The sequence below is a fragment of the Vitis vinifera genome, chromosome 18, assembly GCF_030704535.1.
Source record: "Vitis vinifera cultivar Pinot Noir 40024 chromosome 18, ASM3070453v1".
In the NCBI taxonomy this organism is placed as follows: Eukaryota; Viridiplantae; Streptophyta; class Magnoliopsida; order Vitales; family Vitaceae; genus Vitis; species Vitis vinifera.
In genome coordinates, this window is record NC_081822.1 from 1,797,122 (window position 1) to 1,868,141 (window position 71,020).

The window sequence follows — 71,020 nt, forward strand, 5'->3', positions numbered from 1 at the left end:
ATTTTAAGTATTAAGATGGTTTGGTAAAATTAATTTAAAATTTATTTTAAGTTATTAAATTATTGTATTTGCCTTCATTAATTATAATTAATGTTTATTATCATTAATTTTAATTAATATTGATTTTCATTAATTTTAAATACTATTTTTTAATTAAATATTCATATTTAAAGTATTGTAAATATATAAGATAACTTTAAAATATTTATTATAAAGAATAAGTTATGGATGTTAAATATATTCTCATGTAGATAAATAAAACAATAAATATTTAAAATTTAGAATAAATTAATCATTTTAATTTAATATTTAAAATTATTTTTAATTTTAAATTATGATATTAAATTATTTTATCAAATATGTTTAATTTATTTAATAACTTAAGTTATTAAATTACTTTGAGTCATTAAAAATGATTTATCAAACACTCGTGTAGAGAATAAAACTTTCCGACTTCAAGTGGTGGTTGAAAGTTAAATAACTTAAATCTAACTTTTAAACGGCAACTTTTTAAAAGTTGTATTTGCTTATTTTTAAAATATAGTGCCCAAAGCACAATTGAAGTAGAGCCTAAGCTAAAAGCAAAATTGAAAGCTATCCATACGGACTACAGAGCTCTAGTAATCCTACTTTGTTTTTGAATTTTAAGGTGTTAATCGGCTGCGATGGAGTTAATTCACTTGTAGCGAATTGGCTGGGTCTTGACAAACCGGTTGATTCCGGGCGTTCAGCCGTTAGAGGCCTTGTGGAGTTCCCAGATGGTCATGGATTGGAGCCCAAATTCCGTCAACACTTTGGAAATGGCGTTCGCCATGGGGTTATACCGTGTGGCCCCACTACCTTGTATTGGTTTCTCACTTTTGCTCCATCTGTCCACGGTAAGCCAGTCCATCCATGGAACTACTTTTTTTAAGTCTTAGCCGCCACCCTAAACTCATAAATATTCAGTTCTGATTTCGTCCTCTTTTTACTCCGTGTGTGGTTGTATACGAGCATGCAGGCGTAGACACTGAGGAAATGGATCAGAACCCAGCTAAGATGAAGGATTTTGTATTAAGTAAGCTTGGGAAAGTGCCCCAACATATAGAAAATGTGTTTGAGAAAACTGCATTGGACTGTATGTCCTGCTCTCCATTAAAGTTTAGGCTACCATGGAAAGTAGCAACAGGCCATATCTACAAGGGCAATGTTTGTGTAGCAGGCGACGCGCTTCATCCGATGACACCTGATATCGGACAAGGGGGATGCTCTGCGATGGAAGATGGCGTTGTTCTGGCGAGGTGCCTTGGAGAAGTCTTACTGAGAAAACCCACCAGGGAAGATGGAGAAGGAAAAGATGAGGAATGTTACAAGAGGATCAGCGAGGGATTGGAGAAGTATGCAAAAGAGAGGAGATGGAGAAGTTTCAAGCTGATCACTACTGCATATGTGGTGGGTCTCATACAGGAGAGTGACTGGAAAGTGGTGAGATTCTTGAGAGAAAAGTTTCTGTCGGGATTCTTGGCTAACCTCTTCTTGAGGATGGGTGATTTTGATTGCGGGCAACTCAGCATTTCTTAATGTTTGCTTTGGTGTACTGTATAAAAACTAGTCAGCTATTCATCCATGTTGGTCCAATCAGCAATAAAAGATTACAGAAACCATATAGGCATATGTACGTGGAAATGGGAAATGGGAATGAATGTTTTGTTTCCATTCCCATTCCTCCTTAAATAAGAATGGATTGGAAGGAATAAGAATGGATTTTGAGGATTCCAAATCTTCATTGAATAAGAATGAATTTAATTTTCCAATTCTTGCATTTGGATGTATTTAGGAATTTAAGGTTGGAGTAATTATTGTTTTTTTTTTATTTTAATGTTAAAATATTTATTTCCATTTTTAAAAAACCTTTCACATTTTGTATAGTTTTTAAAATAATTTCAATTCTTGTATTTGAACGTATTTAGGAGTGTTAGAAAAATTAGGTTAATCCAATCTATGGTAATCACCCTAGAAGGGAGGGGGGTGGAGGTGAAAAAGGTAATGGTTTTTTTTTTTTTTTTTTTTGCAAATTTAAATTAAGTGAATGTAAGAGACAAATATATACAGGTATATAATAAAACAATATAAAAACAATTTGCATATAAAATAAAAGAGTAGGGAAGAGAGAATACAAACACAAGATTTTATAGTGGTTCGACGTAACCTGACCTACATCCACTCTCCTCTAACTTCAATCCCAAGCTTGAGATTCCATTAATTCAAGGCTTCCAAACCAAGCCTTCAAGTAATACAATTAGATTATGGTTCCAGTCCATCCTCTTGGACTTTTGGCTCCAAGCACCTTTTACAAACCTTAAAAGATATCTCACTTTTGAACCCCTCAAGTGATACCCCACACTTGAGAATCTTCCTCTTAAAGATATAAAAATAACTGATCTCACAAAATCCTAGTACAAAAACTTTAAGCTCAAATGATACTAGAAAACTATGATTGAATGGTATACTAAAATTATGAAAGTTTTAGAACAATGGTGCACTCAAAACACTCTTCCAAGGCTCAAATGCATTCAAGAAAGGTTTGGGAAGGTTAAACTCATGAAACAATGAAGATTAAAGTATTTTTATAGAAGAAAAAAACCAAACTAGCCGTTGGGGGTTCGACTGGTCGAGCTGGGGGTTGACCAGTCGATTAACCGTTAGCATTTAATACTTGACAAGTGACCGTTGGACCTCGACTAGACCTCAACTAGACCTCGACCGTATCTCAATCAGTTAAGGTTCAATCTTGACCGGTTGAACAACCGTTTTACAAGAAAGAGAAAGTTTTTTGCACCTTTAACCAGTTGAGCTGGGGGTCGACCTGGACCTCGACCGATTGAGCTGGGGATTGACCCAAACCTAGACCGGTTGAGTTGGCGGTCAACCGATTCCTCATCCGGTTCAACTGGTTGAGTTGTTTTTGGTTCAACAACCAATTTTTTCCAACTTAAAACAAGTTTGAAAACATTTGACACGAGGTTTTAGTTGAAAACATGAAATCATTCAATTTTTAAAATATTTAAAACAAAATAACTCTTTGATGATTTTGGTGCATAAGTAAAGAATGTAATACATGAAAATCCTAATTCACCAACAACCTTACAAATAGATCTTATGAAGTTTGAGTCTTGAAAAACACTTTTCTTTGAGGTCTTTTTCTTCTTCATGATTTCTTTTTGATTTGATTTGTTTTTGTGATTGCCACTTTGGAAATCGTCTTGCCTAATCACACTTGAAATATAATCATTAGTTCTAAACCTTGTTTTGTTATTATCAAAACCGAGATTAATCAAACTTTGGTTTCACAAGGAGTTTAAGGTTGGAATAATAATAATTATTTTTAATTTCAATATTAAAATATTTATTTTCAATTCTAAAAAACCTCTCACACATGGCATAGTTTTTTTTTTTTTTTTTGAAAAAGACTATTTTGATGTGTGATTTAAAAACAATTTTGTTTTAAAATTTTATACTATTGTTTGATATTCTTGAGAAACATTTTTTAAAAACAAAGTAAGAAGTTTAATAATTTTTAAAGATAATTTGAAACTTAAAAGTATATATATAATGACTATAAAAATTAATAAACATAATTAATGTTTTAATTTTTTTTAATAAATCTTCTAATTTATAAGAATAATTTGAAATTCAAAATTTGATTAATTAATTATAGATTAAATAAAAAAAATTTAGAATAAAATTTTTTGCAATACAATGTCCTTACTTGAGTACTAAAGTTATGACATATAATGAAAATTTTGACTCATTTATTCCTTAACAATTATTTTTTTAATTCATTTAAAATAAAATAGTATTAACAATTATTGATTTCAAATTATTATTATTTATTTTTAATAAAATAAATCAATTATGCTTTGATAAGATATTAATATCCACATTTTTATAATGTGAAACCAATGTTTGGTTAATCTCGGTTTTGATAATAACAAAATAAAGTTTAGAACTAATGATTATATTTCAAGTATGATTAGACAAGATGATTTCCAAAGTGGTAATCACAAAGACAAATCAAGTCAAAAAGAAATCATGAAGAAAAAGACCACCTCAAAGAAAAGTGTTTTTCAAGACCCAAGCTTTATAAGATCTCTTTGTGAGGTTGTTGGTGCACTAGGATTTTCATGCATTACATTCTTTACTTATGTACCGAAATCATCAAAGAGTTATTTTGTTTTAAATATTTTTAAAATTTGATGATTTCATGTTTTCAACTAAAACCTTATGTCAAATGTTTTTCAAAATTGTTTAAAAGGTTTTAAGTTAAAAAAGTTGGTTTTTTGAGCCAAAAACGGCTTAACCGGTTGAACCGGATGAGGAACCGGTCGACCGCTAGCTCAACCAGTCAAGGTATGAATAGTAATCGGTCGACCTCCAACTCAACCGGTCAATGGTGTAAACAGTAACTAGTCGACCCTCAGCTCAATTGGTCAAGGGTGTAGAAAAAATTCTCTTTATTTCAGAACGGTTGTTCAACTGGTCAAGGTTGAACCTCAACCGGTTGAGGTCCGGTCGAAATCCAACAGTCACTTGCCAAGCATTAAATGTTAACATCTAGTTAACTGGTCGAACCCCCAACGACTAGTTTGGTTTTTTTTTTTTCTATAAAAATGCTCTAATCTTTATTGTTTTAAGAGCTTAACATTCCTAAACCTTTCTTGAATATATTTGAGTCTTGGAAGAGTGTTTTTTAGTGCACCATTATTCTAAAACTTGCATATCTTTAGTGTACTATTCAATCCTAGTTTCCTAGTATCATTTGAGTTTAAAGTTTTTGTACTAGGATTTTGTTAGATCATTTATTTATAAATCTTTGAGAGAAAGTTTTTCTAGTGCATGGTATCACTTGAGGGATTATTCAAGAGTGTGATATCTCTTGAGAAGTGTAAAGGGTGTTCGGAGCCAAAAGTCCAAGAGGGTGAATTGGAACCATAATCTAATTGTATTGCTTGAAAGCTTGGTTTGGAAGTCTTGAATTAATGGAATTTCAAGTTAGGGATTGAAGCTAGAGGAGAGTGAATGTAGGCCGGGTTGCGCCAAACCACTATAAAATCTTGTGTTTGCATTCTCTCTTCCCCACTCTTTTAATTTATATGCAATTGTCTTTATATTATTTATTATATACTTGCATATAATTGTCTCTTACATTCATCCCCCTTTTAGGATGATTACCATAGGTTGGATTAACCTAATTTTTCTAACATATAATATTTGTGAAAATATAATTTATGATTTTATTATAATACTAATATTCATATTTTATTTAAAACTATTTATATTTTAATTTATTTATAATTACAAAACTTTCTTTTTAATAAGACTTGAATTAAAGTTAGTTTATATTATATAAATAGAATTTACTTCTTTTTTATTTTTTATTTATTTTTACACAATCTAAATAAAAAAATTTTAAAAAATAATTTATCAAAAAAAGTTTTTGATTTTAAAAATTTGTAAAATGATTTTAAAAATAAGTTATACTAGGAAATCAAAATACCTTATACATGAATTGAAATACCATTTATAAGTGAAGTTTCTTTTTCTTTGAAATCATTCTTGATTTTATTCCCAGTCTCACTTAAATTATTTAAATGGGGAATGGATAAGAAAAGGAATGAAAACACATTCTTAATTCTCATTCCTACTTATCAAATATCTTAGGGGGTGTTTGGTACGTCGGAATAGGGAATGGAAATAATATTTTGTTTCCTTTCCTATTTCTTAGTGGAATGGAATGAATTTGATGATTCCATTTCTAGCATTTGGATGAACTTAGGAATGCAAGATTAGAATGATTATTTGTTTCCATTCCAATGTTTGATAATAATAGGAATGGAAATGAAAAAGAAATAAATTTACAATAATATCCTTACATATAATTTAAAATATTTTTTTATTTTTACTTTTATTTTAAAAAAATAAATTTTGAGAGGTTTTTTGTTATTAAATAATAAGACTAAAAAATATATATATATACTCAATAAATAAAAAATTAACCATAAAAAATCGTATAACCCTAATGCACAAATATTCAATTATTATTTTTATTAAAAATTTGAATAATTTGTCATGCTTAAGTAGTTATAAAATTATATTTTAAAAAAAAATATTTTGAGAGGTTTTTTGTTATTAAATAATAAGACTAAAAAATATATATATACTCAATAAATAAAAAATTAACCATAAAAAATCGTATAACCCTAATGCACAAATATTCAATTATTATTTTTATTAAAAATTTGAATAATTTGTCATGCTTAAGTAGTTATAAAATTATATTTAAAAAAAAAATATTTATTATAATATTTAAATTCTCAAAGCTAACAAATGTTTTTCCTATTTTCAAAAAAGGAAATAAAAGTACTCAAATTTATTCTAATTTTCAACCAGTATCATATCCGATAAAATCAATAACCTTAAAAAATTTTAATATTTGTTTTTTTTTATCAAAATTTTAAATAATTTGTCATGCAAAAAAAGCTATAGAATCCATAAATGAAGAGATCTTGACTGTGGCCCATGCTAAAGTTCCAAAATGAGTCGGAAACGCAGCAGATTTTATGCGAGACAACAGAATCCATAGCTTTAACTAGGAAAGGAAGACTCCGATAATAATAAACAAAGGGGAAAAAAAACCAAAAGTTTTGTTTTTGTTTGTTTTTATTTTTTTATTTTTTTCCTAACCATTAAAAATTTTCAATATTGTAAACACGTGAAATCGAAAAATCTTTTTCCAACCATTTCAATTTTTCTCTCCAGTTTCCATTAATACAAGATAAAGAAACATCAAAGATTACAAACATAAATTAATAAAAAAAAAATTAATCGATTTATAGAGAAGAAGAAACACATATAAAGAAGTAGAAGAAAAAAGAAAAAATAAGGTAAACCTGATCGAAGATGTAGAAGAGAGTTTTCAGAACCTAGCTGCAGCAAACAATGACAAATCCTAAATCCAACAATCAAAATGAACATCCAAAACCCTATAAATTAGAAATTGATTTTTTTTAAAAAAATATAGTGGAAGGTTTAATTGATTCAATTTGGAAGAATCACTTATTGTAGAGAATTGGATGATGAGTGGGTCTCTAGCTTTGCAAAGAAGATAAGAAGTGGATGATGAATGGATCTCTACCTTTACAAAGAAGATAAACATCGGGTTTGAAGAACAAGATAAAAGGGTAAAATAGTAATTTAGGTTATTTTATATTATCAAATAGGTTTAATGAATCAGAATACCACCTACTTTTAATGAATGCAAATCCGACTCATAAGTTGGATTTGATTTCTGCCGGAATAATTTTTTATTTCATTTCTGCCTTCTTAACATTTATCCAAACATAGGAATAAGGGAGAAAAGGAATGAGATGTCTATTCCCACTCCTTATTCCCGTGTACCAAACACCCCCTTAAAGAATTCATCATTCGGGATTCTGATTGACATTGTTTATTTATTTATTTATTTATTATTATTGTTATTATTATTATTAATTTAAAGAATAAAATTCAATTTGAAAATTTAAATATGTATAATAAATTTTTTGATCTACCAAGATATTTTTGTTTATTTTTCTAGGTTCCTAAGAAGTAGAAGACTCTAAAAGCATTTAAAACTAAAAATTTATTTTGAAAACATATTTTAGAAAAACTATTTTTACTCCAAATTTGGTTAATGTATTTTGAATTTGTAAAACTATTTTTATGTTTTTAGAAAAAAGACATTTTCCAAAAGAAGCTCTTTTAAGTTGACTTTAAGTTTAAATTATATTTAATATATTCACTTAAAACTTATTATTTAATTCTTACTTTAGATATTAAAGTTATTTGATAAAATTAATTTAAAATCTATTTTAAATCATCAAATTAACATATTTATCTTTATAAATTATTATTAGGGTAAAAGAGATTGAGTAACAATAGAGGTTGTGAATTATTAAAATCTATCATTGAAGTAATTAAAACAAATGAGAAGAAAAATGTTAAATGAAAATGTGGATTTAAAAACAAATTAATTGTTTTTACTTATTACTGAAAATTATTTTTTACTTTAAGTCATATCATCAAGTTATTTTACCAAACATACTGAATTTACTTAATAACTTAATTTATTAAGTTATTAAGTTGGTTTACCCAAGGTATAAGTTTTAAAAAATTAAGCAAAAATTCAGTTTAATATAAAGGAAAATAATATTCATCATGTGAAAAATGACATTTTTACAATGAAAAAAAAGAAGAAGAGAAAAAGAGAATGAATTTTCAACCAAGCATAGCAGGATCAGGGGAATTGCCTTCGAATGAATTAGGCTGGGCTCGACCAACCGAACCAATAATTATCCATTGGTTTTGGCCTGATTTTGTGGATGCTAGCCCACAGCCCAACAGTCCCAACAGGCCCAACAGGCCCAAGGCAAACTCATTGTTTTTTCATTTTCGGTTCCATGATCTTCTCACTAAATAGTTTTTCCTCTCTTTGTTCCTTTTTACTTGCAGAGAAAGAAAACAGAGCAGCAAAGCACAGTCGCTCCAAACCCTAGGTTTTCTGCATCGGACTTACCCCAGATTTGTAAGTGGTCTCTTCAGATTCGTTGTTCAGCAATTTCTCAGCCTTTGCTTCCACGGTAGTGCGCAAGAACTAAAAAAAAAATTCTTTTTATTTTTTATTTTTTTGTCTCTTGATTTTTCATTTAATGTTCCTTTTGGTTGCTAAGAAATCGTAGGAAAAGAAAAGGAAATTTGGAATTCTTATTTAACTGTATTGCAATCTCCCGTTTTCTCAGCAGTCAAATGGTCGGTTTTAAGTCGTTTTATTTTTTCGATCTCGGCAGGGTTTAGAGAAGATGACCCAAGATGTGGAAATGAAAGACCGTACAGCTCCTTCGAACTCTGTTTCTTCCACTGGTCCATCCACTTTGCACCGTAAGTACAGACTTAAGATTATCTGTATTCATTTTAAATTATATGCTACGTTTAATCACCTCGATTTGGTAGGAATAAACAGAAACAAATTCAAAATTTGAATATTTGGTATTTGATTATTTGGGACCTACATCTAAAAATGATTTCTACTGTGCCTGATGTGATTTTTTTTTTTTTCAACTAAGTTGAAAGTTCTTTTCTTTTCCTTAACTTCAAACAGAGGATTAGGATTTTTTGTTCATTTGTTTCCTCGTTATTTGGGATGTAGAGTTGAAGGAGATAGCATCACTCATCGAGACGGGTTCATACACCAAAGAGGTGCGGAGAATTGTGCGAGCTATTCGCCTCACGATGGCATTGAGGAGGAAGCTGAAGGTGCCAGTGCTCTCTGCCTTTCTTGATTTCGCTCTTGTGCCAGTTTCTGAAGCCCACTCCAGGTTGTCTGCGTATCTTCCCAAAGTAAGTGAGCCTTTGAGTGTCTTGGTTCTCTGGTATTTTTCATATAATTTTGTATTGTTTCTGTAAGTTTTTCCATATATCAATGTTATTGCCATCACTGTAGATGTGTAGATTGATGTTGTTAGTCATAATGAGTGTTTGGGGTAACCCAAAAATTAGGCTAGATTAAGATGATATAGTATTGTATTCAGTGAAACAAAGGCAATCATGTGCACGAGCCTTTTGTGATATGAAATACTTATATTTTGAGACTGGAGGAATATTTTTCATGCTTACTTTAGAAGCGCAAAATCTATCTTATTCTAGAGGACTTGGAGGATCAGATGGAAAATTCTCAGTCTGTAAGGAGATGGATTAGTTGAAGGTAGGTAAATTATGTTATGTGCTCTTCAGCTGATTGCCTTAGCTACATTATGGAATGAAAATTATAAGGTTGGATGCCTTAGCCCTTCTGCTGGGGGGAAAATCCCACAGCATCATTGGGTATACAAGTGATGTGTGGATCTAAGGTTTGACTGCAGTTCAATACAGTAACTATGCTAGTAGTTTTGGATGGTCATCCAAAACACCCTAAGCAAGGATTTCAAATACTAATTAGCAAGATGATGGCTCAATTGTTGGTTTCCTGGAGGATTTGAAGTGCTTGAACCATTCATACATCTGCAACATGTGGTGGGAAGAAGTGGCATATGTTCCAGTGATTAATGAGTCCTTGAGGCCCAGCTCAAGTGGTAAGGAGTTGTGGGAGGATTCAGATTTAAGTCACAGTGTGGGGAATAAAAAAAGAGTTTACCTATCATTAAAAGAAAAGGTTTTAGTGATTACCAAGTTAATTTGTTTGGTACTGCACAGTTGCCCTTAGTCCTGCCCAAAAGGCTTGAAGTAATTTCTGACTTTTTTCTGAGAATGGCAGGTTTGCCTCAGGTGTTACCTGTATAGTTGATGATAGAATAAGTTTCTATAAATGTGATCCGTCCATGTATAGAGAAGACCAATTATGGCAGCTATGAAATGTGAATTTGTATTCATTTGGAGTGGGAAGGGGGGAATGGTCTCTAGATAGGTTGAGTTGGCACAACGAGCTTCTAAATAAGGCTGGCCATGGGAATTGTAGTGGAATTCACAGTATGTATCTCTACATCCTTGCATCTATCTAATGAATGGTGAACTTTGATTTTTTACATTATGACATAGTAATTAAGATCCTTATATAAGCTTTTAAAGCATATTTAATTTCTTTGTGGAAATCCTTAGTGCTAAGGTTCATTGTAATATTTGTTGTAGGAAGATGAGCATGACATGGAAGTTGACACAGCAACATCTGCCGATCAAGCTCCAGTGAAGCACTTAGTGCCCGAGCTTGAGATTTACTGTTACTTGCTTGTATTAGTTTTTCTGATTGATCAGAAAAAGTACAATGAGGTTGGATTGATTTTATTGACTTGACTTCTTAATTTTCAACTTAGCATGAACCGATTAAGTTTGTCATATTGTAATATGGCTTAGTTGTGTTCCCATTCAGGCTAAAGCATGTTCTTCAGCAAGCATTGTTCGGCTTAAGAATCTGAATAGAAGAACTGTTGATGTTTTAGCATCCAAATTATACTTGTATTACTCATATAGCTATGAGCTTACAGGTCATCTAGCTGAAATTCGAGGGTGAGCTATCAATTTATCTTATTTTGTGTGCATTCCTGTAAAGATAGATATAGCACAATTCCATACATGTTAACATGTAGCAGGAATTAGAGAATTTGTAGCCAAACATGAATTATATCTGTTCTTTTTGCTGACTTGAAAACCGTCCTATTTCCAGCAACCTCCTTGGCTTGCACCGGATTACAACATTGCGCCATGATGAGCTGGGCCAGGTTTGTGTCAAATTAACTTGGAAAAGTGTGCAGTGCATGTGTTTAAGGAGCTTATGTTTGATATAATCCATTACGATGCAGGAAACACTCCTCAACCTCCTATTACGAAACTACCTCCACTACAACTTGTATGATCAGGCAGAAAAGCTGAGATCAAAGGCACCACGGTTCGAAGCACACTCAAATCAGCAGGTGCCTTGATGTATTGTTGTACTTTATTTTTGTGTGTGTATGTGTTTTTCCTATTATTTTGTTTTGTTTTCTTTCTTTAAATTTTGGGAATCAGGCATTATGGGTAATGATCCTGGCTCTCCCACATAACTCAGTGGCATGATCCATTGTACTTTCTGCTGATTAGGTTCCTGCTAGATGTCTACAAGCTGATTGATAATTAGCGCTTAACTTTCCAATTGGGTTCTGGTCAATGGACCTCCAAATTTATATGTTATTCGTTTCAATCCATTGTTACCCATCAATAACTGTTTGGTAAGAAATTGAAACCAAGAGCCAACCAAAGCCAAAAATCCATTGAACATGGAGGCTTAAGCCGCTTGTAAAATATATACCAAAAGCCGACAAAGCCCTAAGACCCATTGAAATCTATTGAATATTTGAGGCTTAAGCCTTAAAAGCCTTGAGGCAACAGTCTTAGCCTGTACTCCTCAACAGGGTAAGATTTGAGTCTCATCTCAATTAGCCTCGAGTAAGGCTATAGCCTCAAATATAATTCACAGTGTCTCGCCTTGAGGTGAGCCTCAGGGCATTAGCCTCATTAGCCTTTGAAAGACTAGTTCCCCCCTGGAGTTCTCTAATAACTTAGCTCAGTGGCATGGGCCATTGTGCCCTCTGCTGTTCCTTCTAGAGGTCTACAAGCTGATAGTTACAGTTTGCAACTTTCCAATTGGGTTCTGGCCCAGTAGACTTTTGTTTTATATGCTATTTGTTTTCATTCATTTGTCATCCATTAATAACTTTTCAGTAAGAAATTAAAACAACTCATTTTATTATCATCACCGTGTATTTATTTTCAATATTTGTATCTTTGTTCACTCTCAATTAATTGTTACCAATCCCTGTTCATAATGGTTCCAGCACTTTGTGATTGCAAATCTGGCTTGGTTGCCCTCCCTAGGGATCAAAATCTTATTAGAACATTTTTTTTCCTGCAGTTCTGTAGATATCTTTTCTACCTTGGGAAGATCCGTACAATTCAATTGGAGTATACCGATGCAAAAGAGAGTCTTCTACAGGCTGCTCGTAAGGCCCCTGCTGCAGCTCGAGGATTCCGAATTCAATGTAACAAGTGGGCCATTATAGTCCGTTTACTGCTGGGAGAGATACCTGAAAGAACAGTATTCATGCAGAAAGGAATGGAGAAGGCTTTGAGGCCGTACTTTGAACTTACAAATGTGAGTGTTGACTTGTTAAACTTGAAGCTTCTTTCTTAATTATTACAAGCACACACGTTAGTTCTCTTGTTTTAAACAAGGTCAGAGAATCATGATGGAAGATTGGTTAACTGCTCCCTTAATTCCATGAATCATTACTGGGGGTTTATGTAAAGCTAATTGTTTGGAGTTCTCTGGCCTTAAACTATGCAAATTGGGCTAAATCAATATGTAGTCCTGATATATAACCATTTTATTTTGAACGAAAATTTTTAATTATATGATGTAACTTTCAGGCTGTTCGGATTGGTGATTTGGAGCTGTTTAGGTCTGTTGCAGAAAAATTTGCTGGCACTTTCAGTACTGATCGAATCCACAATCTGATTGTTCGGCTGCGGCATAATGTCATTAGGACTGGGCTGCGGAACATTAGCATCTCTTATTCCCGCATCTCGCTTGCAGATATCGCTAGCAAACTGAGATTGGATTCTGCAAACCCTGTTGCGGATGCTGAGAGCATTGTGGCCAAGGCTATTCATGATGGTGCAATTGATGCCACGTTGGATCATTCAAACGGCTGGATGGTATCAAAAGAGACCGGAGACATCTACTCCACAATTGAGCCGCAAATTGCTTTCAACTCCCGGATTACTTTTTGCCTGAACATGCACAATGAAGCAGTTCGGGCCCTCCGGTACCCACCAAACACACAAAAAGAGAAGGAAAGTGCTGAGAAGAGGAGGGAGAGGCAACAGCAGGAGCAAGAACTTGCAAAGCATATTGCAGAGGAGGAGGATGATGATTTCTGAGGGAACAGGGGGGTCTTCATGTAATTTTTCTACAGAGAACAGGGTGCCTTACTGGCTGCTTGTATTTTTCTTCTGTCTCCTCCATTCCAAGAGCCAGCGAGTTCATAGTCTCTTACCATAACCATACCTTTTAGAGCAAACTATAGTAGATGGTCACATTCTACTGTTTTTGTCTGTTGATTTTTATCATGGCAATTTGAATAGCTCACTTCATGTTTTGACTGTGTCAAGTCTGGTTCTACAGGTACCCCATCGTATCTATTGACAAATTGCATTAGTGGTTGAATTTATTTAGCTGCCACTTTTGTTTGTTTTCTGGGAAACCTTGACCGCATTGCCTGCATTTGATCCTCTAGCTCAACCAACATGAAGGGTCTTTTTAATGTAAGTGCCACGAAAGTCTCATGGTCGGCTGGTTTATTGGTCTTCCTCACGCATCACAGCTGCAAGCCATTAAGGTAAACCTTTATGATGGAGCTTCATGTCACGCGTGATTATCCCACTCATCTATGAATTCACCTCTTATTTATGGATGCACCATGTGCTATAATGTGGCTTGGACATCATCGAGAAAAGGCCCCCCATATGATGCTGTTAGACCATAGATCTCTTCAAATTGCTGTCATCCAGCACCAGGGGCAAACTCAATTAATGAAAACTTCTCCAGAATCTAATCAATCTCACCATCATTATTAAAATAAAATTTCACGCCTTTTCATTCTTCTGTATCATGTGCGATGATTGATAATAGCTCCAATCATTTACATCCTCCATAAAAGGGTCTCCCTTTCTTCATCATCCCTTTTACTCAACATATCATTACTTGTTTATAATATACGTTTATGTATAGGACGAAAAGTCATATTATTGCCCATTCTTCTCTTTCCCATTTGGTGTTGTGGCTGCTCATGGCCACTTGCACATCCACCGCCAGTTCAGATTCATGAATTCTCACAGTAGACTTTTCTCTTGGTTTTGCCTCCCAGTTTTACCTTGGCATGACAAAGTTCAAATCTGAATGCTGATCACTATTTGTAGCCATAGCAGAAAACATTTGCTTTCTTTGCAGAGTTAAATAAAGAAGGGCTATTTGTTTTTGCTGTTTTAGAGACCAAATCATAGGACAAGATCTGAGAAATCGTGTTGCCTAATAGTCGGTGAAATCCCAGAATTAGCCTATCAGAGACAGCCATTTCAGTAGTAAAATTTAAAAACAACTCAGCACCGCCTGTCAGGAGGAAGAAAATAAAAAATAAAAGGAAAGAAAAGCTCATCTCTATCTGATGTGAAATGGGGTCATGTGCATAACGCTGAAGAATGATGGGGGACTGTATCATATGGGTCAAAGCAACACCATGTGAGGTTTGTATTATATGATTCTGTTTAAGGAAAATATTCTATCGCATAAGGCTCTGTATTCCTTGAAATAGCAACAAGCAACCACATTAAAAGAATGCAAGAAAAAAGGACAATTGGGTTTGTGGTTTCTGATCCATTCACGGCTCTTCTATTGGGAAATGCATGTGGTTAGAGAACGTGGGAATAATTGAATGAGTTTCTGGACTCTTCAGACTTGTTGATATAATTCAATATTTAAAATTAAAGAAGAAAAAAAAAACTTGTAACTTCTCTCTACTTGCAGAGATCACATGTGAGGCTGTTGCATTGGAGAGCCTAGCTCCTATTTAAATAGGCAGTCCTGGAGATCAGAGAAGCCAGTAAATGTGAAAATTGTCCCATTCCTCATCATCCTCCATCTTCCTCATTCTCCTTGATCCTTGGTCTCCCCTGATACAGAAATGGCGAAAAATCTGCTTCATGCTTTAGCAATGGTGCGCGTAATTTGCTATTTTTTCTCGAATGTTAATGCCTTTACTGCTTCTGGGTGGACTAAAGCTCACGCTACGTTTTATGGAGGCAGTGATGCCTCTGGGACAATGGGTAAGTGGCTGTTTCATGCCTTATATCTCTACTACTTTTATGCTTCTGGGACAATAGCTTAATGTTTTTGCTTGCCCAACAGGAGGGGCTTGTGGATATGGAAACTTGTACTCTACTGGATATGGAACAAGAACGGCAGCTTTGAGCACAGCATTGTTCAATGATGGGGCTTCATGTGGGCAATGCTACAAGATCATATGTGATTACCAATCCGATTCACAGTGGTGCAAGAAAGGAGCTTCTGTGACCATCACTGCAACAAACTTTTGCCCTCCAAACTATGCTCTTCCAAGCAACAATGGAGGGTGGTGCAACCCACCCCTGCAGCATTTCGATATGGCTCAGCCAGCATGGGAAAAGATCGGTATTTACAGAGGCGGGATCGTCCCAGTGCTGTTCCAAAGGTCCCAATACCTACTTTTTCTTCTATTATTATTATTATTATTTTTCCTACCTTATATTGATGTTGAACAATGTTTCAGGGTTCCATGTAAGAAGCATGGTGGTGTTAGATTCAGTGTTAATGGAAGAGACTACTTCGAATTAGTATTGATAAGCAATGTAGCTGGGGCTGGATCTATTCAATCAGTATCAATCAAAGGCTCCCGGACCAGTTGGATGGCCATGTCCAGGAACTGGGGAGCTAACTGGCAGTCTAATGCCTATCTCAATGGCCAGTCTCTGTCCTTCAAGGTCACCACCACTGATGGAGTGACCCAAGAATTCGACAATGTTGTGCCTTCAGATTGGGGGTTTGGTCAGACCTTCTCTAGCTCAGTACAGTTTTAAGCCAAGAAAGCTGCTTTGGGGTTCAGGGTTTCGGGTTTTCATTGGCAGAGGCGTGCTTACTATTTTAATGAAGCAGCCCGCCCTAAATTATGAGAAGGAATTCTCAAATGGTTGGCAATGGAGATGGGGGCTAACCCATGAACTCAAGGCTACTATCAACTCCTTGTGCCCATTTCTTCCACAGGGCCTGAAAACCAAATTATGGTGTCATTGTGTGTTGAAAATTTTCGGGATCTTACTGAAAATCATGCACATCAGAAATAAGAAGCACATGCAGTTAAATTGCAGCTTCAAATATATGAATAGTTCTTTTTTTCTTCATTTTACATATGCTTGTAATATCAATCTTTATCAGCAAGGTTTGACCATTCCCAACTAATAAAGATCCCAGTAAATCATTTTTTTTTGCTTTTGCCTTTCCATCCATGATCTACTTTTTGATATTAAAATGCTCTTACTGTTTATTTTGATAAATTAAGAAGATAGCTATATAGTCAGTGAAATTTAGCTTCTTGGTTCTTACCGCTTCACTGTTTCATGCTTAGTCCATGAAGCTTGGGTTTTTATCGATCCTCAGACCTGTTAGTTTTAATAACAATCAAGTTTTCTGAATATGGGGATTGGAAATTTAATCAGACAGAGGCTTCAAAACTGAATAAATGATCAGCATTTCATATCAACAACAGTACTCTGCATGAACTTTCTGTTAAAGTTTCGGTTAAAATCAATTATTGAAGAAAAACAGTTTCCAATCTATCAAAGCTTTCACCATCTCATAAAAGTCCAGTGTTTAAAAATGAGTATCGAATCCTAACATCTTCTGATGGAGATTTCTTTGCCTACCTGGTGGAAATTACTTCATATTCAAGTCAGAAGCCAGCTGGAGACATTTTAGTACAACATTGGAGGGGGAAAATTTATGTACTACTAATATGAATTTGGTTGATAAAGAAAAATGAAAGATTGCTAAGACCTAAGTACAATTTGAGGCCAAACTTTCAAGTGTACTACTAGCCTAGATGTGGAATACTAACAACATAGAGGAAACTGTTCCTGATGATCATCTCCAATCTCCTATTGTTTACTAGCTGCTCGGCACTTTTAGATAAGCATTGAAGTAAGGAACATTTGGAACAAATATGATTACGCAACGATCCCTTTATTAGTTCAACCCCTTCCACCAAATTTATTCTCTTTTCACGTTGGTAGGGTCACTATGCCAGTCTAACTAAAGGCCATTTGATTGCTTATTTTCAAAGAAGGCCTAAAGAAAGAAAAAGATGATGCAGCTATTTCTGCTACCAGTTTGTGTTTAATTTAGTATTCAACTTTTGGGTATGGGTTAATCACCTACCCTTTGGTCATCTATGACTATAATGGAATTGTTTAGTATCATTAAACTCGTGCAAATGCATTGCTTTTCAAACCTTCAACCGGTCATTTTCTGTAACGAGTTCTTAACTTGGGCCTTGACAGAGTTGAAATTAAGAACAGAGAAATGGAATCATTGCAAACAACTTAATTTGACTTGCCCACCAAAAGAAGAATAATGAAGGGGCCATGCCTTGTCTTCTTATGAGAATGCTTCAAAAATACTACTCCACTGTCAGGGTTTTTTGCTCACCAAATTAACTAACCATGTCCTCAATAACAACTCCAACTTTCTTTTTCCATTCTCCCCCCACTACAAATACTAGTCTGGTCTTTTTAGCTTTCACAGATAACCAGCAGAAAAGAGTCGAATTCTGTAGTTTCTAGTATGGGGGCAGCTAATATACTCGGAGTGCTGGTTCTCACACTACTTGTCATGTTTCCAGTTTCTTCTCCAGTCTATGCACTGAGCTTAAACTACTATGATCAGACATGCCCCAAGGCTGAGTCAACAATTTCGGATGCTGTCAAAAAGGCAATGACAAATGACAAAACAGTTCCAGCTGCCCTACTTCGAATGCACTTCCATGATTGCTTCATTAGAGTAAACATTTTCTGCTCTTATCTTTCTGCCCTTATCCTTCTTCTATGTTGTTTGTAAACTTAGAACAACAATAAGCCTTTTTGCAGGGGTGTGATGCTTCTGTGCTGCTGAAGTCAGTGGGCAAGAACACAGCAGAAAAAGATGGGCCTCCAAACATTTCATTGCATGCATTTTATGTTATTGACAATGCCAAAAAAGCAGTGGAAGCTCTCTGCCCTGGTGTCGTCTCTTGCGCTGATATCTTGGCTCTGGCTGTAAGGGATGCAGTTGCCCTGGTTAGTTAACAATCATAATTGTCATATAATAATGACAGTTATCGACTTTGGTTTAGATGATATTGGTCAAGTAGTTGAAGTACTGTTTGACTTGGTTATAACATTTTTGTTACATGTTTTTCTCTGGTGGAATATGTTAGTCTGGAGGCCCTACTTGGAATGTGTCAAAAGGGAGAAAAGATGGAAGGATCTCAAAGGCAACTGAGACCAGACAGTTACCAGCTCCAACCTTCAACATATCTCAGTTGCAGCAAAGCTTCTCCCAGAGGGGACTTTCCATGGAAGATCTAGTGGCACTCTCAGGTAAAAACCAACACTAAATTTTGATTGTGTTTTGAGTTTTTCAGTAGAATATATGGAGAGTCTGATTCTGATTCAAATCTGGGCATACAGGCGGTCACACTCTCGGATTCTCTCATTGTTCATCCTTCCAAAACAGAATCCACAACTTCAACTCCACCCACGACGTTGACCCATCCGTACACCCATCATTTGCAGCCAGCCTACGAAGCGTGTGCCCCCTTCACAACAAGGTGAAAAATGCAGGAGCCACCATGGATTCTTCCTCAACTACATTTGATAACACATACTACAAACTTCTCCTCCAGGGGAGGAGTCTGTTCTCTTCAGATCAGGCTCTACTCACTACTACAAAGACCAAAGCGTTGGTCTCTCAATTTGCTAGCTCCAAAGATGAGTTTGAGAAGGCCTTTGTGAAGTCCATGATCAAGATGAGTAGCATCACTGGTGGACAAGAGGTAAGGCTAGACTGCAGGGTGGTCAGGTGAATTTGTAGCCATTTGGAAACTTTCTGGTGAGGCGTGTGTTTCCTTTTATTTGTATGATCTAATGTTTGGAGGGTATTGAAACCATAAAAGTTACCAACTTGTGTGTTATTGTTTGCTTCTTTGCCCGTGTACCGTTGAAGTGAACGGTGGCGAGATGGAAACAAGGTTCAAATATGTATATGCATAAATGGAAATGTTAATGAATTTCAATTTTCAAATATGTGATCCAGTGGAAGAGACTTTGATTTGCAAAGTCTGCCTTTCCCTCATTGAAATAACATATTTTATTTCCTCTCATTTTAGTACCACTTAAGCCTATGGTTAAGCAGATGGGTATCGATTTAATACTGTGAAGGACCTGTTTTCAAATCTAATCAAGACTTATTGGCCAAGAAAAGGAAAAACAACTGGACATTGTTGGATAGGCATTGAAGTTAGAACAGGCCTGGTTTGGCTACAATTAATCCCCTTATTAGCTCAATCCTATCCATCAAATTTGTTGTCTTTCATATTGTGGGGTCAGTGGAATAGTCTAACTAAAGGCCATTTGATTGCTTATTTTAAATAAGGTGCAGTTCGGATTGGGTGCATCTTCTACTCTGCAATAATGCATCTTGGGATTATTTAGTACCATTAGTTTTATGCACATAAAGTGGGATGATCGTATACTTCATGCCTTGACACGGTGGGAAGAAGAAAACAAAGGGAATAATTTCCAACAAATTAATTAAAAAAAAAAAATGATCTCAAGGCATTCATGACTACAGAAGAAAACCTCCTTCATGCAATCACCATTAGGATGTAAGATTGATTTAGTTATTAGGCCCAAGCCCAGTTGAGGCCCGATTTGAAATTTTTAGCCGAAGCCTAGCCCATCCATCATGTAAGTCTGTTCTGAGCCCAACCTAATCCATTCAAGGTCAGGTTCTAGCTAACCTCCTTCAAAGTATGAGGGTTGTGGGATATCAATTAAACCAAGCCTTGTGTTATTATAATTAACAAAATAATTTGATCAATTTTTAGGGTTTAGGCCACTTTTTAAGCTAGGAGTTCCAAACCTGAGGTCCACCTAGGTTTGCCCCGAACCAAAACTACATCAAGACCGCTTGAGCTCGATGTGGGCCGCGACAGATGCATTCATGTGTCCAATCACCGTCTCTCCCCCGATGAGATGACTAAAAAGGTTGAAAAGTAAAATTCTGAACATATTTGACGAAAAACAGTTTTTATAAAGTAGGTTTTTTAAAGAATATTCTTTAAAATATTTTTTAAATTCTTTTTAAAAATTAAACTCTATTCAAGAATTCAAATGTTGAAAGTAGCTTTTCCATTTAGTAGTGTTTTTTTAAGAACACTTTTGATCCAAAAAAGTGTTTTGAAAATAAATCAAAACTTTTGATAAAATTTGAAAAATATTTTTAAAATTTTGAAAAATTACTTATAATATTTAAAAATTATTTATAATATTTTATAAAAAAATATTTGATACATAATATTCTTAAAAATATTTTTATTAAAAACACTTAAAATACATTTGACAATAATTTTAAAAAATATTTTTAGTCTTTTTAATATTTGAAAATTTTTATTTTTTAAGTACTACAAAAATTTTAAATATTTAAAAAAATAATTATACTTTTAATATTTTTAAATACATTTTTTAAAATGATTTTAGAAAATATTTTTTAATATTTAAAATTTTTTATTTTTGCATTAAAAATTATAAAAACACTTCTTAGATCATTGCAAAACGTATTTTTATTCTCATTATAAATTAAAAAAAACACTTCTGTTAAAAACACAACTAATAGAAATACGTCAAACATACTTTTATTCTCGTCGTAGTTTATATAAATATATACCCGGTAGAACTAGCAGTTTTCTTTGGTAACATAAGGTGATAATTAATTGCAAAGCACAGGTTCTTGTAGACCGTTTATTCACGAAGATGAATACTAGCCAAGACGCTAACATGAAGCCAAGGAGTCCTACATCTTTGCAGACTTGCCGGCAATGTCAATTACAAAACGATACCGAACATCATTCCTAGAAAGCCTATCCAGTGCCTGGTTGATCTGGTCTGTCTTCACCACCTCGATATCCGACTTTATGTTGCGCTGCCCACACACATCCATCATCTCCTGTGTCTCTTTCATCCCACCTAAGATGCTCCCTTTTATTATTCTTTTGCCTGTAACATTATATATATACATAGACACATACTCAATTATGGGGCTTCTTAATGTGTATTATATTTAATGTTTTTCACTTTCTATTAAACATGGAGGGAGCTGGGGTCATACCAAAAATCAAAGGGAAAGAAGGCAGCTCCATGGGCTTATCCGGTGCCCCCACAACCACCAAAGTCCCGTTCACTTTCAGCAATTCTAGGTAGTTTCCGAGGGAGTGGTTGGCGGACGCTGTGTCCAATATGAAATCCAGGGTCCTTTTCTTCGCCTGTCTCCCAGAAATTGCATAGAACCATGTATACAAGATGAGATGAATAAAAAAGGTGGAAAAGGAAAATATTGAACATATTTGACAATACAATTAAAAACAATTTTTAGAAAGTAGATTTTTAAGAATATTCTTTAAAAATAATTTTTAATTTTTTTCAAAAATAAAAGTTTATTTGAGAATATTAAGTTGGTTTACCAAATATCTATATAATGTATTTAATTTCTAAAATAAATAAAAATAAAATAAAATATATATTATTTTTCAATGTTTAAAATAAAAAATATATTGAATTCCAATCTTGTTTATTTAAAAAAAATGAAATTTCTCTTAGCATTTAATAATTTTCATGATTAAAATATTTACATTTAATAAATATTCTTTTTATATTAAGTTATATAAAAATAATTTATATATATTAAATAATACATATGTTAATATTATTTTATAAATATTTAGTTAGCTTTTTTTTTAAATCACAGATTTAATTTTATAATTAATTTTTTTATTTTTAAAAAATAAATAATATAAAAAATAAAAAATTAATTATAAAATAAATTTATAATACATAAGATATCCTACTTTATCTTAAAATTAATTTGTCCTATGTAAAGATGATAAAAAAATAAAGATAAATAAATATATTACACCACTTGTTTTATTTAATATAAAATGAAACAAATAATGAGATAATTTAATCGATCAAATATGAGATAAAATATGTTATCATTTTTTTTTTCCTATCCACGTAATTATAAAGTTTTATTTCAAACTTAGAAATTAATTTGGGGTTGAAATATTTAAGAAAAATATGGGAATGAAAATCCCCAAAGTTTTCCTTAATGGAATAAATTCCACTCCATATCCCCACCGGGCCCTCCCCAATCATATTTTCATACCACCCATACACTGAAAATAACCCCACCGTCCCACCCACCAACCAACCTTCCAATAAACTGATCAATCACGTCAATACCGAATCATTAACGAATGGCTTGTCTACATGTGTTGGTCCACGTTCCCATTTCCACACTTGAATTATTTATTAAATACCGATAAATAAATGACCTTTTTTAAATACTTAATATTTTTTATTTGCTACCATCCCAGAAAATTCCATTGTAGGTGAACAGAGTCTGATCACAGTAGTTCTCCTGAGAGCTCTTGCAAAACTCACACTCGAGAGAAACTTGGGAACTAATCTCGGATGAGGGATGAGGGATGTTATCATGTTAGTTACCACCTTACCTTAATATGCCTGACGATGAATGAGTAGGGCCACCTTGAAGGTTCCACGTGACTTTCTTGGCAAACTATATACATGTCTTTAAGCCTTTGAGTACTCAAACGGTTCCTCAAAGTTGGAAATCTCGGCAGTGACCAGCCTTCTTTTAAAATGTACTTGTGACTTGTAGAAAAACAATATGATTGTTCTTTAATATATAATTTGCTGACCAGAACTGACCCAACATAAGCCCGTTTAGTCTGAGGGTCAGTTGGGTGGAGCCCATGAATAATATGGGCTGCCCAACTCAAGCTTCTCTTGAATGAACGCAATAAGATGGTTTGTAATTTTTAAATTGAGAACTACCTAAAATTTGAGATTTATTTAGAAAATCAAATAATATCAAACAGAATGTTCAATTTTGATTTTGCACTTAACAACTGTTTTTTTTTAAGTCATTTCCAATTTGAATTGGAAATTAAAATTTAATTTAAAATTGAAAAAATAATTTTATAAAGCAAACTTTTTTATTAGCTCTTTTAAATCTAACTAGGAAGTGTTTGCGTGTGATGCACTTGAGGTCATATGAAAAAAAATCCACTAAAAATGAATAAATATGTGTATTCCTTTTAAATCCTTTTATGAAACTAAGAAAATATTTAAAGTCAAATAATTGAATTAGACATAAAAAGAAATTAAAAAAAATGATTGGGTTGAAATATTATGGAATATGAATAAGGTTACACTTTTCCATACCAAAATTTTAGATAGTAAAATTATTTTTAAGATTGTTTTTTTTAAATTAAGTAAAATGAATATCGTAGTCTTTAACAATGATATGTACCAAAATTTATTTAGACACATTATCCATTGTTGATTCAAATTCATTGTAATTTTGACACAACAAAATATATAACTTTTACTCGTACTAAATTTATGAAAAGACAAAAGAAACTCTTTAAGAAATGTTTAATCTAATTTCAATTGAAAAAACCAATTTCATTTTCTTTTCACTAAAACGTTTAAGTTATAAATATTTGTCAAAAAATAATTTAATTAAACAAATTAAAAGTATTTATGAAAATACTAAATTTATAAAAGAAGTAACAAACTTTGATTCCAATAAACATTGGATTATAAAACAAAAAATCAAGATTCATGAAGAAAAAAAAATGTACACTTGAATACTAAATTGTATTACCTTTCAAATTTACCAAACACCTTAAATTTCAATCTTTCCCTAATAAACATGTAAACAAAATCATTAAGAACACCAAACGATAGTAACAATTGACTTAATTGTGTTTCCAAAAAACCCATTGAGTGCTAAAATAATAAATAAATAACATACATAATAAAAAAAATGCAAAGAATTAGGATGATATGATAAAAACCAAAACGTAAAAAATCTAATAACCCAAATGATCAATAACACAAGAGACACAACCCTAATAAATTAGAACACAAATAGCTGATTCATATAAATACCAAAAATGCGAGAAATTACTCCTATAACAATTGTACCATCATTAAAAAATATATATTTATTATAGATTTACTTAACCTGTTCTCTAAAACTTTTTGGAATTAAATCACAATCAACATTTTAAATTGTTAATTCTACAAATACAATTCATTTTCTTTAAACAAACGAGGGATAAACAATAATCTTTTTTCACTAATAAGCATATTATGATTCTTTGGTTTCCAAAATAAAAAATGGCATATATGAATATGGAGCATCACCACTCTTTGACCAACCCTCCAGATTATTTTTGTGAAACTCAATAACAATATATTTATCTAATCTAAATTTACAAAGAAAATATGGGTTCCAAGTAAAGACTGACAATGACTTCACTAGAAATTATGACAACAAATATGTCACCCTTATGCCCGTGAAAATATGGTCATCGCTCTTGAAATCACCATACAAATTGCTTGTTTTTTCTAAAATGCTTCACCACCACCATCATTCTCAATTTCACCTAAAACATTGCATTTCACCAAACCTTTGTTTTGTATATACTTTCATTGATCCAACCCTTCAAAAACCACGATTATAACTCCAAATACAGTCTTGAATTAATTGTCATTTATAGCGGAGAGAAACGTTACAATGACAATTTTACAAAGAAATCCTAAAGCTTGAAGAAAATGTTGTTGTGACCATGGAGAAGAGACAAAATAGAAAAAGGTTACATGGGTATTGAAAAAATGGGGCTTAGGCCCATCCTCAAGAGTCAAAAGGATTATGGGTTTTAAAAAGAATAACACCAATTAATATTAATAGGTTATGATAAATACATGTAATAAATAAATTAATAAGAGAAATTTTTGGAATTAAAATGTAAGTTGTTTGACATTTTTGGAATGAAAAATTTGACAAACACCTCACACTTTTTTATATTAGTGTTGATTATTGTACAAGTTTACTTCTACTTGTAACTTGGTCATTTGAATTGAAAATTATATGGTATTTAAGATATGATTTGAGGGAGTTTAATTGAAGTACAATTGAGATACTAGGTCTGCGTATAAATACCTCACCACTCCTCGTCACTTTTCATAAATCATTTAATAATTTCTTCTTCCAACCTTTATAATTTTTGAAGTGGTCAATTTCCAAAGAGAGCTTCTTCTTTTGAGGTGTATACTTTTCTCTTTTTTTTTTTTCCACCTATAAATTTATTCTTTGTCATCACTTTTTTAATAAATTAGATTTTCTTAAACCTAAATTGGTTTTCCAAGAATTGGTTTTGAAAAGTAGATGAGTTGTTTCAACATCTTGGAGGTTAAGGGAAAATTAGGTATTTAGTTTCAACAAAAATCAATTAAAACAATGCAACAAGAAAGAAAGGCGTGAAGTGGTTACCGGAGGTTGAGAACTAGAAGAATAGATCAATTTTGGCCTCAGCTTTATATTCAACGATTGCATCATGGGGTAGCTACGCAACTGAAATGAAGAATTTTTTTAACTTAGCCCGCTCCATGGACAATGGTTTGAGTAAGAAAGCAGAGAAATGATTCCATACTTTGACTCTTAAAAAAAAACAAACTTTTTTTTGACCTCCATATGTGTGACTTTGATTTAATTCTCACCATCTCAAAAGAATTTTCCCTTTTAGGGCCTAAGAGTATACTGTGTTGAATTTGAATTACAAGGCCTTCTTTAGTTAAATATTTTTAGTTTATAGTGTTGTATTTGGATCATTTTAAGAAGTACTTAGAGTTTGTTTGGAAATTGTTTTTTATATTTAAAAGTATATTTTGTAGAATTTTTTAGAAATTATTATGATGTTTTTAAAAATATTTCTAGTTGTTTTAACTTATTTTTTAGGGGTTATTTTATAAAATAATTATATAAATATGAAGAAATTGAAAATAATTGGACCGACACTTCTTGTTTAGATGTAAATAAAAAATATATTTTGGTTGTTTTTTTTAATATTGTATCATATAAAATAATAATTGTTTAAAAAATATTTCAAATGAGTGTATAAATATTTCAAAAATAAATATTTTTTTTTAAAATTTTTGTTGATAAGAAAAAAATTAATATAAGAAGGGGAAAAGTATATTTTCATATATTGATATAAAAAATTTATAAAAGAGAAATCAAGTTTATAAAATATAAATTTTAAGTAGTTATTTATTAATAATTAATATTTTATTTTATTTTATCAAATATATTATTTTTTAATCATTCATATATTACTTTTTAATGATATAAATATTAGTTTTGATCATTCTAAATACTACCTTTAACTCGTGAACGTATAAAACTTGAATTATTTTTTAATTATTTTTATATATTTTGTAATTACTTTTACCAATGAAAACATATATTTTTTTTATAAATTTTTTGATATACTTTTATTTATAAAACATTTTTCCTAATTTTTTGAGGCCCCTCCATTTATTTATTTATCTCTCTCTGCATGAATTCTAATCCCAAAGGAATCATTTGTCTTTTTATAAAATCCATGCCACCCAACGCCTTTTTTAATAGTTTATATTGTCTAAGATTCTCAATTCCAAGAGTATTTATTGATTAACATTTATCAAATAATTTATTTTGGTCTTACCCCTATTCATGACCCATAAATTACAACTATTGGACCCGTTTGAATAGCAATTTAAGAATTGAAAATTTTCGAAGATGATGAAATCATTATTATTATATAATTTAATTGGGATGGGATAATGTTGTACCAATTCTCTAATCTACTAGTCTAAACATCTTCCCTATATTCCAATGGGTCAAAGTTCAATTTTTATGACCACTGACAAATGGGTCGGACCCAGTCAACCTAGAACCCTAAATGATTCGTTGACTTCTACATTTTGGCCCAATAGTCAGGCCGCCTGCTTACACACCATTGGTGGGCCTTGGTCCGCCGTCCAAAACGCGTTTACGGCCCAAGTTTTTTCCCCTCAAAGGAAGAAAAGTCAAAACGGGAAACGAAATAAAACGGCAGAGTACAGTACCCAATTTGAAACCACGGTGACGAACCAATAGTGGCCATCTTTGTTTGGTTTAATTGATCTGTCGCGGAAAGTTTCCATCACCTGCAGTGAGTTTAGCCTTTCAGAAGGTTCCAAGAAAAATTGAAAACAAAAGGACACAGATGGAAAATAAAAGTCCAAGTTAATTGTCATCTAAAAAGGAAAAGAGAGTGCCCCAAACCAACCATAAAACAAATCAACCAAAAAAAAAAGAAAAAAAATTAAAAGGGTCTGCTCTCACAAAATGTCTTTCCCCATTGATATATAGTTTGGCCACATATACTCATCGGGTTGATTCTATTTGTATAGCGTGGGTTTGACAGGTAAGCTTCCTTAAGATCCTTCCTGACCATAGTCTTCAGGATTTCCCTTCTGATTCTTCTTTTTCTTTTTGATCGAACTTGGGGTTCTAGGGGTTTTTTTTTCTCCTCTTACAGGATCAAAATCTGCCAATTGGGTATTCCGAGTTCCTTTGCTTTTGATTACTTTTTTTTTTTTTTTTTATGATTCTTGGGGTTGTTGGGTTGGAATTCTTGTGGGGTTTTTGTTCGATTGGAGATGTTTGCATCTATTTGTTTCTAATTTGTTATTGTTGTTTTCCCAATGATTTTACTTTTGCCATTTCTTGTAAAAATTCTGCTGGATTGGGGTTTTATTGCTGACTTTTTTGAGGCTATGTTTGTTTGGGCTGAATTGGGTTGATTTGGCATTTCAGTTCTGGAAATTGAAAATTCTTGTTTTTATCGAGGTTTGGTCAATGGGATTCCAGTTTTGTTTCAAACCAATTGGTCTTCAAAGCAATCGAGCGGTTGAATTCGAAATGGGATTCCTATTCACATTTCAAGCCCCAACTCCATGAAACCTTTTTGGGTTGATGAGCTTGTGACAATTAATTGGGTTATTTTAGGGTAGTAATTTGAGAAAGTTGACTAGTAATAATCCGCTAACTGGTCCTTAATATTGATATTGTTTTTTTGTTTTTGGGATATTTTATTTTTCAGTTCTTATCACTGAATTATTTGGGATTGATTTTGTGGTGTGGTTGTGCTTTTAGGAAAATCAACAGTGGGGGCTTTAGGAAAAGGGGCAGATAGAGATGGCTAATAATGCAGCAGCATGTGTTGAAAGGGCAACGAGTGATATGTTGATTGGTCCAGACTGGGCAATAAACATCGAGCTATGTGATATCATTAACATGGATCCTGGGTATCATACTTTTGCTTTACCAGCTATTTTTTATTTATTTATTTTTAAATAGTGCGGGTTAAATAGTTGGGAATTCCTTTAAATATTAGTTTTGTTAGTATAATTGAGTATTCTTTTGGACTGAATTGCCTGCTTTACAGTTGACAATGCTTACAAGTTTCAGGGGGACTTTTTATGAATAGTTTGACTGTGCTGCACATGCTAGATGGGATTTGTCAGCCATAATAGACTTTGTAAAAATTAAAATGATGTAAATCAAAGCAACCGATTTCTAGTTTTTCCCAACAAGTTTCTAGTTGTACATGTACATAACGGTCAATGTCCTGCTTGCATATCCGTGCTAACAACACTGCAAATCATCACTCTGAGGTTCATCCAAGGATGCCATCCCTCTTTGTCCTCAGATATTGAGTCCTTTCACTTTAATTGTGTAATCTGTTCTAGTTATTGTTAACTCTCTTAACTTTTTCCTCATATGGATGAATTAATTTCTTAAATCATTAGACATTCATCAGAATCAATGTCGTTTGTTATATTCTAGCATTGACTACATTCATTCACCTGATTATTTCTAAGCTAATGATAGCCAACAAATGTGTTTCGGGGTCCCAAATTTGTAACATCTTGCTCTCATGCTTTCTTAATCATGATGGATATGTTTCTGCTGCCTTAAATAGTATATCAATGGTCTGTAACCACCACAGTTTAAGAATTTGAATTTGGATCGTTAAATGGCTCTTCATAACCTGGTTTCTGAAGTTGCCATCTTCTGGTGAGTGGATTTGTATTTTTTCATATCAATCATAAATTAAAACAGTACAATAGCTAGTTGTGCATTTGTATCTTTTATGAGAATCTTAACCTTAAACAGCAGAATAGCCAGTTATTTGCTGACATTGATGTCAGATTTACAATTTCATGATAAGGTAGTTGCCAATATTTTTTTTAGTTGAATTTATGAACATCGTGTGGTGCTCATTCTTTTGAATGATATACTGAAACCAAGAGTATACGCATTATACATTAGTCAGGTTTCAAGGTCTGCAGAAACTGCAGTGGTCCTCAAATCATTGTTTTTGTTTCAGAGGGCAAATATGCTATTGATTGATTTATCGAAAAATTGCTCACACACTTCCAATTTTAACATATATAGAGGCATATCCGGCAGCCGGTGGCTGGCCAATTGTGGCTACAGTCTGAAACATGAAGGAATCGGTTTGTCAGTTGGACCATTGGTTGGAGGAGTTAGGGACACTTGTCTCTGATGATTTTGTAGCCTTTTGTTGCTAAAGGCATTTAACCCTCTCCACAAGCCTATATATCAGGAAGCTGAGTGGCTGGCCAATCATGGTTATAATCTGAAACATGAAGGAATTGGTTTGTCGGTTAGACCTTCAGTCAGAGGAGTTAGGGACACTTGTCTCTGATGATTCTTAGCTTGCTGTTTCTGAAGGCATTTAACCCTCTCCAGAAGCCTTTCATCTTTTATTTGTTAATCACCTGTGGTTGTTTCAAGTGTTTGTGTTCATTTTTGGTACTGGAAGTAACATGTTTTGGATTCTATTTTTCTAAAGGTCTCACTCCTATTTTGTTTCCCCTCCATCTCAACTGCATTGTATTGATTTCAATACTTTATGTTCTCCTTGTCCATGAATTGGATTGAAATTGCAGGCAAGCAAAGGATGCCCTGAAGATACTCAAGAAGCGCCTGGGGAGTAAAAATCCTAAGATACAACTTCTTGCTCTGTTTGTGAGTATTTCTCTTTTCTTCTACACTCCCTAGATATGGATGTTGTTCTTGTTCTTATTAATCATGATTGTATAATAAAACATATTATAATAGCACTTGATTTTTCAATATGCATGTTTTTCTTATAACTTGTGAGGTTTGCTCAATGTTAACATATTAAATGGTGTATATGACAAGACTCTAGTTGGTCATCATGTCTTAAAAGAAGTCATGGAAAATAGAGAGGACAATAAAATTGATAGTAAATGAAAACATAATTTTGGAATTTTATCATACAACTTCCTTATTTTGTATTCTAATTGTAATACAATTCTACTCATACTAACTTGGGTTGTCATCACACTTCTTCCACTCCTTTTGTTCTGTTGATGTCTAACCACCTATATAATGTGTTAAAATGTTGAATATAACTAGAATCCTTATTTTTTAAGTGTGTTTACAGTAAAAATGGTTGGAATCCTTACATCTAGTAAGGTATTAAGCAGGTGACAGGTCTGAAGATGCATTATAAGGAACTTCTATTAGCCAAATACGTAATCACTCTTTTGGATAGGTTGGATATTAAAATTAGTTTTGCATCATTCCCTCATTTCAAGCCCACACAAGATGAACCTTCTGACTACTAATCGTATAACATTGCAATAGCATAACAACCATCTAACATTATTTTCTGACACATTTAAAGCATTATTCTTTTAATAAACCATCTTAATGTTCACTATTGAGCACGAGAGTTGATTTATGTTACCAGTGATCGGTTGGTGAATATGTGCTTAACATAACAATGTTTTCATCTCTGACATGCTTACTACAGAAATGATGTTTTCTTCATGCATGAGAGTTGATTTATATTTCTTCATGCTGAAACTGCATTATGCTAACCATTCAAAAATAGCAGAGAACATCAAGCTCTGCCTCTGATAATTGAGCTTCCTTAAATAGTTTGGGATCCATATGAGTAAGTATAAGGGCATAGCATGTTGAGAACACACTCAAGCCACAATTCAGACAATCTATGCAATTGTTTATCAGTAACAAGCATCAAAGGAAGTTTAAGTAAGCATGACATCAAACACGACTTTATAGGCAAATTAAGAATTCCTGAGCCAAGAGGGGGTGCAACCTAGATACACTAGAAGATGTAAGTAACACTATTAACAAAAGAAATATAGAAAAAAAATTAATAACAGATAACCTTTACTCCTATGATTAATAAATATAAGAAAGATAAAATTAGTGACCTCTAGAGGGATCCTCACCCAAGCAAACATAAGTTTAAGAGGAAAAACTTTATAGTCCATATCTGAGCATTACACACCATTGAAAGTTTTCAGCTCTTCCTGAACTCACCAAAACAAGCTCAAAGGGATACACTTCCCACTTTCTTGACATAATTGCTATGCTTGTTTGGCAAACGACACCCCTTTGCTTGTTTTGGTGCATTTGGAAAGAGTGAAATCACAGAATCTTAAGGGAGAAGAATTTGCAGATCAGAGTTTAAAGGAGAGTTCCATTAATTCCCTTGGTCGAAATCTTCGTTAGATGCGGGAAACTTGTCATTGTTGACCTTCATAGATAGCCTTAGCTGCAGATAGCTTGGTTTGAGGCTGATTATTTTGTAGATACAAATTGGTATTTTTTATTTTGTTTTTTGTGTATACTTCCTATATACTTAGGGTGCGCCCCCTTTTATTGGCGCTATTCCAATATATTCTTTGATTGCTTATAAATAATCTAGGCATGGTGTCCTTAGGGAAAAATCAAAGAAATGCCAAAAATAGAAAAGAAGAAAGACCACAAACTTGACAAGAACCCTGCTCCTCATAAATTAATTAGTTGTAAGAATTCTCTCTCACATTGCTTTCCAAACAAAGAAAGCGATCTTGGAGCACAAATATTAATATCAACACCTGTTAAAAGATATTTGTCAATGTGTTGCTTCATTTGCTGTCTTGCTTTTCATGATACTTACTTAACTCATGCCAAACCTTTGAGAAGTCATACTTGACCTGTAAATCATCCAGATGCTTTTAGGTTTACACCTTAAGAAGGGTTCGTCTTTACTCTTAAGTAGGCTCTCTTAAGTAGGCTCATGCTTCTAGGTGCCAGGCACTCATGAAGCAAATTCCTCATTTCTTGAGGTTCACCTTGTGTCTAAAATGGGACTTGAGAATGGCAAGGTAGTTGCTTTGCATCTATGACGGCTTACATTGGGTTTAGTTAAACAGAGATTTAGGGACCAATACATCTAGTTGCATTCATTCTACTTATAAAGGCTATTTTCCTTTGCACTTAAGTTGTCACTCCCAGGCCTATTTATTGTTCTTTTTTACATGAACTGTTTCTTTCCCTCCTTCATAGGCCCCTTTTGGTGTGTCATTCAGAGGCCAGATTTAGCCCTATTTGAGAAACAAGGATTTATCATGCAAAATAAATAAAAGAAAAAAAGTTTAAAGGGAATTTAAAAGTATTAGCCTTGTATGCATTCTTACTTGCTTCTTGTCAACTGTTTGTTGTAATTCACTTAGTTGATGAAACGATGACTGAACCCATGTTATGCATGGCTTTCATGATTTTTGTAATTGTGGACTTCATGAACATCTCAATATGGTCCTTAAATTTTGAAGAAAACATTGTACTGAAAATAAATCTAAGAACTGTGTAAAATACTTAATCTAAGAATTGTCTGAGAATTGTGTAAAATTTTTAAAATGTACTGCATCAAAGTTGGCCTTATGGTTTTCTCTCTGTTCTAGCTTTCTTGTTGCTAAGACCAAATCAATTGTACTGACAATAGCTGGATTATTGTCTGTTTTCATGTTGTTTTTTCCCCTTGTTTTTGACTTTTTAGCATTTCAATTGTACATATTCCATGTTGTTATCTTACCATTTGCAGATACAGAGAATAATTGCTGTCTTAAGTTGTTCTATTTTGGAATTTTCTAATATAGGTATTGGAGACTCTCAGCAAAAATTGCGGGGAGAATGTGTTTCAGCAGATTGTTGAGCGTGATATCTTACATGAGATGGTCAAAATAGTAAAGAAGAAGGTGCCTAATTTCATCCTGGCTTGTTTTATGTATATATATATATATCATGGCTTGTTGTTTTCATTCTCATATTAGTTTATTTTTATCTATGTTCAAATCTGCAGCCAGACTTGAATGTAAGGGAAAAGATTCTAATTTTGATAGATACGTGGCAAGAAGCTTTTGGGGGACCTAGGGGAAGATATCCCCAATACTATGCTGCATATAATGAACTGACGGTAATTTCTTTGATTATCTTACTTTTTTTCCTCTTGTTTAGTTAACATCTGTTTCTATTGAGAACTACTCTACAATAATATTTCTATGTTTGGAAGGGAGTCATCCATTTGTTGTACCTGAAGGTAAAACACAAATACTGGGGAAATAAATGAAGATAATGCATAATGCTCACTGTATGTGTGCAATGTGGTTGTATAGTTTTGAATTTGGTGGGTAAGTTCTGTTGGCTGTTGTGGCACAGTGCTGGGTCTTTCAGGTTAAATCTCCCTGTTGGTGTGTGTGTGTGTGTTGTGTGTAGAGTCGTCTGGTTTTATTCTATTTCAGGTTGGTGTTGCAGATAGTATTTCAATCGATGAAACAAATCCCATTCAGTTGTAATGTTGGATAAAGTTCACTGATTCTTGTTCTGGTTCTATGACTATTTACAGATGGCAATAAGGAGTGTGATTTGATACTCAACGATTAAGTTACTAGTTTGTATAGGACATTCTGATTAATCTTTTCTGACAATATAAACATGTGTCTGTTGTATTAATAAAGGAAGTGATGAAATGCTGACTGGGTAATGAAATCTTACTAGGGTTCCTGACTCATTGCCTTGTCCTTCGCTATGAGCCAGGCATTCTTAATTGTGTTATTGCAAAATCCTTTTGGCATTTAATTTTTTTGGCTGGTCCACTTTTTATGTCTTCGGATTCTATTTTAATAAGTTATCTCTGAACTTGCATATGTTTTCTTTTGACAGTGTCACTCACTGCAAGTTCTGTCAATTTGCATTCATAGTGTGGTATTTCAGTACATTTCTTCTCTTTTTATGGCTCAGATGGTTAAGCGCGTCTTGGGTTGTGCTCCTGACCTGGATTCTAGTTTTTCATGGAGCTTTAACACTACCTTCACCTGCCTTCATGTGTGGTTCATAAAAATAAAAAAATAAAAAAGAAAGAGAGAGAACCATGATGGACATTTATATCCTGGGTCTTGAATGGCTATTCCAATTTCTAATTTTTTTTTGATGAAATTTCTTAACTGCTATATTCATGCAATACATATTTATTCCAAAAAATTATTGGACAACACGTATGTTACTGTATGTTCTCTATGATTTTTTGGAAATGAAATTTGATTACCTAGTCTGATAATTGACAGTCGGCTGGAGTAGAATTTCCACCCCGAGCAGAGAACAGTGTCCCATTGTTTACTCCACCCCAAACCCAGCCAATAATTCACCCTACTTCAGTCTACGATGATGCAGCTGTTCAAGCCTCTCTTCAGTCTGATTCTTCTGGCCTCAGGTACTGTTATGAAAAATGTTGTGTATCCTATTTGTTTCCTGCCCTGCTCAGAAATGTTCTTCCAGCTTCAAGTACTCACATTTAGTTGGCTTCCCCTTCATATGTTTCTCTATGGGCTCCCTTTAAATGATGCATGTTCTCTTTTGCTGTTATTTTGTGTGTTCTATATGCTTGCTCTACCCCTAGCAAATGTAAATTCAATGGTCAATCAATATATAAGTGTCACCAAACCAAATTTCAATTTTTTAATGCAGCTTGCTAGAGATGCAAAATGCTCAGGGACTCGCAGATGTATTAATGGAAATGCTTGGTGCTGTGGATCCACGGAAGCCAGAGGTAGTTATTTTGTCTTCTGTCCCATTTAAAGGATCATGAAACAGCTTCATGTAGCCAGTTCCATTCTGAACTTAGACAAGTTGCTTGCACCATATGGCTTTAAAGAAAATAAGAAAAATGAACAGGTATTAAGAAGAAAATATGAAACATGAAACATGAAACATGTATTCAGAAGAATGGACAGAATAGAAGTCGAAGAACTCCTTACCTAAACCTTTATAGACCATGACATATGGATTTTGAAAATGCTAGTTTAGACATGTTTCAAACCTCTCCTCTTATTGGAGTCTTATTTCTCCAAGATAAAATTTATTTAGCCTAGTGATTAATTACATTGAATTCTTTCTTCATATCTTGGCAGAGTGTGAAGGACGAAGTGATTGTTGACCTTGTTGACCAGTGCCGCAATTACCAAAAGCGTGTCATGCTTCTTGTGAATGATACTGTGTACGATTTTACTCTTTTTTTTCTTTCTTTCTTTTTTTTTCTTTTCCCTTTGCAGTCTTTCTTTATTTTGAACTTGAATTGATGATACTGATAAGGTGGTTGCTTTTCTTTAGAGATGAGGAACTTCTATGTCAGGGATTGGCATTGAATGATAACTTGCAGCGTGTGTTGCGCAAGCATGATGATATAGCTAAAGGTGCTCCTGCTGTGGCAGTAGGAACAACAGAATCTTCTGCTCCTGTACTTGTGAACGTGACTCATGAGGATGATGAATCAGAAGATGATTTTGCCCAGTTAGCCCACAGGTGACTGTTATTTTATTAGATTTAATTTTTCTCTTCCTTTCAATTTTTCATTGTATTCTCTTCCATTGGCTTATCATTTTTTATTTCCACTAAGCTTACAATTTATGTATGTATGACTATTGTCACGGACTTAGTCGTTCACTAAGCTCGTATGACACTTAGGCAAGTCAAGACGCTTGATCTTACTAAGTCAGCCTTGCTCCCCCAATGCTTAGCTTGCTCGGCTAAGACACTCGCGACTCGAAAACTTAAGAAGCTTAGTAGGCAACTCCTTAAAGAATGGAAGCTCTTTATTACTCAAAGAAGCCTTTACAAGTGCTTGAAAGCTCACTTGCTTGGTGTCTTGGCCAAATGAGGCCCTCACCTATTTATAGGCACCAAGGGAACTCTCTGGAACCTTGGAGGGTTTCTTACAATTCAAGTATATTCTAGAATGTCCTACATCATTCTAGGTACAAGCCTATGTACAAGTATATACAAGAGACTTCTGGAATTCTCTAGAAAGCCCTAGACTCCTCTCATGCCTTCTACCATAGTGTAGAATTGTGTGAATTCCTCCAGGCTTCTCTAGAACCTTCCACACTCTTCCCACTCTAGGAGTCTCCAGAGGCTTCCTGACTCTATATAAGGCCATGAGGAGGCTTATTTGAATCAGCTTGTGACACTATGGTCACATTTACTACATGCGAATAAATGACTGCAGTGTAGCTCTTGAGTTTCTGAATTTTGCATTCTCTGATCACCATTGAATTACTTTATCAAGGAAGTATAGGGGAGGTTTTGTCTGTGAAATTCAATTGTTGTTATGACACAATTTGATGATATGAAGATTTGGCACTTCTGCCAGAATCATCCTGAAGAACAAATGTTTTTAAATCATCAAACAAAATGGATTTTCATCTGACCTTGCTTGCATATAAAATTTGGGTTGTCTTGTTGAAAGGTGGGTGTTTCTAGTATATGATATTACCAGTATTCCCCTTTTATACTAATTTTGTAATTTTGTAAAATGAAATAATAGTGATCCTGCTTTTCTGGATTACATTATTGGGCAATCAGTAGACATTTCAAGTATATAAGGTTTTGAAGACTGGAAAAGGTAAAAGCAGAAGATAGGCATTCTTGGGGGCCTAGTATTTCATTGGATGATATTGAGAGTGTATATTGTTTTGGTATGTAACATGCTAACATGAAGACCTAAGTGTGAGGAAGTGCTTGGTAAAGGTTGAAGTATTCTATATTGATGAGGACAAATCCATCTAGAACGTGCTGAATACATCAGTGATGGTGATAAACCTGACATTTATCACGACTGCATTTCTGAATGATAGTTTATACATTCAAAGGTTAGGTTAGTGACAGTGGAGTTACAGTTAATTTCCATGGGTATCTGAGCTGCCCAAAATATCTGAAGATGCATGTTTTAACAGAAGATACAACCTTGGTGCAGCTGGCTGAATGGGATATTGATGGCTGAATTAATTTCTCTTGAGCATTCACAGGATTAAACTTACACTCAAAAATAAAATATGAAATCAGTTACTTAGATCAGAAGTGTTTCTAAACATGAATGAATATAAAGCATGTTTACATTATTAGAGAATTGATCCATCTGTTTCGAACACAACATTCATCAGTCTTTATTACTTAGTTTCCTGTTATTCTAGGATTTCATGAACTTTGAACTTCAGCTTAGTCATTCCTGAAATGGAATTTATTTTTTGAAGTTTATGTCAATTCAAGTTTGAAACCTGGCTCACTTCAAAAGTTATGATGGATTCATGGAATCTGATGGGATTGGAAAACCATGTAATAGAAAAGCATTAAGGTTTCTAGACCTTATCACTCAAGAAACACAAAAATATTTGAAAATGAATGAATGTTTAAACTGTTGTATATTGAATCCACTGTTTTCTCAACTTTAATGGTGATCTTCAAATTGTGCTACTGCTACAAATAAGGGGATGCTTTTTTATCTCATCATGTTTGATAAATTTGCAGTTCTTCGAGTATCTTGTCACGTTTGACAAATTCACAGGTCTAATGTCTCTCTCTCTCTCTCTCCCCCTGTGTCTCTCTTACTAACAAGTTCATGTGATGATGTTATTACAGGTCACAGGGCAGGAAATCAGCCAATGCAAAGCCTGAACCACTGCGAGTCAGCCCACTTATTCCTCCTCCGCCCTCATCAAAGAAGCCAACTAGTGCAGATTCCAGCATGATTGATTATCTCAGTGGTGATGTCTATAAGTCTAAGCCTGAAAGATCCCCTGAAACATCAGAACCCACGCCCTATGCTGTCCCATCGCATTCTAACAGTACAAACTCCACCTCTCCATGGACGCCAGCATTATCTTCCTCATCCCCCCCCTCTCATTTCATAAATCCTACTGCATCACCCATGTTCACTGCACATCCCGTGTATGATGAACCAGCTCCAATGTCAAAATCTGCCGATCCACTACCCTCTGCTCCTTGGGATGCCCCCTCTCCGAACAGCATTCCCCCCCCACCTTCCAAGTATAACCAGAGACAACAGTTCTTTGAGCAACAACATGCTTCTCTGGGAAGCCCATATTCAAGTAGTGGATCCTCCTCTGACAGTTTAGTGGGACAGACCCAGAATCTGTCAATTAACTCCTCGTCCACCACGAAACAAGTGAAGCAGGAGGATGCCCTGTTCAAAGATCTGGTTGATTTTGCAAAAGCCAAGTCTTCTTCATCATCCAAGCCCAATAGATCATTTTGAGTGGGCGGTTTGTGTGGCGAGCATGGATTATATATGGTGGTACAGTTTTATGAATACTGTTAGTTCCTCCGGATTTACATCAGATCATGAGACTAGTTGTTATTGAATAAACATGGATGGGGAATTTGGTTTTAGGGTTTGCCCATGCTGCTTAGCACTCTGCAGGTTACCTTTCGAGATTTGGGACATATTTCTGTTCATCTTCCACCATTCATTTGCTTGTGGCGCTGAGCCTGAGAGGAGTTGTTGGTGAACCCCATATTGGTATAAATAGGAGTTTATGGGTGTATTATATGTGTTGTGTTTGATTATTAAATAGCGCCTGGTTGAGGTTTCTGTTTGAATTGTTGGACCTTCCTTTCATTATTTTCACCTTTTCTTTTCTTTTCTTTTCCTTTCCTTTCTTTTCTTTTCTTTTCTTTTCTTTTCTTCACCAGATTTGTATTTCTCTCTATCAAACCTATATTTACCTTTAGTTAGGAACTTAGGAGACGAATCAGTTGTGTATTTTCAGACATTATATTTTATATTTCATATTCACACCTTTTAAAAATATAATGTTTGTAAATATGCAACTTGGAATAGAAGGAACATGTTGAAAATTGTGTTGAATTTATGTAGCTAAAATATGTTTGGTGTCATCTTAGGATAATGCAATTATTAAAGTATGAAAATGATTTATTTTACAAATTTTATTTTATATTCATGAAGCCACATATTTTAAATATTATATGCATGATATCTTAATTAATAAAAGTATCAATTAATATAAAATATTATATGCATGGTATTTTAAAAATAATTAAAATAAATTAGTTGTAACAAAAATAAAAATCTTAAATAATTCAAGAAACTAAGGAAAAAAAAGTTTAAAATCAATTATTAAGGTATTTGGATGCACTCTTTTTTGTTTAAAAATAGCAATATTTTAAAAATCGGAATGGTTATTAAATTTATGGCTTATTGCTTTATGGTTCTTATTGCTCAATGGTTGATCCGATGATTGAACCAATGATGTCATAAATATATTATTTATATTTTATTAAAATTAAAAATTATTTTAATAAATATATATATAAAGTTATTTTATGTTATATTGAATTTTTAAAATAATATACATATTTTACTTTTTACTTTTACCATTTTTAGCAAATTCAAATAAACCAAACCAGGTTTGAACTAAATCAGATCAAGGTGTAGTCAATGGTTTGATCAGCTGATCTGATTTTTTAAAACATTGAAAAGTAGTAATAATTATAATTTTTATAAAAATATGATGATTTTTCTTTTTTATAAGAATTACTATATTTTATATAAAAAAATTATTATTATTTCCTATTTTTAAAAATAAAAAAAATAAAAAGCATTTTCAAACTAACATAAATCATTGTTTTTTTACAAATTACTTATGAAAATTAAATATATAAATCTAATTAAAAATTGTATTTCAATCTCTTCAAATTTTTCATTATTGTTGCAATCAATAAAAATGTTATTAATAATTGTTTTGTATTGGAAAAAGATGCCGAGCGGTCTTTAAAATGGAAATTTATGATTTTAAAACCCCAAAAGGTAATGTAATGATGCAATCACGTTCACAATGGTTTATTTGCATACTAATAGAAAAAAAAATAGAAAAAAAAAGATGAAAAGTTCTTTTATGGTGCATTACCCTTTTTTTTTTTCCTTCTGGCAATATAAATAAGAAATTTTCAAAGCCCTCTGGTGTTTAAAGTAGTTCTTACCAATCAATTAATTAAATCCTATTTATAATTTTAATTTTATAGTATTAAACAATTAACCACAAAAGGTTTCATTTAGAAGAAATTCAATTTCAACTCAAAATGGAATCCATATGCTTGTTATAAATTACAATAGAGTTTTTTATATTGAAATTTTAAATTTTATTATATTAAATAACTAATAATAAAAGGGTTTTAATTTAAAATAAGTTTTTAGTACTAAAAATCATTATTAAATTATTTATTTAATAAAAAGAAAAAAAATAACTTATAAAATTTTAAAATTCATTGATGGTGTTAACTTAGTAGTTTGTACTAAACAAATCAACTATTTTTGGATAATTTTTAATTTTAAGTGGTTTAAATTTTGTATTATCAAACATATTTCAAAAATATGGTCCATTTATCTTTTTTTTTTTTAATTAATTGGTTAAAATGATGAAACAATCCTCATATTTGTAAATTTAAGATTTTTCATATTTTTATTTGAAAAGTAACTCATTTTTTATATAAATGTCTTTAACTATTTTAAGTATTTATATGTAAGTTTTGAAAGAAATTGTTATCTTTAAGAGAAAATAATGAAGACATTTTTGTCAAAATATTGTCAAAAAATAATAAATAATTAGATTTTCAAAATTGAGTTTTGAAATGCCCTTTTAACCAAGTAACCCATTTTTTATTTTTTATTTTCACTTTTTAGGTATTGACTCTTTGAATGATCAAAGAATTGATGAGTCTTACAATAACAGTAATAAAAATAATTGTCTTTTGATTTAGGATTGGATGATGACTTTTGATATGATAATAAAAATTGTCTTTTCAACACTGTAGAAACCTAACAAATTTTCATCATATGCAAGTTATTTATCAAATCATAGATTTCAAATTAAACTTTTTTTAAGTGAAAGGTATTGGAATCATCCTTAAAGAAGTTGCTAAGTAATTAAACTTTTTCTTGTCAACACTTAACTCAAATTTATCTTTTGTTTGATACATTCCCATGTTAATTATTTAGAACTTCTAAGGACTTTGTCCTTTTCAATGATTTTTTTTATTTATATGTGTGCTGCTTAATTTATTTAAAATAAGGGCATCTTATTATGTACTTTTGGACAAGAAAATTCCAACCATATGTATATTAGGATAAGATTCTTTTCAACTTTATGAAAATTGCACCTTTTTATTTTTTTTTTACCTTTTTCTTAAAAGAAAGAATCATTAATTCAAATTACTAAATAAATTAGCATGCATTGGGACAAGCCACATTAGGACGTGTTTGGTGATTATTTTCAAAAATAGTTTTTAAAAACTATTTTATAATATTTTATTAAATAAAATTTTAACTTATTTTTAATATTTTTAAATATATTTTAAAAGTAATTTTTATATCTATTATTTTATTTGTGAGCATTTTACATGATTGTATAATTATTTTTTTAAATAATTTTTACAAAATAAGTGAAAACAATAAAAAATAATTAAAAGATATTTTGTGAAAATACCATATTTTTCATTTTAAGAGGGAAAACAGTTTTTAGTTGTTAAATGTGTTTACTTGATTTTTTATTTTGAAAAATAAAAAATTATTATGGAAAGAGGTGTCAAACATACCCTTACCATCGAATCCTTGTTTTAGCTCCAATCTTAAAGCTAGAATTTTCAGATAGATTTGAAAGAATGGGTGACTAATTTATAAAATCATATGATTGCATCAGGGAAAGAACTAGAAAAAGGAGAAAAAATGGAAAGAATTTAAATTTTTTTATTTAACTTATAGAAAATATTTAAAATTTAAAATTTTCAAATGTTCATTGTTTATGCAGAATAGGTATAAAAATCTAGTAAGAGAATAACAAGTGTATTAAAATTGAACTTTTTTCTTTTTAATTTTTTTCTGTTTTTCCTCTCATTTATTCTTGGTTTCTCTCCCTCCAACAAACTTCTGCAACCCAAACGAAGCCGAAAGATCTACACCATGGGAACAACAGTATATATCAGCAGAAAGACACAACAAAGAAAATAACAGAAGATGAAACTAAGAAGTATTTTCATTCATAAGCTGAGATCAAAAGATATCATGGAACACCTTCCCAGATTAATTATGCAATGATACATGACCATCTCCAACCCCCACATAATTCATTTATTTACATACTTCATGTCATAGTGGAAGACGAAGAAGAAGAAGAAGAGACCTCTTGTGAGGATTACTTAATTAGCTAGCTAGCCAGCAGACATGGAAATCAAACAGCAGCTCCAACATTCTTCAGACCAACTTATAAAAGCAAGAGAGAAATGAGAATGCACTTATAGTATCATTAAGCATGCAAATAGATATTTATATATATGAAGATGACTGACTGTGGGTGGAGTTGGTGAGAAAATAATGAATGAAACTCTGCGTCCCCATCTTCAATTGTTTGTACAACAGGGCCAGTATCCTCCTCTTGATGCCTCCCCTAACCGGAACTATGGCCCTATGGTCGCCGGTCGCAGCTGCGGCCAGCCCAATTCGCAGCACCGTCATCGGTGTCTTCTCAACCTCCATCATCATGATCTTCTTCATCATGATATATGTATATGTCACTCCACCGTCCACACCAACCAACCTTCTAGTTCTAACAGAGAGTTACTTTGCATGAGAAAATGTTGTTTTATGGAGAGTATTTATATATACATGGGGGGGATGGGAATGGGTGAGAGAAGGAACCTTCGTGCCACTTTCGTACCCACTTCTACAATTATGTTTTTTTGTGCGCACAACTGCATGAGGGAAGCTGCGAGTGATTCACGTACGCTTCAAGATTAACTAGAGTATCCTGCGCCACTACATGTTAATAAGCTGGTATTTTTTGAACTCATGCACGACTGTAGTGACTTTTTATTATTAGAAGTATTAATTGATCCAATTTGTAGGGTCATATATATTGAAATATGCAACGATTCGAGTGATTTATGATGATTAGTGGCCCACGTCTTATTACATGGGGGTGGTCCAATTTGTGGGGCTCCATCCTAAGCTGTGTAAGATTGAAGCATTGACTTTGTTTTTTTTGTCGGTTGAAGCAAACGAAGGGGTCCTAGCCAACTATAATAATTGGGATGCTAGCTAGCTCTTATTTGATAGCGTAAATTTTGAAATACAGCAATGCTGCTGTTATAATTTTTTTTTTAAAACCTTTTTTCCTTATTAATTTCACTCCTATTAAAAATAAAAACCCTTATTTTTTTCAAAATTTTCATGATCCAAACAGAGTGTAAAAAAATATGCATTTATTCAGGATGTTTCATATTTTGTTATCAAAGTGTGCCCCGCATTTGATTTTGGTCCGAATCTAAACATCTTCAATAAAATGAGATTGGAGGTTTAAAAGAACCTTTTCGAGGGAACAAAACAAGAGAAAATGTTTACATTCCAAATATTAATTTTTGTATTTGCACAACTTTTCCAAAAAAGATATATAATTAAAATTTGTCCTATTGGAATTAGTAGTCTGGTGGCTTTTATAATTGTCAAGCCCAACCTCTAGCCTTGGATTTATTGAAAATCTTTCATTTGGTCAATTATTTTGCATGAGTGCAAAATTGAAAAGTACACCTCCCATATGGCTGTTCTTTACTTACAAACCCAAATAAAACATTATTATAATTTGTTAAATAATTCACAAGTAAAAAATATTTTAAATATTTTATTAATTTACCTTATTGATAGAGTACCCCATAACATGTAGTGTAATCTCTATAAAAGAAAATTCCCAAAAAAGAAAAAGAAAGCGATGAAAGTGCTAGACGTGAATGGTATGTATTATTGTTACAGACAGAGTCTGCTATCATTCAAAGTTGTCTCTTGTTCTACAGTTAAGAAGCCTGTACTCGTGTCAGTACCAGCTCCGCTTGTTTGGATGGAAAACGAAGGAAGAAGAGAAAAGGAAAAATCAAGAGACGTAATCATAGCCTTGCTGGCTGTTGACTAATGCTGCATGTCATTTGGGTGGTTATATCACCAAGAAAAGAATTTAATAGGATATTCAATAAAGTCTTCTATTTTTTTTAGCTAATCTTATATTGATAATTGTTACATCAAAAGTATACCTCCACTGATCTAGCAATATTCTCAAACCCATTTTCCCAATTTAAATACATTTTTAGATATGAAATAAAACCCAAATTCAATAATTCAGTCCCTCCACATGCATACAAAGATTGGCAGTGTTACAAGGATTGGAATTAGGCCTATAGTCCAATAAATACAACCTTATATAAATCCAACAGCTGAAACACGAGCTCGAAAGAGACTATTTGTGAATGAGATTGTACTGCAGATAAGAAGCATATGTGGTCCTTGACACACACCTATTCTGCAAACATATACAAAGAAAAGCTCACCACTGTCTGAATAATTAAGCACCTGGTCTCCAAGAGGATGAAACTGAAGTAACAAGAACACAGCATCAGAAGAGTAGTAACTGGGATATATAGCACAGTTGCTAACGAAAAACTTAAGTTCATGACCAGAGGCTAGGGTTCGTCACAGTTGCAAACAAAAAGACGAGCTATCCTTCCAGCAATGAGTTTAAACTTAAAAATGAAACTCGTGAATATCTGACGTTTGATGCTTCCCCTGACTGGTGGGGTGATGCCCTTTTCGATCCTTTTGAGCTCCACGCCATGTGGGGCCTTTCTGAACCTGTTGCAGTCTATTATCTTCTCCATTTCTTCAGTTTCAGCACTCTAGGTAAACGGAAACGGAGAGTATTGGTGATGAAAACAAAGAGGCACAAATGCATGAATGAAATACTGAATTATTTATAAACCGAAAAAGGAGGAGTAATTAAGAAAGGTAGCTGTTCTGGACAAAACTGTTGAGGTTGACGAAGACATAATGCAAATTAATTGGCACTATGTCTTTGTATTACAAAATAATTCCAGTCTTTATCAACGTTACTCTAGTCATCCTTTGAACTAATTAATGGAAATATACACGCACTTTCCAGCAACACTAGCTACTACAGTAAAAGAACTAAATAGATAATAACCACATCTATCTGATCAGAAGACCATTCATTGGATATTCCTCTTCTCTTTTTTTTTCCATTTTTTTTTTTCATGTGTGAAGGCGGCTGTGAATTCTAAAGGATATAATATGATTTGTTTGCATGAAGCTCGAGCCATCATCTTTGGCCTCCGAAACCATTTTAACTTGTAGTTTGGATAAAGAGAATATTAATGTTCTACCAGTAATTAACTAACACAAAGCTTGGCTAGATTATCAGTACGGGTGCATGGTGTCGCTGTCCATAGCCGGCCACAAGAATTTTGCTATTCTACCATTTACTTTGTTCCTGTAAGGACTTCCATGGATCAAAAGCTTGCCCAGAAAAGAATGGACTTGCAAAAGGTATATTCATTTGATTTAGGTAAAAATAAATATGAAAAAAAAGGAGTTTGTTTTTCCGACCTATTAAGACACGTGAACATTTATTGGGTTAGCAGGACTTGCAAAACAGCTAGCATGCTCATTTAAACTTTATGACTTCCACAAATGCATACCCCCTTTCTCATGAATATAATGATAATAACGTCTCAAGTTTTTGGAAAAAAATCCAACCAAAAGATGCTCGTCCGCGTTACTTTCCCGTGTACTTGGAAAGTTGGAATACCACCTCCTCCATCCTCATGAGTCTCCATCAAATCTATATATTTTTTTTTTTTCAACGATATTTTTAAATATCGGTTGGTTTTCCCCGGCCGGCTATGAAAGGAAGTGATCCACATGCAAGCTCAGCACACGGATGGTGATTTAAAGCAAGATCGCCCACCAGAGAATGATGTTTTTATATTTTCTTGTAGACGGGAAGAGTAGACTAGAGACTTCCATTTTATAAGTCAACTCCACACACAACGCCCGAACCTTTCCCACCTTCTCGCCTGCACTATCTCAACTTGGATTCATGTTTTACTAATTTCGGCATTGGTTGCTATTCTTTTCTGGATGTATTCTTTTTTCATTCAAAGTCTCCAACAATCAAGCAAACTAGGACAAATTGATAAGACCCAAAAATGAATTCACCAAATTGATTTATTATAATACGTAGTAAAAGGGAATTAAAGTAAAAGGACATCGACTTCAAGGATTTGTGTGAAGTGATTATTGGAGGACTAGTGACTCCAAAAAGAGGTAGGTTTGATTAGTATTCATATATACGCGTAAGTGAGTTGGTATTTGTTATAAAGTAATGGGGTTTTGAGGACACATCGTCTTCAACCTACTCAGCAAGTCGTAATTCGTTGCTTCCAAGAGCCAACTGAAACATCCATGGAGATTCTAACGTACGTGCATGACCCCACACGCTTCCTTTGCTGGCAGCATCTCAATCTTCAAGACCCTTTCTCTTTCATGACTAAACTTCATGGAAGAAGCTGAAAGAAAATAAGAAACCGGGACCATACAGCCGTGAATTCGCTCGTGGTCCAGGGAAATGGGTGTCCCTCGTGCCATAGTGTTTGTAGACTGCATGTTGAGATGTACGCTCAGGCCCAGAGATAAAGGCCTTGAGATTGTGCCGGAGGCCCAGGGTAGTTTAGGCCTATCTAACGTTGTCATATCTATTTAGGTTCATATGAAAGAGAAAAATATTATTAAATTTGCTCAACTCAGACACCATCTTTAATGAAAATGTTAGATGAGTAACAAGAGACGACCATTGTAACCTGAACTAAAATCCACAAATTTCTTATTGTGTTTACGAGTAGAGTTATGTCATATCAAGTCAAGAGCTGCCATTGGACTCATCCCATCTATAGTCACATAATATGCCAGACAAGCCACAAATATATACACAAAGCATGAAAGGCAAGAGCCATTGATAAATAAAAGGATATACAAAGCAACAGACACCAGCCATTGATAAATCAATAAGGAATGAACAAATGGACTCAGTACCACAAGAATTGCATTCAAAGAAATGTGAATGCAAAAGAATCAAATGATTCCTAAAACAAACATTTCCTTTTCTGCAAAATGAGATTTCTGGCTTCTGAGGATTCCCATTAATTAAAGGGCCTCCTGGTGTATTTCTCATGAAAGCTAAATCCTTCTTAGGCCTTGACACCCAATAGTTGCAGTACTTCAGATTGATGATCAATGTTGCCTTCGAGATTATTTTGCTGGCAACCCAACTCAAAGAAGGAACGTGAAGAAAGCTTGGAAGATGGATTTCGGGTTTCCCCAATTTTGAGGACGAGAACCCTCCTTACTTGCTGTTAACGAACCATGGGTGTGATCTCCCTGTCTTCCCTGAAAAAGAAGCGTAGCATTTCACTCACCATATGCAATTCATGAACAAATTTCAAGCTTGAAATTATGATACAAAGTTGTTGATGCTAGAATAATTTGATCAGATACTTGAAGAGAAATAAAAAAACTTTGCTTAATCAGATATTGTTAATAGTTAACACAAGAAAATTGGTTATTCTATATTGGACAGGGGAAAATGTAAAAATATATGCATCTAAAGTGTATGTTTTATGAACAAACATTAAGATTATACCTGTGCAGCATCCTTCAGTGGCCCCCAACATTCCATACAATTGTACTTAGTTGAGCTGGAGTGGAAATAGACCCGAACTATTGCATCCATTAGCTCTGGATGTTCTCTGAAGAACACAGAATCCCCATGTAACACAGCTTTAAGCACCTACCATGCACCAAAAGAGAAAAAAAAATTGAGTCCTATATCATTCATTCAATAGTCATAACTCATAATCATCAATCTTACACAAACTAAACAATCTGCATATACAAGATGAACTTACCAGAGGCAATTCCTTGGAGAATATGTGGTATCTGAATTCAGCTGCCAAGTCAAGAAAGAGGCTTGGGCCACTCAAATAACAGTGAACATGAAGACACTTTTCCCCCTTTACTTCCTTCCACTCAGCAACCACATCATCCTTGTTGTACCACCCTTTCAACTGCATTACATGAATATGCAAAGATCCAATGAGAATTTCAGGTATTCCAGAGTATAGCACTCTTTTTGTCCAGCTATCCATACACAAACACACTGAGACAGTCCTCATCTTTCCAGAATGTTTGATTATTTTCATGATCAGGTATTATTACACAAAGTAAGCAAACTTTTCTGTGTGAATGCGTGTAGTGTTGACATCAGGAAGATAGCTTAATTATGTGCTGGAGGAGTAATTAAAAAGAATCCGCACCTGATCAAGGCTGATGATATTGGATATGGTTAAGGTTAGATTAGCTGTAAAGTCACAGTGGGAGAGGGTGTATACTCTTGGGCTGATTCCAGAGTAATTATCAATTTCTTCTCCCATGGGCACAACTTTCAGCTTTGAAGCGTCAAATTTTGCTGGAGGACCCAAAAGCCTAGCAGCCTGAATGTAAGAATATATCAATAGCATGTCGCCTAATTGAGAAATCAGAGAATTAAAAGGTTCTTAACTTGTAACAAAACTTGGAATTTGAGCTATTTAAAATAAACAAATGAAATGAAGACCACAGCATTGAATGGACTAGGGACTTAAAAAATTCAACAACTTGTTCATTTAAAATCAATTAGTCTGTTCCATAGAATGAAAAAAAAAATATAAGAACTTGCTTTAGATACACGAGTAAATCATTTAGTCATCAAAATAAGGTTCTGTCTGGCTTTCGGAGACCATGAGGAAAAGGAAAAGAAAGGAAAATGGAAGAAATTTTTGCTTTCAGGCCAGTTTCAGTTATGCCATACTTGGTGGAATTCATTGCATTTTGCCATGATATACATATGACGGATTAAAGAAACTGGATGCACTTTCGCTGTACCCCAACTATAAACATAAGCCCATGCCTTCCACTCTTAGATGAGCATATTGTAATGGTGGTTTTCCATTTTCTATTCTCATTTTCAGATAGTTCAAGGCAAAGGGACAACTCAGTGTTTGAAAAGGACTGAAACAAACTGGATATGGTTCCAGACTCCCCCATCTTTAATTTATGTGTTGCTATTGTCACTAATTAAGGCATAATGCACAACAAAAAGGGTGAGCATAAAGCATCAAGCCAAAAAATACAGGAGGCCCTTTTATATCGCTTTCTAAGAATATGAGAACACAATGTCAATCAACTTGGCGTCCTGTTCCAATCATGAACATAGGGTGAACCCCAAAAACCATTTTCTGAGTTCAACTTTTCAATACATCAAACTACAGGCTAAAATTTTAGATAGTTCTCCATTGTTTTTTTTTTGTTCATCTTCACCATTGAAATGTTCCACTATGTTCTCCATTACCAGATGTTTGATATTTTCCAAGAAGCAAAATGAAACTGCTAACAACATATATTGCAAAAAATTGAACCCTCTAAATTATGCGGAAAATACCAATCAAATTGGGATCAGATAGGAAATCATACTGAATTATCCCTTTGTTCAATTCTTGCAAACATGGAACAAATAAGATGCAAACTTGCAAACACAACTTCATTAAAATGTTATCAAATGATTGTGGCAAGCTCAGAAATATCTGATTGAGGGATGATTTCATATTTACATTTTTTACAATTCCCAAGGCATGAAATAATCCATGTCCTGAGTCCATGGCTATTGTGATGCGTCAATGGCATTCAAAATGCCTTAGGATTTCACTCATTGACGACAATTCAATGGTGTTAGAAATTTCAATATTAGGGCTAATTAATGGTGAATGTGATAATTAGGCAGAGTGGAAATATTGAACAAAATCAAAATGCCGCAATCTAAACCAACACCCAGATTCAAAAATCAACATATTAAAACAACCCCGCTTCTAAATTACTCTCTATCATCAATTTTTCCAATCAAAATGCCAGTATCCAAACACAGAGAGAGAAGCAACAAACCTCAAAAACCAGGGCATTGTAGGAGGCTTTAGTGCTGCCAATGGAAGAGAGAACAACGGGTTTGGATGCTCTGGAAGGTTTGAGGCTGGTGTGGGTCATGGAGAAACAGTCCCTCTGCGGTGATGGTGAGAATGGAAAAGCACAATGACAGGCCATGAAAGCAGACCAAACTCCTACCCTTCATCATTTTTGACAACCCACCATTGTCTTCACACAGAGTTTCACTGTCAGTGAAGGTGAGGGAGAGAGATGTGGAGAGTTGGGGTTCATAGTATTGGTCATGTGGACTCCAATTCACGTTCACAGGCCCTCAAGCCCCCAAAATCTTTGTCAAGCCATTCCCACCACACATTGCCTCTCCACTACTTGGCCGGGCCTTGCCCCTCTTAAATTTATACTAGATTTTTCAAAAAATTTCTGGTTTTTTAAAAGATGGGCTTGTGTCTTTGTGATTGGTTATGGACTTGAACGTTGTGACACGTCATCACCACTGCTCCAATTTCTGATAACTATTGTGCGGATAATGTGATGGCGTGGCCTTTGTTGGGTCCAATCACCAAACAGCATCATTGCCAGTAAAGGGGAAGGAAAATGATTCATGCCAAAGAAGAATTTTTTTTATTTTTCCTTACAAAACTCATGTCAACAAGAAGAATATTTTATATTTGTAATTTTTATAAAAATTCAGTGGCATGTTAATATGTTATATAGATTTAAAAAATATGAATTATTTAAACGAACAAAATTTGTATTTATAAGAATTTCTAAAATATTTTTCAGAAAAGACTCAATAGTATATATATATATATATATATATATATAAAAGTATACATATATTGAAAATATAGAATAATGAAGGCACCGACGAAGGTATGTGTGATTTATGAGTGATCAACTAACATATCTCATGGCCAACATTGCCCACATTCTCATGGCATGGGAGGACATACGAATTTTAGCAGCATTTGAATTATTGTCCATTTTTAACGATATCTTTGCTGGGAGGTGCCAGTTCCAGTGAACCCCGTCTCGCCAATCGCCAGTTATTGATATATATTCTGGAGCGAATTTGAGAGTAGATTGTTACCCGGGTTGGCTCTCATAGGCTATAGATTGAGTTTGATTCTAAAGATTTTAGCTTTGAGTGGGAACTTAAAGCAAGCCTGCCTTCGATTGAATAATAAAATCTGAGTTTAATTCTATCGATTTGAATTCAACCAAGCTTAGAAAAATCAGATGAGATTATGTTTGGATTGAATGAATAACAACTAAGATGAGATAAGGTACGTGTAATTATTTGATTTGATTTTATATGTATAAAATATAGAATGAAGAATTGAATAATCATCATTATGAGGGGGAAGGTCATATCAATATTGCTTCCATTTGAATTATTTTCTTCCCTGTGTCAAATTTGCAATCGTCTCATCTGGTACAGCTCTTGTTGTTTGGCACTCCCTTCCCTTTATTAAAAACCCAGAAGACAAAAAATGATTGTTTATAATTTTCAAAAAATAAAAATTCGGAAAATAATGTGATGGGCCTCTTGGAGGAGAGGAAGGGTTGGATCTCCTATGATTGAGGTCGAGTCCTGCCCAAAGGGTTTTAGCCTTGAGAGGGGATTCGAACCCAGGCCCAGGCCTCTAATTTGGGTCATAGTGAATGAGAACACCTGCAAAACAAAACAAAGAGGCTCCGATGCCTAAGTCAGCGATAGAATAAAATATAGGTAATTATAAAAGATATTTTATATATACATACCTTCACCAAATGATGTCAAATTGTCCCTAAGACACATAACATTTAGAGCACCTAAAGGTACAAATTGTCACATATTTCCTATAAATCAATATATGTAACAAATGCTCTTCAAATTTGTCAAATTTCTCCGTTAATATTGTCTAAACTGTTTCTAATAAACAAATTTTTTGTCTCCGAATACTTTTCAACTACCCGAAAATCTCCATAAAATCAATCATGTTTTTGAATATTAATCAAAATCTAATTTTATAACCTATTCAATGAACTTAAAATTCTAAAACTAAACTTACATCAATCATCCAAAAAATACTAACAAATCTCCCAAGACCACCAAATCCAACAAATTTATACACCTAGTCTCCACAAATTTCTATTATCAAAACCTTTGATCTTAATTTCCTGAAAAATTCTTCAAATTTATCAAAAGCATTCATTATGCAATAATTGATATATTTAACAAATACTTTTTCAATTTATCAAAATCTTCTAGCAAAAAAATCTCAACAACCCCCAATCAACTAAGGGCAAGCACTCTTTATTGCCATATTTAATAAATATTCTTCAAATTCATCAAGCTCCTGTATACCTGTGGTCCAAACCTTCTTCATTAATGTCATCTTTTCTCGTAAGCAAATTACCATCTCCAATTCACAAAATGCCTAATGACACAAATTTATCATTAACTACTAATAATTAATATATCTAATAAATACTCTCCAAATTCTTGAAAATCTTCCCTCAATAATGTTCAAATTCTCTCAAGAAAAATCTCAATTTTCTCTTAGAATATTTAAAATCAATGAAATCAATCATACCTTAAAATATTAATCAAAATCTAATTTTATAGTCATATGATCAACTCCAAGTTCTAACATTGAACTTAAATCAATTATCTAAAACTAGAACTATCATCCCGAAACTCCCCACTTGTTCAAACACCAAATTTCCCATAACCAAATCCAAAATTAGTACATCTGACCTCCACAAATTTCATATCATCAAAATCTCAACATATTTCTTCAAGGTAAGGGATGAAATTCACAATCTATAAAGCTAATAATATATCGATAAATAATTAAATCCAAATTTATAATTATATACACTAACCATCCAAAATTCAAATAATTTGAAGCACCTAATTTCTTTTAATATTAAAGTCCAACCACAAACAAATTTTCTATAATGATATCCAAAATTTGTAACTATAATCCAATTTTATACCACAAAAAGAGTAATTTTTTCAACAAGTAAGCTCTCAATATTATCATAGTCTTAATAACATCTAGATTTTAACCAATGGTCCTCGGATTTATTCTATTTCAAACACCCAAACTTCCATAATCCACCGCCCAAATTCCAATTTTCTATTATAAATATGCGAAAGAGGAAAATTATTAGTTTATTTTTTATTTTTAAAATAAAAAAAATAAAAAAAAAATGGATGAAGGCCAAATTACCAAAAAAAAAAAAGTAAAGAAAAAACAACTGAAATTGAAAATATACAGCAATGAATAATTTTTTTTTTTCCAGAAACCGACTGAGAAAAAGAACAAAAAGACTCAAAAAGATAGACAAAGGCCAAAATTTAAAAAATAAAAAATAAAAACAAAAAACAACAGAAATTGAAAATATGCAGCAGTGAATAACCCCTTTTTTCTTTTTTTATATAATATAGAAAAGACATTATTATAGCCTCTTGAGAGCTATTCAAGAATTTTACGTTGGTTCACCTATTTTTTTAAAAAGAAAAGGAAAAAAAATATGCATGAGTGAATAAGGATTTTTTTTTTCCTTCATCTTGTTTTAAGTTGCCCTTTTTCATGAAATATTGTTCAAGTTTATTGAAATCAATTTAATTTTTTTTCCCAAATTAATAAATAAAAAACAAAATATTTGGTTAAAGCGACAATTTGATTCTTTCAAATATTCACCAAAATTCAAATAACCCAAAAATGAATCAATGAACAATTCTTAGACTTAAACTCAAACATTTCAAATATTAAATAGCCTAATGTCCAGGACATTGAAAAGATTAAGGTTTGTTTCACTAGCAATAAATCGATTAATGCCACAAATAGATACTACCACATGTAAAAGATAATGCAAACACGAGTTCAATAAAGTCGTATAGCTATAGCATTGATATAATGACATAAGATTCACTATCGTCGACTCTTAGAAATGTGAATGCAAAACTTGTGCTTAGGACTTTTTTGATTTTCTGCTCTAACTCCCCATTTATTGCTATTTTTGTTCCTCTCTTTTTTCTTTTTCTTTTTTATGAGAAATGACGGCGTACACACTTAGTTGATTCATTGCCACCCAAGGTAGCCTTTTTCATTCTCGAGAGGGTTTCCAACTTTTTGTTAAAAAAGCGATGGCTTACACGCTCAAATGATTCATTGCCATCTAAGGTAGCCTTTTTCACTTTTTAGGAAACTTAATGTATGAAGGAGAAGCATACTAACGATTTTTCCACCACACTCCTTCTACACTCACATTATCTTTAAGTCTAGTATAGATCATCAAAAATAATAATAAACAATTGCCATAGATATTTGTCTTCAACTTACAAGTGTTTAACAATGAATATATATAGGTATAGATTTTGTTTATAAGCAAATTATTTCAATTTTATTACATGGAGACAAAACTTAATCCATACCCGAACCTAGAACATTAGGCTTACTCTTTTACTCTTATTTAAGTAAAGCTCAAGTCTTGAATATGAACATTTAATCCATTTTTGAAGAATTTGAATTGAAGGGAAAAATGGAATTCACATCTATTTTATTTATTTTTTCTTGTTAAATTATTTGATTCTTTAATTTTTCTTATCAAATTATTTGATTCAATAGAAGAAGAGAAAAACAAGGCAGCATGCTCAACAAGTTTTATTTTTTATTTTTCAAATTATTTTTTTATGGATAAAAAGATTAAATAAAAGACGGAATTCTAAAATTTGGAATATTGATTCGAGTGGAACTTTATAACATGTTTGGATGTGAAAAAAGAAAAAGAAAAAAGAGGAAGCCTAACTAGGATATGGTATATTGAGTCACATGCTTTCATTTTGTAAAAGGATGAAAAACGAAAAGAACATAAAAATAATTAAATAATAATAATTGGAATATTGAGTGAAAAAGGATGAAACAACAAAAAGAGCATTAAAAAAGATAAACTAGAAACTGGGATGTTGAGTTGAGTGGAACTTTGCAACATACTTAAGCATGTTTTCTTTTTCCTTTTTTTCTTTTTATTTATTTATTTAGAAGACCTAAAAAACTAATAATCCTAATAAATGGTATACCTCTAGGACACGGTTCACATGAGTAAAACCCTAAAATATATGTATATAGATTAGGAACTAAAATGACTTAATGGCAAAGAAGGACATAAAAATGAACAAAGTGAAATGACACACAAACAATTTTTAAAGAGAGAAATGGGAATGATATGAGAACGAATGAAATATATAGTTACCTCCCTCGTGCCATTTTGGTGCTTGCCTTTGCCGCCATCATAAAATCATAGTATGTCCATGGGTGGTACAATGCGTGCAACTATCACAGTGATGTCGTCGGGTTTGCCACCACTTCTAAACTTTCCTTCCTTCGATGCAGCTATTGTGTACGGGGAATCACCACTTTTAATCAGTGAATTTTCCAAGGCCTGTTCCGCCAATAACTTGGCCAATAGTTGTGGCTTCAGACAACCTTCGTCACGCAGAACCCTTATAGCCACCTCCATCTCACTTACGAACACATTGTCGAACAGTCCATCCGTTCCAACCACAACCACATCTCCTGCCCTTACCCCAATTATAAGCTCCTGTAGATAAAATGTTTATAAAGCACCGGAATTATGAAATGATCAAGTTAGAGTCCTAATATTTTGAAAAAGTGATTCTAATATAAATATTGTTTTTAAAAGGAACAAAAATATTCTAAATTTCAAATTCAACTTAATCCAACTAATAGATCCTACCCAAGATTCCAAAAAAATAAAAAGAGTTTATTAAACTTATGTCAACCTAAACTTAACAAAATAATAAACTCATGATAGGGTACAAATTAGTTACCTTTGCTATACTTGGATCATCACATCCGCTGCTCTTCCCCAATTGATACGGACAATTAAAAAAATATTGTTGTATGGATGACTTATATATCATATTTCCATTTCTAAATAACATGAATCCACTGTCTCCAACATTGACAACATTTAAATACTGTAAAGTAATAACAATAGTTAAAACATAATAAATATAAGATAATTGATTTAAAAAAAAACTTTTATATATATTTAGATTCATAAATTTACTAAATTACATACCTCCTTCATAAGTGTTATGATACATGCTGTGGATGATCCTTCAACATTAGTATTAGAGTAAGCTTTTTCCAAAACTATTTGTGGATACACAATTTCTTTTTCTTCCGCATAAAGGGTGGTGACACAATTATCCATTAGTTGTCGAGCATATTCACCCCCATCTATGCCCTGCTCTGCCCAACCAGCTACGCCATCTGCTAAACCAATGGTTTGATGATGTTTACTAATAAAATAAGCATCATCTCCCTTTGTACTTGATTTATTCTTATCCGGTATGTAAAAAGATCCGAGATCCATGATCAAACTCCTTTCACTCAATATTTTCATATCCTTTTTGATAGGTTTAATCCTAAATAATAAACATGTTCAAATGATCAGAAAAAATAAATATATATATATATATATATATATATATTGAATTCACACATCAAGTATGAAATTTGAATATACAATCTTCAAGCAACGAAAACTTTCTTGTGGCATTAATTTGATATTTGTAAATAAAAATAAAAATAAAAATAAAAATATACTTGTTGCTATCTAAAACCTTCATAAAAGAAAACTTCCATACCTTCTCATCGTACGTTTGGCCTTGACCTTGTCTTCCATTGTATTTTTTTCAAGATGGTTGAAAACAATGAGTTTTAGTTCAAGACAACAAGAAGCAAACACTTGAATGAGAATAAAGAAAAGGTTTTGATGATGGATATTTCTATTTAAGTAATAGTAATTGAACTAATTTAGGATTCTACAACTTTAAGATCATGCTAGATTTAAGGGATTTGAGGGATTTGAGGATAAGATATGAGATATATCCAGGACTTAATATTCATATATCTACCTATCCCATTTGTAACAACTTTCTATTTTTATTTTTCTCACTTTTTTCATATTAATCATTTGTCAACAAAAATATAATTTAAAAAACAAAATTCTAGTTAAAAAATAATTTTACAACCTTAAATAATATTAATGTATAATATCGTTCAATAAAACGTCTGATATACACCAAATGCCATAATTCAATATTTTAATTATGAATATTACTAATAAAGAAATTAAATATATATATATATATATATAAATTGTGAAAAGATTTCCTAATAATACTAAAAATGAAAAGGGTTTGATATTTTATTATTGCCAAATATTGAGAAGTAACATATTTTTTATTTAAAAAAATTCCACAACATTAGTAGAAATTATATTTTTCATTTAATTTTTTATTCTTTTAAAAATCAAATATGAGAATAGGTTTATATATTTTATTGAATATAATATTTTAAGATATAATTATCTATCAAATATATCTTATCCCTCCTTAGAGATGATTTAAGATATTAATTAAACTTTTTAGAAATTTAATTATGGTAGTTTTAATTCATTCCACAAAGAAAATATTTTGGTATTCCAATTTTTCTAACTCTTTCACGAAAATCATATCTCTTTAATAAGCAAAAAAAATAAAATAAAAATGGTAAGAGTTACAATTAGTTGAATTTAAAAAATTAATATTAATTTAAAATAATTATATCAAATATTTTAAAAGATATATACTAAAATATCCTAAATTTTTTAAATGTGGCTGATAGTAATCATACATTTAAAAATAAAGGACTTGGTTTGTAAATATATATGATTCACGTGGGATAAAAGTCGGTAGGATCTGCCTTTAAGGCTATCGCTGGGCCTCGCAATTCCTACAACCGCTCACACATTGCACAACAAACAACATGAATGTCAACGCCGTCGCGACTCGCGAGTAACTCCTATCCCCGCTGCTATTTATCACATGTGGCAAATGATGATTGGATATTAAAATAATATAATAAATTTAATAAAAAAAACAAGGTTGTTTCTTTATATATCCTATATTAATCATGATTCAAAATTTCAGGTATTTTCATATTTTATTTATTTAGTGAATTTTTATTTTACTTCGTTTGATTGACAATATATATAAATCATATTTTATAATTTTCAATAGGATATGATATTTTTGAATATACATATATTATCAATATGATATTTTAAAGTAATATATACATTGAAATATATTATATATTTTTTAATTTATTAAATGAATAAAGAATAATATGAAATATATATTATTTTTAATGTTGAAAATAAAAATTATATAACATTGAAATATTTTTTTATTTAAAAAATGAAAATTTTATTATATTTAACAATTTTTATGATTAAAAAATTAAAATTTTACAAATATTTTTTTATATTATGTTATTTAATATATCAAAATAATTTATATATCATATATTAATATTATTTTATAAACATTTTTTTAGTTTTTATTTTTTAATCATAAATTTAATTTATAAAAAAAATTATTTTATAAAATGGATATATCAACAAATAAAAAATAAATTTTTGATATGTGAGATATGTATATCTCATATCTTATTATGAGATTAATATATATGAATAAAAAAAATTGTGGATAATATATTCTATCACTTATCTTATCTTTTGTTTAGTTAAACATGGGATAGGATAGATGATGATATAACTTATCCTTTCTTATCACCGACAAAACATAAAAAAAAAAATTGGTGGAATCACTTATCTTATCTTTTCTTTAGTTAAATATATGATATGATAGATGATGATATAACTTCTCATTTTTTATCACGATGAGATAAGATATAATATTTCACTGCTTATCCTATCTCATGTTATATTGGATTAACCAAACATGACTTTTAGTTTTATATGGGATATTTGTATTTTTATACTTTGTATGATGATAATGATCCAAAACTTATGTCCAAACAAGGATTAAAATATTAGATTTTTAAAAAATATTAGCAAATATCTTATATTTAAGAAGGGTATGAAAATATAAAAAATATCAATAGAAGTTTTGAAAAAAATATGAGGAGAAAAATTAATAAAAAATTATTAAAATATTAAAAAAATAATATACTATGGACCCCGCATTTCGGCTCATGCGTTTCTCACTCGATGGCAAGCTCGATTTTTATTTGAAAAATGATTTTTATTGTTTAGAAAAATGTTTAAAAAAATGACTTGGAGTCGCCACTCATTTTTGTTTTATTTTTAAAGGGTAAACAAAATAAGAAAGAAAAACCCTAAGTATAACTCCTTATTTTGGAAAAGGTGGTTTGTGGAAAACCGGATCGGGTTTGGGGGTCAAGTTACTTATCGGGAAGGTACGGTAAAAACCGTAGCACTCCTCTAATTCCCTAATGTCGGGTCTCTACTGATGAGATGAAGTAATCATGGCATCTAATAAGGAAATAAATGAAAACTCGAATCGATCATGCACATATGAGAATCAGGCAGTGATCTATAAAGCGCTATCAAGAAGTGAGGTTAATACACAATTAAGGAATAATTTTGAGTATGTTATTGAGCAGAATAAAATCAATCATGCATGACAATTAAATTAATCAATCAATCATAAAATCGCATATGTAGGGCCCCCACCAAAGTCCGTTTTATTTTGCATGACTTAATTTCGTAAATTCCATTATTCGGAATTACAAAATTTAATTTTTGCTTATTTTTAAAACATTTTAAAAGATCATGAAAGATTTGAAAATTGCTTGCCGAATAGAAAGTAGAAGCAAATTTTATTAAAAAGAGATTTTGGTACCTAAAACCCTAAGGATGAAAATTTTGGAGTTGAGATGTAAGATTGTAAGATTGGGTACACAAATGTTGCAGCGCTTATTCCTCGTGCTATTCCGATAACATATGCAGGAATACCTTCCCATTGCAGGGCAACTGTCATCAAAGTCCCAAACCTGAGAACAGTAAAATACAGTAATGCTAGAGCTACTCCTGAAAGCACCACATCTTGCCGTAAGTACACATTCCATGCAGAAATACAGAGGACCTTCCAAACGCATTTAATCATTTTTCTTTTCCAGCTGTTGTCTGACAATGTCGAATTGCCTCTATCAAAGGAGGGTGAGCTATTTACCCCTTGACAAGCAGATGTACTCTCCCCTGCTGATCTCTCTGCAATTTTAGAGGTCCTTTTCTGGTTGCTTTCGCTTAATGCTGGAATTCCATTATATACAAACATTAGAAGCCAATACTGCAACCAACAGATACAGTGTTCCAGATTGCCAAAGTCATAGCAGATGCTTTCAATGGTACGAAGCTGATAATGAAGCCAGTAACTACAGGAGCAAATAACTTGTAGATTAAAACAAACAGTCTTAATACTGAGTTCATCCTTGTCAGTACTTCAGGATTTATGTCAATATACCAATCTGGTTTAAGTTGCCGAACAAAGGATGACCGCCCATTCTCTGTGCTACAAAAAAAAGAACCTTGCCTTGGACCAAGTCACCAGATGTGAAAACCCCAGCATCTTCTAAAGCCAGAAACACCTTTCTTTCACTTTCATCATCCAGAACTCTTTCCATGAGATAAAGATCACAAAACTTTGTTATCTCCAACAACACTTCCGGCACAGAGGATCTCACAGTTGCTTGTTTCGCCTGAAGCTCTTTTGGACTGCTTCCCTCAAGGATCACACCAAGTAACCGGCATGTTACCTTCCTTCCTTCACTCAATTTCTGCCTAACTATTTGCCCTAAAGTTGGCTCTACTGGCTGGAAGAACTCATCGATAACATTCTGTGCTCTTGTGATGAGATATATCCTCCCATGCTAGCACGAGAATCAGTAGAAACCATTACACTCTCTTTAAAAAAAAACGAGAGTCGCAAAGAAATGGAGCTCTTATCCTTGATAATGGGGTCACCAACTTCACCGCTACCAAGAAGACTCTGTGAATGCCAACCCTGCATAGCCCAAGCTGCATCATCCCTTCATGCTCTGCCTGATCCTGAAGCCTGATTTTCAACATTCATGGACTCTGCCAAGGAAGAAACAGGAACACTGAGCTCTCCGCCACGTGTTTTATGCCTTTCGTAATTTAGAAGTGCCTTCTCATAAAAAACCTCGAAACACCCATGAAACAGTAGTACATGTCTTTGGAGATTTAAAGGACTCTCCCACTTGCCGCCACAGTTTGCATGAAGTCACCTTGTCATAGCCACCCAATCTAGTCACTGTTGATTTGAATAAAACCTGAACAGAGAAGATTGTAGCATCCTGTGGCCTGATATGCATCACTAGTCCAAGCATGAATCGACACGTGGCTCATTGAGGGCCCTTCACTTTAGCTGGAAGTCAATTTAATTGAAAGCATCACCTCCACGTTGACATGCTGAAACCTGAGTTGATTCAGTTGAAGTCCAAATGAAGATTCATATTGGAATGGTAAACAAGTCCATCATGGCATCCATAATCTGAATAAGGTCGGCCTCCTTGTTCTATTCCTCCTTCCAATTAAACCAAACACATAGTCTGAGGTACCATCTCCCTGATGGGTACAGTGCTCATGGAAGCTGCTGATTGACCTGACTAGGCATTGCATCCCACCTGTCACTCTCTGGCATCGTCCCTGCCAGTCTGTATATTCCCTTTGCATCAGTGAAGGTCTGATGATTTAGAACTTCCTCAGACTTCGTTATGCACAGAACAGCTACCTCAGCACCTTCCAAGTTTTCCGTCTGAATGCAGCTCTTGAGAGGCACCTACTCCCCAAGATTGAGTTCCTCTATGACGACATCAGACAGCTTTTTGATGCTCAATTCTGTGCATATTCTCTCTGGAAGATCTGGGTGAACAAATCTTAGCCTAGGGCTGCTAATCACATCAACAGACACCCGATTTCAGTGAAGGAAGCCGCATCTGCTGGTCCTAGGCTCTGCTCTTTTTGAAAAGAGGCTGGGAAAACGATGAAATTGATGTCGCCACAGCCTATGAATCACTGGAGCTATCACAGCTAAAGGGCGCATCAAAGATGCCACTTGGACTTCTGGGCAGGGACAGAGGCTTGCGCTTGTGGGTCTGGTTTTGGGTGCGCCCATGGCTACCCAAAAATTCCTGGATAATAAAGCGGAGATTGAAGTGTCTAAAGAGGACATGCATGCGTCAAAAACGGACATGCATGCACGTGGCGAATACGGGAAAGAGAATGGGTATAAAAATGAAGAAAAATGAGATGGAAATGGCTATGCATGGAAGAGAGGATGATTAAAAATGATGGGAAAACGGGTGAGATGGATTGGTGAGTCAAATGGGTTTGAGAATAGGTATGACGGGATATATATAAAAGAAAGAAAAAATGGCTGTGGCTAGACATAGGAATTCATGCACATGAGAGATGAGGTTTAATGTGTAGGGAAAGGATGATGAGGGGTGAGCATTTCGCGGCTGGGTTGGTGCTGCAAGCATGGGTATTAAGCCTTGTGATGAGGCCATTGTTACTGGATTTCTGTCATGAATCACCAAACAGTGATCGCGCCATCAGATTCTGGTTTCATGGAGTTGCCTGAGGCGTTCTTACATGCTGTAATGATGCTGAAAAATCCGTTTTCTTCCAAATATATGATAAGAACCTGCCAAATGACTGACTATAGCTGGAACTTGGCTCGAAATAGTCGTCATGAGACAAGTCAAAACATCACAGCCGGAGATGAAACAGAATGGAAGTCGGAAAAATTTCCCGAGACCTCACTTGTGAGTCAAAGATCTGCGAGTATGGGGTCAAGCGCCTGGTTATGGATATAGGAAACACCATACCAGATCAGCATGCATGAACGATTTCTCGGACTTCTCTCTTCTTTGTAATCACTATCATCTTTCCAATCGAAACATTCTTGCCTCATCAACCATGACTAGATGATGATTTTCATCTGATTACAATCAGATTTATAAGAATCATCGACTTGCTAATTGATACGCAGACATTTTCTTCATCACTTACAAGCACCTCGCCATCCCCTTTAGCGGACCTCTCACCATCCTATACAGAAATGCTATACCTCCATGGATGAATCAATGTGAGAACTCAGTCCCAGCAACCTACTTACTGTAAACTGCTAGGGTCACCTTCAATCCAGTTTCTCCCAATCTTTCAGCCTTGCATACCCGTCCAGAGGAAAACAGAGGAAACCAAAGAATAATAACAGGCAAAAAAACATGAAGCCTTTAACAATCATGTCAGACCCATTTCATCATTTTATCCGTAAGTCCAACAATCGATGGGTTAAAAAAAATAAAAACAGAGAATATTCACAAAAGCAGAGCACAAAACACAGCAAGCTCCTCAAATATTTAACCAAAAAGAATCACCCAACCAAAACAACTCAACAAGCAAAGTTAAGATCACAGAGAATGAGATAGGAAAAGTATGAAGAACAAAAACATACGTGAAAACCATGGTAACCAAACCTGAAAATCTCTTCCTCAGCTGGGTGTTTTTGGCTGTAACTCCCTGCTCCGTCTCGTGTGAATACTCAGCTCAGGATCCTTCTCAAAAAGCTCCTCAATCAATCGTCCCTCCTCTCTTCCCTCTGCAAAAATTCGCTCCACTGCTCTCCAGGTTTTTTTCTTGCTCTCTAGCCTCAAAACTCGCTCTTTCTCTCTTCCTGTTCTCTCTCTCGTTCTCTCTCTCAAAACCCTCTTTTCCTCTCTTCTGATTTTTCTCTGTTTTCTCCCTCCTCAGCCAAACAGCCTGCTACCTCTAAAATATCTCTCCACCTTAACGTCCAAAAAGCACCTGCACCCTAAAAAGTATCCTTTCTGCCAACCTCTTCTCTCTCTCATCCGCTCCTCCTCTGAAAAGAAAATCAGCAACCAAATCACCACCCCCCTCCACTCACTAACGGCCTGCAGCTTTTAGAATATCCTCTTGATAGGTGTCCTCTTCTGATTGCTTCCACCAGCTCCCTCTCAATGGCAAGATGCATTACCTGGTGACCAGTCTTCAAGCTCCACGTGGCTCCCTGGAATCTGGACATTTGGCAAAACAGGTTGCATGAAATGCACCCCAACATGGGGGCTACATATACATATTAAAAAAATTATATAAATATATCTAATTTTAAAAAATAATGATATATATAATTATTTTTATTTTAAAATTGTATGATTTGTTTTAAAAAATTATATTTATATATTATGAGTTTAATTATAAAATTATTCATTAAAAAGGTTATCATTAAATAAATTTAAAAAATGCGATAATTAAATATTTTGAAAATGGGATAATTATATATATATATATATATATATATATATATATATATATATAGAGAGAGAGAGAGAGAGAGAGAGAGAGGTCACCTGGTAGGCTGGTGTGTATATATATATTTTTGTGAAACATTTATTTATATTGAAAATGAAATATTAAAAATTAAAAATTAAATGTTAATTATTTCATTTTTAAATTCCAATAGGGTGAAGATGGGGGTGGGGGTTAAACGGCATGGGTGGCTTGTTGTCACCTGGTAGGCTGGTGTGTATATATATATTTTTGTGAAACATTTATTTATATTGAAAATGAAATATTAAAAATTAAAAATTAAATGTTAATTATTTCATTTTTAAATTCCAATAGGGTGATTACCCAAAATTTAAAACTATATAACAATTAAATATAAGATAAAAACAGCTTTTATTGTTTATTGAAAATTTTAAAATATTTTAATGAAATGTATTTTATTAATATTTTTTCTAATTTAAATCATGTTTCTATAAAATTTCCAACTATTATCAATAATATTCTAGATTTAGTTTGAACTTTCTCGATCCGGTTTTAGTTTGAAATTCCAACTATATTACCTTTTAATTAAGTTTCTTTTATCCGATCTCAATTTAGATTACCTAAATTTGGGAAAAAGTTGAATGAACTCGATTTAATATTTTTATGATTTTAATATTTGTATGGTACATTATCTTATTTAATAATATATATATATATATATATATATATATATATATATATATATTGTTTTTATATTTTTAAGAAAAAAATATTGAAGCCAATCTATCTGCACTCCACAGCTTCACATTTCAAATCAATATATGCAGATCCCCCCATATCTACAATCATCTCATCTGATAAGCCTCTTCTTGTTTGGTAGTCCCTTCTTTCTATTAAAAACTTTAAAAAAAAAAAAAGCCACTAACTGTTTAAAAAATAATTATTGGGCAAAATATAATGTGGTGGCCCTCTTGGAGGAGAGGAAGGAGCGGATCTCCTAGGATTGAGGTTGAGTCCGGCCCAAAGGGTTTTAGCCTTGAGCGGGGAATCGAGCCCAGACCCATGCCTCTATATTGAGTTGCAATTTATATTTATCCGTATATTATTTTTTTATGATTTAATGAATATATTTAAAGATTACTTTTTTTTTTTTTGTTCTCAAATCTTTAGTAGATATAATTTTGGGTTGTTAATGACATTTTTTTAGTGTTGGGGCTTTGTTAGTTTAGGGGTTTTTCTACACAATTTTAATTTTGATTTTAAACTAAATGATGATTAAATGATGGATGATATTCAACCTTTTTCATTTATGATATATATGACCTTTTGTTTAACCTTTTTGTAAAAGGAAAAAAGGAAAAAAATATTAAGAAAAATTATATATTTTTAATAAACATTTGAATACCAAGAGAGAAAAAAAAATTAACAAGGAATGGTTAAAAAAAATAGATTAGTAAAGTGTAGAAATTTTTCGATCAACAATAGGACTACTCACAGAATTAGAAGCTTCACTCGTGGAAGGAGATGAAGAAAGTGAAGATGTGTGGCTGCCATTAGAACAGAAGGTTGGAGAAGGAAAGGAAGTTATAATGGCTGGAGTTAAAGTATCTGTTGAAGTGTCTTTGGTTGGGGAGAGAGGGTGAGTTTTAGCCAGAGGAAATTGTCCCTCATCAAAAACAACATGAGGAGTGATGTAAACTCGTCCAGTCAGAAAGTCAAGACACAAAAATCCTTTGTTATGAAGACTATAACCAAGAAATAGACTTTGAACAGAACGATATTGAAGTTTGTGACTGTTGTAAGGACGGATGAATGGGTAACACAAGCAGCCAAAGACTCTAAGGGACTTGTAATCCGGAACCTTTTGAAAAAGTGTGAAATAAAGGGAGTTATTTTGGAGTACCTTACTTGGCATTCTATTGATGAGAAATGTAGCTGTCTGGAAAGCATATTGCCAGAACTCCATTGGTAAGGAGGCATGAGCCAACAAGGCCAACCCGGTTTCAACAACATGCCTATGCTTTCGTTCAACTCTCCCATTCTGAGTTGAGTTATACGGGCAAGAAAATCGATGAAAAATGCCTGTTTGCTGAAGAAACGTCTTGAAGGATCTGAACTCACCACCATTATCAGACTGTAAGCATTTGATTTTAGCATCAAATTGATTTTCTACTTGGAGTTTGAACTTCTTAAAAACAGGAAGGGCTTGGTCTTTTGTTTGAAGAGGATAGAACCAGGTGTACCGTGAGTAGTCATCTAGAAACAAGATGAAATATCTAGCACCAGAGGTAGACTTGACTGGGGCAGGTCCCCAAAGGTCAGTGTGAACAAGTTCCAAAGGTTTGGAAGTACAAGAAAGTGAAAGATGAGTAGGTAATCTGTGACTTTTAACAAGCTGACAAGAGGAGCAAACAGTAGAACAAACAGTATTTTTATTCTTTTCAAAAGAGACATTACAACTCTGCATAATTTGGGTTACAATGTCAGTAGAAGCATGGCCTAGTCTGTGATGCCATAACTTCACTTTATTATCAAAGATACTGGAATTATGAGAGTAAAAAGTAGAAGAATTAGTAGCACCAACAAAGGCTACTTTCTTGCTGTTTAAAACTGGGAATCGGTAAAGTCCATTCTCAAGCTGGCCTTGAGCAAGCACCTTCTTCGTATGTAAATCCTTCACAAAGAAACTATTAGACCGAAACTCAATTAAGGCATTATTGTCTGAGCAGAATTTAGCAACACTTATCAAGTTTGCTGATATAAATGGGACATGAAACACCTTTTTGAGATGAAAGGAATGTGAATCAGAAAGTAAACGATGAGAACCAGTGTTGGAAATGGATAGGTGCTTACCATTACCAATTGTCACCTTATCTGTGCCCGTGTATGGTGAAGAACTGGTCAGATTACCCACACTCTAAGTCAGATGATGACTGGCTCCAGAGTCAAGATACCAAGTGTCATCTGCAAGATTATTAGAAGAGGCAACCATAGCAGGTATAGAGTTTGGATTACCAGCATTTGAGGGAGAAGTATTACTGCTCTGAGAGCTTTGATAGGAGATATCAAATCTATGATAACAGATCTGAACGGTATGACCAAACTTGCCACACAACTGGCATTGTGGCTTCTCAGAGCTGTTGGAATTGTGCCTCCCATTTTGGCCATATCGACCCCCTCGACCACGACCTCTGTAGGTATAGTTGCTGGTGTTTAGGGTATGATTCTGTCCTCGACCGCCATTATACCTCCTTCCACCACCTCTGCTATTAGATGAAGAGGCATAATTGGCTGATATAGGAGAGAATTGTTCAATCGAGCTTTGTTGCTCAAGGCGATGTTCAAACGCAAGAAGCATACTGTGAACAGCTTCAATAGAGATCTTGTCATCTCTAATATTAATAGCAGTTACAACTGCATTATAGTCGGAACCAAGTCCGCCGAGGAGATTCATAACCTGGTCTTGTTCTGAGACAGGTTCTCCAATTGCTGCTAGACTATCTGTAGCTCTTTTAACCTTCGTGATATAATCGATCATAGACAGAGAACCTTTCTTGGTTGACTGTAACTCGAGCCTTAGCTGCATAATTCTAGCTCTGGAGGAAGATGAGAAGGTTTTCTCCAATGCATTCCAAGCAGAGTGAGAGGAGTTGTGACCAATGATTTGTGCCATGATCGCTGGTGTGAGAGACGAGTAGAGCCAGCTGAGGATAGTTCGATCTTGTCTTCTCCAAGCAACAAAGGCAGGATTGATCAATCCTGAACTGAGTTCTTTATCTGGACAGATGGAAGATCCGTCTATGAAATCTTCAAATCCATTGGCAAAAACAATATTATCAATCTGAGATTTCCACAGAATGTAATTAGTCCGATCAAGTTTCACAGGTAGAGTATGATTGAGCATCTGATAAGAAGGATGGGACGCCATTGTAGTGCTTTGTCCAGATCCAATCGAGTCAGAGGATTGGGTGGAAGCGGAAGCCATGATTGGATCTTAAGGAAAGAAATGGAAAACTGAGAGAAAGGAGAAAAAATAGGAGAATACTCACACCTTTGATCGAGAAGCTCTGATACCAAGTTAGAATTTGAGAAGCCTTTGGTATATAAATAAATGTACTAGAAATAGAATCCTTGTAAAAGAGTCTTTGTTTTCTTCGTGTATTTGTCTTTGTTTTCATTTAATCCTCGGTTGGGACTTGCACAACAGAAAAAAGAGGCTTTGATGCCTAAGTCAGCAACAGAATAAAACATATGTAATTATAAAAGATATTCGATGATGTATACATACCTTGACCGAATGATGAATTACGACTGATCATCCTATTAAACAAGTGAGTGTGATAGGATAATAATAATTTTGTTATTATTTTAATCAATGTTACATCTTTATAACAATATAGTCCAAGCTCTCCCATAATTGTCTCTGATACACATAACATTTAGAGCACCTAAAGGTCCAAATTGTTACATATTTCCTATAAATTATTATATGTAACAAATACTCTTCAAATTTGTCAAAATCCTCCATTAATATAATCCAAGTTTTCTCCATGAATATCATAGTTTTTGTCTCCAATTTCTTTGATATTGAAAATGATTCATGACACAAAATCATCGATATGGTCAAGTAATTATTGTATCCAATGTATTTTCATAAATACTCCTCAAATTTGCAAATCGTCCATCATTTAGTTCGAGTATTAGTATTTTCTAATTGATATATCTAATAAATACTCTTCAAATTCTTGAAAGTCTTCCATAAATATAATCCAAGTCCACCAAAAAAAAATAAAAAAAATCCCTTTTTCTCCTAAGGGTATCTAAAATTCATAAAATCAATCATTTCTTCAAACCACTAACCTTCACCGATAAAATACTAACAAATCTCCCATGGCTAAATCTAAAATTTATACATTTAGCCTCGAAATATTTTCTATTATCAAAATCCGGTCCTAATTTCCTCAGAATTCTTCAAATTGATTAAAATCTTTCATCATCCAAGCTCTATTATGAATGACACTTTTTCTAATAAACAAATTTGTCTTCTCCAGTTCACTTAATACCAAAAGTTCTCAAGGATATAAAATTTTCTTAAATGATACATTGTCATCAATATCTCAAAGTGCTAAAATATATCCATCAAATACTCTTTGAATTTGTCAAAATCTTCTCATCCTCTCCTCATATTTTCTATGAAACTTCCAATTTGTTTCAACCAAACACCCAAACAATGAACCTTCAACGATGAGTTACTAGCAAATTTGTCATAACCAAATCCAAAATTAATACATCTAAGATCCAAAAATTTCATATCATCAAAATCTCAACCTAATGTTCTCAAGGTAAAAGATGAAATTCATGATATATAAAACTAATAGCATCTCCATAATTAATTAAATCCAAAATTATAATTATATGCACTAACCATCCAAAATTCAAATAATTTCAAACACCTAATTTCTTTTAATCCGAAAGTCCAACCACAAACAGATTTCCTATAAGCATATCCAAAATTTGTAACTATTGCCCAATTTTATGCCACTAAAAGAGTAAGAGTATGCTCTCAATAATGTCATAATCTCCCCACTATAAGCATATCCAGCATAATCAAACCCCATCCAAAATTCCCACAAAAATAAGAAAAATAGAATAAGAAAATTTGAAAAATATACACAAAAATAGTAAGTTGCAAAGAACATAGGAGAAAAAGGAAAAAAAAAAACTTCCAAAGTTAAAATACAACCGGAAAAATTGAATAAAAAATTGGATGAAGGCCAAAATTACCAAAAAAAACCAAAAACAATGGAAATTGAAAATATGGGGCTATGAATAAAGCCTTTTTTTTTTTTTTTCATAAACTAGAAAAAAGAGCAAAAAAACTTTTAAAAAAAGGGGCAAAGGTCAAAATTTAAAAATTAAAAATAAAACCAAAAACAACAAAAATTTAAAATATACAAAAGTGAATAAACCTTTTTTTTTTCTTTTTTTCTTTTTATTTATATCAAAGACATTATTAGAGCCTCTTGAAAGCTATTCAAGAATTTTACTTTGGTTCACCCAAATTTTTTTTTTTAATTAAAAAAAATGCATGACTAAATAGGTTTTTTTTTTTCTCTTTTTCTTCTTCTAAATTTCCTTTTTTTTTTTCCTTCAATATTGTTTAAACCTCTTGAAATCAATTTAATTTTTTCCCCAAATTAATAATAAAAAAATTGAATATTTGATTAAAGTGACATTAAACCATCAATTTTATTCTTTCAAATATTCACCAAAATTCAAATAACCCAAAAATGAATTAAAGAACAATTCTTAGACTCAAGCTCAAAAATTTCAATTATTAAGTAACCTAATGTCTAGGATTTTGAGAAGATTAAGGTTTGTTTCACTAG

General features: G+C 33.1%; 8 protein-coding genes across 11 annotated transcripts in view; 5 read left to right on the forward strand and 3 right to left on the reverse strand.

The window, feature by feature from the left end:
• The window catches only part of LOC100259199 (monooxygenase 2), a 3,595-nt gene extending 1,802 nt beyond the window's left edge, over window positions 1-1,793 (forward strand). The window contains exons 5-6 of the mRNA XM_019216710.2: window positions 650-878; window positions 1,001-1,793. Coding sequence (XP_019072255.1) covers window positions 650-878; window positions 1,001-1,560 — 789 coding nt within the window. The 3' untranslated portion in view covers window positions 1,561-1,793. The remainder of the gene's footprint in view (window positions 1-649; window positions 879-1,000) is intronic.
• A 6,676-nt stretch (window positions 1,794-8,469) lies between these two features.
• Window positions 8,470-13,712, forward strand: LOC100255691 (probable 26S proteasome non-ATPase regulatory subunit 3). 2 transcript variants are annotated; one of them, XM_002285857.4, is made up of 9 exons: window positions 8,470-8,602; window positions 8,865-8,955; window positions 9,224-9,414; window positions 10,699-10,836; window positions 10,937-11,073; window positions 11,231-11,285; window positions 11,367-11,477; window positions 12,455-12,694; window positions 12,970-13,712. In XM_002285857.4, the coding sequence occupies exons 2-9, from the start codon at window positions 8,877-8,879 to the stop codon at window positions 13,480-13,482; spliced, it is 1,464 nt and encodes a 487-aa protein (XP_002285893.1). In that variant the 5' UTR covers window positions 8,470-8,602; window positions 8,865-8,876; the 3' UTR covers window positions 13,483-13,712. The 2 variants fall into 2 exon arrangements, with proteins under 2 accessions (XP_002285893.1, XP_019072246.1); XM_019216701.2 differs by having other exon boundaries at window positions 8,483-8,657.
• A 1,177-nt stretch (window positions 13,713-14,889) lies between these two features.
• On the forward strand, window positions 14,890-16,619 carry LOC100245385 (expansin-A11). 2 transcript variants are annotated; one of them, XM_002285855.5, is made up of 3 exons: window positions 14,890-15,423; window positions 15,506-15,827; window positions 15,906-16,619. In XM_002285855.5, the coding sequence occupies exons 1-3, from the start codon at window positions 15,282-15,284 to the stop codon at window positions 16,210-16,212; spliced, it is 771 nt and encodes a 256-aa protein (XP_002285891.1). In that variant the 5' UTR covers window positions 14,890-15,281; the 3' UTR covers window positions 16,213-16,619. The 2 variants fall into 2 exon arrangements, with proteins under 2 accessions (XP_002285891.1, XP_059590858.1); XM_059734875.1 differs by having other exon boundaries at window positions 15,063-15,423; window positions 15,506-16,619.
• Window positions 16,620-16,837: 218 nt separating this feature from the next.
• Window positions 16,838-19,547, forward strand: LOC100250514 (peroxidase 64). The gene is made up of 4 exons (XM_003634316.4): window positions 16,838-18,187; window positions 18,274-18,462; window positions 18,603-18,765; window positions 18,856-19,547. Exons 1-4 carry the CDS (start codon window positions 17,972-17,974, stop codon window positions 19,248-19,250), a joined length of 963 nt encoding a protein of 320 aa, XP_003634364.1. The 5' UTR covers window positions 16,838-17,971; the 3' UTR covers window positions 19,251-19,547.
• A 1,517-nt stretch (window positions 19,548-21,064) lies between these two features.
• Window positions 21,065-21,730, reverse strand: LOC104882457 (probable cinnamyl alcohol dehydrogenase 6). Its single transcript, XM_010665844.3, has 2 exons — window positions 21,554-21,730; window positions 21,065-21,441 (listed from the first exon to the last, which is right to left on the reverse strand). The coding sequence occupies exons 1-2, from the start codon at window positions 21,582-21,584 to the stop codon at window positions 21,239-21,241; spliced, it is 234 nt and encodes a 77-aa protein (XP_010664146.1). The 5' UTR covers window positions 21,585-21,730; the 3' UTR covers window positions 21,065-21,238.
• A 5,843-nt stretch (window positions 21,731-27,573) lies between these two features.
• On the forward strand, window positions 27,574-39,139 carry LOC100260765 (TOM1-like protein 4). 2 transcript variants are annotated; one of them, XM_002285858.4, is made up of 10 exons: window positions 27,574-27,764; window positions 28,496-28,647; window positions 30,319-30,397; window positions 33,349-33,447; window positions 33,552-33,665; window positions 34,813-34,958; window positions 35,213-35,294; window positions 35,656-35,741; window positions 35,855-36,046; window positions 38,159-39,139. In XM_002285858.4, exons 2-10 carry the CDS (start codon window positions 28,538-28,540, stop codon window positions 38,793-38,795), a joined length of 1,545 nt encoding a protein of 514 aa, XP_002285894.1. In that variant the 5' UTR covers window positions 27,574-27,764; window positions 28,496-28,537; the 3' UTR covers window positions 38,796-39,139. The 2 variants fall into 2 exon arrangements, with proteins under 2 accessions (XP_002285894.1, XP_010664147.1); XM_010665845.3 differs by having other exon boundaries at window positions 27,630-27,898.
• Window positions 39,140-47,305: 8,166 nt separating this feature from the next.
• On the reverse strand, window positions 47,306-50,793 carry LOC100252353 (magnesium dechelatase SGRL, chloroplastic). Its single transcript, XM_002284691.5, has 5 exons — window positions 50,424-50,793; window positions 48,764-48,940; window positions 48,356-48,514; window positions 48,091-48,237; window positions 47,306-47,837 (listed from the first exon to the last, which is right to left on the reverse strand). Exons 1-5 carry the CDS (start codon window positions 50,577-50,579, stop codon window positions 47,721-47,723), a joined length of 756 nt encoding a protein of 251 aa, XP_002284727.1. The 5' UTR covers window positions 50,580-50,793; the 3' UTR covers window positions 47,306-47,720.
• Window positions 50,794-55,712: 4,919 nt separating this feature from the next.
• Window positions 55,713-56,816, reverse strand: LOC100257487 (probable protein phosphatase 2C 55). The gene is made up of 2 exons (XM_059735052.1): window positions 56,520-56,816; window positions 55,713-56,015 (listed from the first exon to the last, which is right to left on the reverse strand). The coding sequence occupies exons 1-2, from the start codon at window positions 56,814-56,816 to the stop codon at window positions 55,713-55,715; spliced, it is 600 nt and encodes a 199-aa protein (XP_059591035.1).
• Between the last annotated feature and the right edge of the window lie 14,204 nt (window positions 56,817-71,020).

Coding starts and splice junctions, on each gene's coding strand:
- LOC100252353 (XM_002284691.5), bottom strand. CDS start 50,579: ATGGCCTGTCATTGTGCTTTTCCATTCTCACCATCACCGCAGAGGGAC. Junction 48,515..48,763: donor ATATCATCAGCCTTGATCAG/GTGCGGATTCTT, acceptor CATGTAATGCAG/TTGAAAGGGTGGTACAACAA. Junction 47,838..48,090: donor CACTGAAGGATGCTGCACAG/GTATAATCTTAA, acceptor CTTCTTTTTCAG/GGAAGACAGGGAGATCACAC.
- LOC100250514 (XM_003634316.4), top strand. CDS start 17,972: ATGGGGGCAGCTAATATACTCGGAGTGCTGGTTCTCACACTACTTGTC. Junction 18,463..18,602: donor TAAGGGATGCAGTTGCCCTG/GTTAGTTAACAA, acceptor GGAATATGTTAG/TCTGGAGGCCCTACTTGGAA. Junction 18,766..18,855: donor AGATCTAGTGGCACTCTCAG/GTAAAAACCAAC, acceptor CTGGGCATACAG/GCGGTCACACTCTCGGATTC.
- LOC100245385 (XM_059734875.1), top strand. CDS start 15,282: ATGGCGAAAAATCTGCTTCATGCTTTAGCAATGGTGCGCGTAATTTGC. Junction 15,424..15,505: donor TGATGCCTCTGGGACAATGG/GTAAGTGGCTGT, acceptor CTTGCCCAACAG/GAGGGGCTTGTGGATATGGA.
- LOC100260765 (XM_002285858.4), top strand. CDS start 28,538: ATGGCTAATAATGCAGCAGCATGTGTTGAAAGGGCAACGAGTGATATG. Junction 33,666..34,812: donor CTGCATATAATGAACTGACG/GTAATTTCTTTG, acceptor GATAATTGACAG/TCGGCTGGAGTAGAATTTCC. Junction 35,742..35,854: donor CTTCTTGTGAATGATACTGT/GTACGATTTTAC, acceptor GCTTTTCTTTAG/AGATGAGGAACTTCTATGTC.
- LOC100257487 (XM_059735052.1), bottom strand. CDS start 56,816: ATGGATCTCGGATCTTTTTACATACCGGATAAGAATAAATCAAGTACA. Junction 56,016..56,519: donor TCATAACACTTATGAAGGAG/GTATGTAATTTA, acceptor TTTTATCTACAG/GAGCTTATAATTGGGGTAAG.
- LOC100255691 (XM_002285857.4), top strand. CDS start 8,877: ATGACCCAAGATGTGGAAATGAAAGACCGTACAGCTCCTTCGAACTCT. Junction 11,074..11,230: donor CATCTAGCTGAAATTCGAGG/GTGAGCTATCAA, acceptor TCCTATTTCCAG/CAACCTCCTTGGCTTGCACC. Junction 11,478..12,454: donor AAGCACACTCAAATCAGCAG/GTGCCTTGATGT, acceptor TTTTTCCTGCAG/TTCTGTAGATATCTTTTCTA.
- LOC104882457 (XM_010665844.3), bottom strand. CDS start 21,584: ATGGAGCTGCCTTCTTTCCCTTTGATTTTTG. Junction 21,442..21,553: donor TTCTTTCCCTTTGATTTTTG/GTATGACCCCAG, acceptor ATAATGTTACAG/GCAAAAGAATAATAAAAGGG.